Below are 72089 nucleotides of genomic sequence, written 5' to 3' on the forward strand. Positions count from 1 at the left end.
GTTCATGGTTTGGAAGACACACTGTTGTCCAGATATCAATTTTCTATATACTGATATGGATCCAATGCAATTCAAAGCAAAATAACAGACTTTTTTCCTAGAATTGATGAATATGTTTTAAAATATACACATAAAGGCAAAGAACCTATAATAGTTAAAATTCTTTAAAAAATGAACACAAAGTTTGACACTTTCCAGTTTCAAGACACTACAAAGCTGAGCAGTCAGTTCAGCGGAGTGTTGCCATTGTTGGGGAGGGGAAGTTTCCCCTGACCCCCTTGGCTCTTTTGTCTGCCTAGTAATTAAATTGACAAAAGCCAGATTAACAGGAGACAAAACATTTTATATTCCTGGAGGCTTCATGGATATGGGACCTAAGAAACTCTCAGAGCTGGCTGATTAGTACCTTTCAGACAAAGAAACAATACCTTGGTGAAAAACTGACAAGACAGAGAAATTTAGGCTTGGGTTCTAATTTGTGAAGAAACGAAGCAGTTTGCTTACACAGACTTCTTGGCCCAGCATTCCCTGTCTCTGGCAATAAGGATGTCTCTCTGCTCCTGGCTCAGGAAGGGTACCTTTCACGGGGGACAGAGAGACGGCTCAGGGTGTCCTTGGTGCCCCAGCTGTTTCTCAAGTCACTATAGTAATCAATATGCCACTTTGGTGTATTTGGGGAGGCCTCTCCTGAGCCCCATCATCCTCAAGAAAGACAATACATTATTGTACCGGAACAGAGAACCTGGAAATGATTTCATACATATATGAACAAACTGATTTTTAATTAGTACAAAGACAATTCACTGGAGAAAGTATAGTCTTTTCAAACACTGATAGATCAACTGGTGGTAGATCAATTGGATGGACATCTAAAAAACAAATAAACATGAACTCTAATCCATACCAAGCACCATTAGAAAATTTAATTAAAACTGCATCATATACCTATGTGTAAAATCTAAAGTTATAATATATCTAGGAGAAAACATATAAGAAAACCTTGGTATTTTGGATTATAGAGAGATTTATGACAACAAAATCGTGATCCATGAAATTAGAAACTAACAATAACTTGGACATAATCAAAACTTTTTGAAACTTATTGTTAAAGGAATAAAAAGACAAGCTAAGAACTTGGAGAAAATAATTACAACACATACTAACACATCTAATTATAAAGCATGCATCTAACATAGTCTTATATTTAGAATGTGTAAGTGACACTCCAAGCTCAATAATAAAAAAACACCTCATAACAAAATGAACAGAAGATCTGAATAAACACTACCAACAAAGATGTATAGATAGCAAAGAAACACAAGGAAAGATACTTAATATCATTAGTCATTAGTGAAACGCAACTAAAAACTACAATGAGATAAACACCTATTAGAATGGCTAACATTAAAAAGACTGAGCAGCCCAGTGGTGGCAAGGATTTGCAGGAACTGGAACTCTCACACACGGCTGTTGGTAATGTAAGAGGGAATAACCACCGTGGAAATCAGTTTGAAATTTCTTAGAACGTTAGTCATACACCTGCCATCTGATTCAGCCCTTCTGCCCCTAAGCATTTATCTAAGAGAAAATGAAGCAGGTGGTCATACAACAGCTTATAGCAAATGTTCATAATAATGAAAACGAACTAAATGTCCATCAACAGATGAATAGATAGACAAGATCAAATAAGTATGCTGAAGAAAGAAACTAGATAATAAACAGTCCATTCTGGATGAGCCCATATTTGTAAAATTCTAGACAATGCATATTGGTATATAGTGATAGCACAACAGCAAATAGCAGCTGTGAAGTGGGAGCAGGATCACCAAGGGGCACGGAGAAATGTGATGGACACGTTCTGTATATTGACTGTGGCGATGGTTAAGGTATACAGATGTAGAAAGCTATCACACTGTACACTTCATATATGTGCCACCTATGAAGTTAATTAAAACTGTTAAAATATTATAAACAAAGCATAGACAAAAGATATAAGCAGAAGAAAATGTTGCAACATATGTGATGGACTATGGACTAATGTGTGGTTTTTTTTGTTTTTTTTGTTTTGTTTTGTTTTTCTTTTTTTTATTTGTCTACATTCAGCTGAATTCAAATGTACTGCCTGAATGATCCAGACATACAAAAACCCCACTCTTTCCCACTGTTTTTTAAAATAAAATCTTCACTTATAAAACTGAAACACTAAAGCACATAAAATCTTCACTTATTGAACAAGCCTTTTTTTGTTGCTTTTTATGAAGATTTTAGAAATTATATTCTTCAAAGAGGACATACAGACGGCCAATAGACATGAAAAGATTCTCAATGTCACTAATTATCAAAGAAAAGCAAATTAAAACCACAATGAGATATCACCATCAATAAATCAACAAACAACAAGTGCTGGTGAGGGTGTGGAGAAAAGGGAACCCTCATGCACTGTTGGGAATGCAGACTGGTGTAGCCACTATGGAAAGCAGTACAGAGTTACCTCAAAAAATTAAAAATGGTCCTAGCTGGTTTGACTCAGTGGATAGAGTGTTGACCTGCAGACCGAAGGGTCCTGGGTTCAATTCTAGTTAAGGGTACACACCTCGTTGCAGACTCCTCCCAGGCCTGGGCCCTGGTCAGGGCTCCTGCAGGAGGCAACCAATCGATGTGTTTCTCTCATGTTGATATTTCTCTCTGTCTTTTCCTCTCTCTTCCACTCTCTCTAAAAATCAATGAAAAACGTCCCCTGATGAGGATTTAAAAATAAACAAATACATAAATAAAACACCTTTACAAAAATTAAAAATGGAACTGCCTTATGACTCAGCAATTTCACTTCTTGGAATATATCCAAAGAAAGCAAAACACTAATTTGAAAGATATATGCACCCCTATGTTCATTGCTAGCGTTATTTACAATAGCCAATATTTGGGAGCAGCCCACGTGTCCATCAGTAGATATGAGGATAAAAAAGCTGTGGTACATTTACACAATGAAATACCACTCGACTGTAAAAATGAAGGAAATCTTACCCTTTGGGATAGCGTGGATGGACCTGGAGAATATTATGCTAAGTGAAATAAGGCAGTCAGAAAAAGATATGTACCATATGATTTCACTCATATGTGGAATCTAATAAACAAAATAAACTTAACAAAACAGAAACAGACTCACAGTTACAGAGAACAAACTGACAGTTGTCAGAGTGGAGGGGGTGTTGAGGGCGTGGTGGAAATGGTGACGGGATTAAGCAAAAGAAAAAACAACAACCTCATAGACACATACAAAAGTATGGTGATGACCAGAGGGGTAGGGAGGAGGGAGTTAAAAGAGAATAAAGGGGGGTGTAAATGGTGATGGAAGGAGACTTAACTTGGGGTGGTGAACACAATAAAATATAGAGATGTGTATCATAGAATTGTACCCCTGAAACCTATATAATTTTGTTAACCAATTTCACCCCAATAAATTCAATTTAAAAAAAGAAATTATATTGGCCATCTTTCTAGGAAAGTTAAAGACTGCAAAAGAAAATAAACAAGCAGTCTTCAAATAATCAAACAAAAAAATAACAGCTGGTGAAAAGATACCTATTTTTGCTTATAGTTAAAAATGCAAATTGAACAGTAAATAAAAAAATTATAGTTTACCTATTAATCTGGTAAAAGTTTGGACTTCGCTAAATCCCAGGTTTGGCCAGGATCTGAAAGAACACATTCTCTTATGCACTGCTGGAAGGAATCTATTCACAAAACATTACTCTGTGGATGACGAAGGCCATATCTATTAACATCTCAAATGCACCAGTGTGAAGCCAGCTATTTTGTAGGAAGTCTTTCAATGCATAGACTGGCAATGAGTATAACAATACTTGATACGAGAAAACAATTAATCCAGCCATCAAATAAAACCAGCCTGTGGTTTATCAGCAGAGGGGAAGCTATTTAAATTATGGTAATACATCATTTTAAAAAGAAAGATGTTGATGTGCTGGTATAGAAAGAGCACAGAATTTATATTATTGAGTGAAATGAGCATAGTTTAGAACACTGCAATGTAGATTATTTAATTTGTGAAAAATTAAAGCTCACACACACACACACAGGCACATACATACACACACCACATGACCCTGAGCATAAGAATCTTCACAAAAGATGCCCCCCGCCCCTCAAAATGTAAGTGGTTAACTTTGGAGAAAGATTAACTCTGTAACACTATGATGTATGGTTTTAATTTTTTGCCATATTTTTAAAACCAGTTTCATTACTACTATTGTAAAATTTATAAAACTGAATACTTGAAACATGAGGTCAATTCATACCAAACTTGAGGTAGTTGAATTAAATATTGTCATTCTTGAGATTTTAGATTATGAAAATAAAATATCTAGGTAATATACAGCCCTAGCTGGTTTGGCTCAGTGGATAGAGCATCTGCCCATGGACTGAAGGGTCCTGGGTTTGATTCCGATCAAGGGCACATACCTCAGTTGCAAGCTGGATCTCCTGCCCTGGTTGGGTGTGTGCAGGAGGCAACCAATCAATGTATTTCTCTCACATCAGTGTTTCTCTCTGTGTTTCTCCCTCTCCCTTCCACTCTCTCTCTAATAAAAACAATGGAAAAAAAATCCTTGGGTGAAGATATATATAACGTCCCCTGAACTTGATTGATGTGTCCTTACAGTGAGGCTCCAGCTTTAAGATGACCTCCTTAGGGATGGACGACTACCTAGCTACTTCCCTGGTGCCGAGGGCGGGCTTTGGCATGAGTGGCAGTCCCAGCCCTGTCCCTCACAGGCCAGGAGACCTTGGACAAATTACTGCCTCTCAGACCACAGGTGTCTCACCTGTAAAAGGAGAACAATAATATTATTCACAGGAGTGTGCTAAAATTGTATGGAAAGGATGAAGCATATTTTTCTGAAATTGTAGGTCTAGTTCTTTTTGGCCAAGGAAATTTTGTTCAAAATTTTACAGACACTTGATGGCTAAGGTGAGGTCCTCCTTCATTGGCGGAGTTGAGGCTGCTGGCTCGGAGGAGGGCGACTGGGACTCCATCGGCCAAATGTACTCAATGGACAGGTCAGAGGAGAGATGCCCCTGGCTGTCTGGGGAACTTGGAGGGGAGTCCTGGACAAAATTTACTATTTGGGGGGTTCTGATTTGTCTCCGGAAGAGTAAATGTAGCAGTTTGGTCAGTGTTTCTGTGTATGTTTTTTTTTCTGGGTAAATGCTGGAGTTTTCTTGCTGGATCATTGAACTTGTTAGATGGTTTATACTAGTCATAGTCGTAAATACCAGATAAAATAAAGTTTATGCATGCTTGGGCTTGAGTGATGGAACAACTAGTGTTATGATGTGGAAAAGTAATCAGAATAGAATCATGGGATCTGAAAGGAAAATGCTATTGGAAGTTTTCCAACAGAGTCCCCAGGAGAGGGACGGAGGTAACCTATTTTTCAAGTTTGCCATTTATTTGGAAACCATTCAGCATGCCAGCCAGTATTTCGATCTGATAGACATTGTGGGACTAGCTAGCTATACCCCTCCTTGCAAGATGTTGGAGATATTTGCACAAACAGTAGCACGGTGCATTTATACAACTTATTAGGATGCAGTATTCACTAAGCATTTATTTCCTGGGCTTTTTAAGACGGAGAAGGAAGACAGTCTGTATGCATGAGCAGGAAAATAGAGGAGACAGAGCAGAAGGCTTTTCTGAGTCCTGATCTTGGGAAGGATTTCTCCCCAAACTCAGGGCTCTCGGAATGCAACTAAGCTTTGCTTGGAGAGAATTTCTGTATTTTGAGAACAAAGGAAACCAAGTGTAGGCTACAAATCTGAGAACAAATCAAGAAATATATCTCAAAGGAATCCCCGGGGGATGACTACCATCAGGTCGCTTCACCCACTGGCAGAAAATCTGAGCAGTTCTCTGATAAGAGTACCCCAAATTGCCACAGAGGTTAATCCGTTCCTGATGCTGCTCTGTGGAGAAGGAGATGATTATCCGATGTGTCAGGCCAAAGGCATGACTCCTGCAGGCCCTGTGGGTCACCTCGCTGCCCTGACTAGGCGAGGGGCCCTGGTCGGAATCCCAGATCTTTCCCACCAAGCCCAGAATGACCCCTGATCTTGCTGGGCACGTCTTAATTCCTGCTAACTGATGGTAATTTTGACCTGTGAGTTAACAGGAACTGCCCTTCGGATTTCCCTTGGCCTTCATGCAATCCATTAAGGCACTTAAGCTTCTGCCTTCTACATAAAACATTCCTATTTTAAAAAACAAACTTTTAAGTAAAAAATGACAGGGTTAATTATTCTGAAATATGCTGTTTACAGCACCAACGCCATAAAACAGAATACATGATTTAATAGACCGTCCCGGCCGTGCTGGTTTTCATTTCTGCACGATCAGGAGCTAAATCTATGTCACTCACCCTCTGTGTGCGCTGGAGACGGTTTTATGTTCCATCTTGCTTTAAATCATACACATCAAGATCATAATGGGACACAGTCTGCTTTGTTGCCAAAACCTGCTAGGTTAGATCATCGATTGAACTCTATTTATTTTTTATGACAAACAAAAAGAAATGACAAAGCAGCTACTGAATGGCGGCTAACGCACACCAAGGCCCCGCGGTCCCTGCACTGCTGTTCAGGAGCCCAGTGCGCTTCCTCTCGGATGCTCTCCCTCCCCAAAGCGGTCCTAAAACGAAGCTGGTTTTCATAAGCCACCGGGCCCTGAGCTGCTTACCATCTGCCCTCATGTTCTGATTCCGGGGTCAAAAGTTTGATTCAGCTTTGATACGCAGAGATGCATTAAGAGGAGAAAAATCTCACATACCATGGAAGTTCTTTGTCTTAGAAGCCAGACACACGAATGAAATCTCCACCTTAAATTTGCAAGAGTTCCCTTTGCATTCAGGAACAGTTCTAGAAAGCGTTACAGATGCGTATGTGAGTAGGAAATAACCACGATAAGGACAGAGGTGCCTAAGAATCACATAGGATGCAAAGGGGCATTGGGAGTCCATTCGATCAACACTTCAGAGCTTGCCAGCATGGCAGAGTTTTACACGTGATGTGTGTCTATATGCATCTTTGGAAATCTTTCTCAATTCTGTCCAAAGGCATTTCTAACGTGCCACGCTCTGGAGGACATGCCCAGACCGCCCTTTGAACAGTCAAGGGCACCCACTGGTCCAGCTGCCTCTGGGATTGGCGTCTCCGAGGTAGACAGGTGACAAAACAGAGTGTCCCGCCTTCCCCGTGGGGATAGAGAGGAAGCTGGCCTCTCCCCTGGCCCCGCCTGGTGAGTGCAGCCCCTAGTCAAAGCGCCAATGCAGGGAACACAGACAGGCCGCTTGTCTTTCAAGAGGTCTGGGGATGCAGTGGTACGAAAGTTGAGCGCATTTTTAAAGTCAGCTCTTTTGCCTCATTCTCCAGATACTAGTTCGTTTGTCGCTTGGTCTTAGGCTTTTGGTGCTGATGAATGTTTTATTCTTTTTCTCCGTCTCCCTGGGTCTTTAAATAAGAAGTTGTGGGTGTGGCAGCCAGTTGCCACTTTGAACTGGAAATTCTAGAAAGCTCCTTTAAGGAGCCCACACTGGTTTTACCTGAAGTCTGTGTTGTTAGTAGATTCTTTGATGCCGGGATTATCTAGGCAAAAGCATGGTGTGTTTTATCTTTGAAAAGTAGCAAGTGAACCATGAGATAAAAAGAGTGGAGAAGGCAAACACCCATAATTCCCAGAGAGACAAGGGGCATGCAAACATCTTCTTACCCTAAGTTACAATAAGAAGAAACGTGTTTGCACTCATTCCGTGGGCTTGGGGTGCCTGTGTGTGTGTTTGGAATGTGAGGATGTGGAGAGCATAAAGCAAATAAAGTGCTTCCATGGGCTTGGAATACACCTGCTTCAAGGGAATATTCAGGAAACCACCTCCTCCCGTCTGCTTTACAGTGCAGAGTGTCTGTTGACCTAATTCCTGCCCGCACTTTTCCTGCGCGGCTGGCTGTGGCCTCCTGTCTCCCCGCTTGTCCTTCTCACCAGGTGAGCCGAATAAAACGCCTCATGTGACCCCAGAGAAGAGGGGTTCATTAGCCTGATCCTGCTCTTCCCTTGCCTCACTGTGCTCAGGACCAGTAGAGCACTTTCTCTACATCTTTGCCAGATAAGTTATTCCAATTACATTTGAATCTCAGAAAAACAAACAACTTTTTAGTATAAGTATGTGCTAAACATTGCCTGGGACCTACTTATACTAAAAATAACTATTCTTAGTTTATCTGAATTTCAAATTTAATTGAGGACCCTCTATTTTTTGTTCTTGTTGCCAAATCTGATAACTCAATCTATAGGGCTCTGCATTTGTCGATCACATTTAAATTCCAGTATGAGAGAAACCAGGAAACTATGTTTACCTGCCCTACCTTCTCCGCCTGCCAAAGATCCTGCCCCCTGTAGGGGGTAGGAGGGGGGGTCAGAGGTCAATGACAAAATGGCAAACACAAGCTTTAAGGTCATTTAGCCATAATATAAATTACGTGTTTGCATGTGTATCTATATCAGTGTCATTACCTAAGAATAATGGGACCCTGTTGACAATCTCTATTTATCTTGAAAATAAGATGGAAGAGAGTTCAGCTACATCATAAATTAGAAAAATTTACTACCTCCAAATTATTTCTAGTCACACCTCAATTTAGTAAAGTTGAAAGGATATTGAAAACGAGTTTGTCTTTTAATCTCTAAGTTGAGGAAATGCACTGTAATGAAAGCTCAGCTAGCGATGCCTGAGATAGTCATGAAACCACTCCCTGTGGGTGGCCCTCAGACCTGCGCAAAGGCACGGCTCCTGGACGGACAGCACCCCATTCGAGTCCCTGGTCTTCATGGTCATATGTCTGGTTCCTAAGCAAAAACTAAATGGAAATAGAAATTACCTGTAAAGTTATCTCGAACAGCAATTGCACGGTTATTCAGGAATACCTCATTTTATTGCGTTTTGCTTAATCATGCTTCACAGATACTGCGTTTTTTACAAATTGGACGTGTGTGGCAACCCTCCATCGAGAAAGTCTACTGCTACCATCTTTCCAACAGGCTGAAGTGATAGTGAGCGTATTGTAGCAATAAAGTATTTTTTAAATTAAGATATGTACATTGCTTTTTTAGATGTAATGCTATCACACACTACTACATAGTATAAACATAACTTTTACATGCACTGGGAAACCCAGACATTCACGTAACTCGCTCTGTGTGAATTTGCTCTATGGCGATGGTCTTGAACCACCCTGCAATTACCTTTGAGGTGTACCCATAGTTCAATATACCATACCAAAAATTACCTGTTACAGCATTTACGTATGTGTGCTACACTTTAATTCAAAATTAATCACAGTTCAAGAAGGTTTCTTGTTGGTGAAGGTGTTTAAAAGGTACAAACTTCCAATTATAAGATAAACTAGAGGCCCAGTGCACAAATTTGTGCACGGGTGGGGTCCAGCCAGGCACCCGGATGGGGACCCATCCCCCTCCAATCGGCCCCACCCCATATTAGAGTGTGGGGGCCAATCAAGGGGCAGGCTGGCCAGGGGGAGGGTCTGCGGGCAGTTGGCCAGCCGCAGTGCATGCCATAGCCACCAGTTATTCTGGTTGTTCTGGTTGTTCTGCCATTCTGGTCACTGGGCTTTTATATATTTAGATAAGTCCTGGGGATGAAATGGGCAGCATGGTGACTATACTGTATTTTTCCGTGTATAAGATGCTATTTTTTTCTAAAATCGTTAGACTGAAAATCGAGGGGCATCTTATACACGAAAGTCAGCCGAGGAGGGAGCTGTGCGGGTGCAGAGCTGCCCACACCTTGTCAAACAGGTTTCCTCCAATCATGAGCCTTATTGTTACTGACGTCAGCTGATGCCGTAATTGGAAGTGGAGGTGGAGAGTGAGCAGATGCAACAGGGATGGGAGCGTTTTGAGCCCATAAAGATGTAAAAAAATAAAAAGATAAATATTGGTAAGCGATTGTCTTATTCTGAAAATTTCAAACTGAATGTAATCAGCTCTACAAAAGAGCATGGAAACAGAACTGCAGAGAGACAATTTGGACCTCCTCACACTGAGTGTCTGATCAGACGGTGGAGAAAACAGGAGAACAACTCCTGAAGATGCCAAAAAAGAAGAAGGCCTTAAGAGAAAAACCAGCAAATTGGGCAAACTTGGAGCAGAGGCTTAAGACTTGAATTATGGAGCAGCACCAGAGTGGCTTATGTGTGTCAACCAAGCTTATTCAATGTCAGGCAAGAATGTTTGCAAGCGAAATGAACATTATTGATTTTACAGGAAAGGCAAAATGGTGCTTCAATTTCATGAGGAGAGAAGGGTTGACCATGAGAACACGAACAAAGTTACCTCAGAAAATGCCACCAGTTTAGGAGGATGATCTCACATATATAGACAGTGACTCAGAAGAGAGCAGTGATACAAGAGAAGTTGAAGAAATTGATATGTCTGGAACTAATAGTGATGAAGAAGAGAGCAGTGATGCAACAGAGGCTGAATAAAGTGATATGCTGCATAATATCATAGTACTGTATGTAAACATTACCTGTGGTAATTACTAAATAAAAATGTGTTCTGTTTTATGTTTAAAATATTGCTTTCTTAATTTTAGATTGGAAAAGTGGGGGGTGGGGGGTATTTATACACCAAAAAATATGGTAGTTAACAGCTCTGTATTGTATGTACATTTCAAAGTTGTTAAGAGTGGGGTGATGTGTGTTCACTAAACTTATTGTGGTAATCATTTTGCAATATATACAAATATCAAATCATTGTGTACATCTAAACCATACAATGTTATATGTCAACTATATCTCAATTTTTAAACAAAAGGCATTTTTAAAAAGAAATGTCCTATGGACATCAGTTCCTTCTCAAGGGAAGAATAAATGGGTGCAAGTCTCCCCAATTTAAATATGAAAAATGGAGTGACTCTCCAAGGAGCTGCCCAGTAAAAAGAGTGGAGTCTAATCTGCCATTGCTTCCTGGGCAACCACCGCATACTCCCTGCCAGCAGAACCACAGTAAAGTGGAGGAGAGAGCACATGACCAGTGGTCAGAGCCACACACGCCATTCTGGCCTGAGTCCCCTTACCCCTCCACCCCCAGCCCGATTGTGGTGTCCAGATGCTGCGTGGGCCTGAACAGCAGCAGTTGGAGGAGAATGTAGAACGTGGACCAAGTTGTTCCTAAATTTGGGGAGATCTAGGCATTCGAGATAGATATCAAATCTATCTCGAATAGATTTGTGCCCAGAGATATCAAATCCCTCTTTTTTGGAGGAAAAGTTAATTGAGAGTTTAGAGCTCCTAGCTTTTTTTCCCCCTTTGCTCATTTTTTTAAAAATATATGTGTAGTAAAAAGCACATAACATGAGATAGCTACCCTTGTAGTAAATGTTTAGGTGTATAATCCAGTATTATTAACTGCGAGCATAATGTCACAGAGAAGAACTCTGTAAAATGTTATCCTATATAACTGAAATGTTATATACCTATTGCAACACCCATTCTACTCTCTGCTTTGATGAGTTTGGCTACTAAAGATACCTCTTACTAGTGGAGGGATGCTGAAGTGATGCAGTATTTATCCTTCCAAGATTGGCTTATTTCACTCAGCGTAATATAGCCCAGATTCATCTTTGTTGTACCATATGATAGGATTGCCTTCTTTTTATGGCTGAATAATATTCCACTGTATGTATATATCACGTTTTCTTTAATTTATTTTAAATCTTTATTGTTGAAAGTATTACATATGTCCTCTTTTTCCCCCATTAACCCCTTCTAGCCTGCCCCACCCCCACACCCCACCCTATTGCCTGTGTCCATGGGTTATGCATATATGCACACAAGTTGTTTGGTTGATCTCTTCCCACCCACCCTCCCCTGCCTTCTCTATGAGGTTTGAAAGTCTGTTCCAAGCTTATATGTCTCTGGATCTATTTTGTTATTCAGTTTATTTTGTTCATTGGATTCCACATATGAGTGAGATCATGTGATACTTATCTTTCTCTGACTGGCTTATTTTTCTTTATCCATTCATCCATTAACATACATTTTAGGCTGTTTCTACCTCTTGGCTATTGTGAATAATGTTTCAAGGGACATGGGAGTGTAGATATCTCTTTAACCCTTTGCACTCGATTTTTTTAATAATGGTTATCCTAACAGATGTGAGGTAATATTTCACTATAGTTTTGATTTGCATTTTCCTGATGATTAGTGATGTTGAACATCTTTTCATATAACTGGTGTTCTTGAGAAATGTCTACTCAAGTTCTTTGCTTATTTTTTAACCAGATAATTTGTTGTTGTTGTTGGGTTGTAGAAATGCTTTATGTATTTTGGATAATAATTTCTTATCAGGTATATGATTTTGAAATGTTTTCTCCCATTCTTTAGTTTGCTCATTTCCATTCCACGGTTTTATTTCTGGTCTCTCCAACATGTTCAATTTCTTGTTTTGAAATTAGGAACTATGAGGCCTCTAACTTTGTTTTTTCTTGTTTTATTTTTTTCCAAAATATTTTTGGCCATTATGAATTCTTTGTGATTCATATGAATTTTAGGATTACTTTTATGTTTATGTAAAAATGCCATTTGGGATTTTGCTAGGGATTGCATTGAATCTGCATATTGCTTTAGATAATATGGACATTTAAACAATATTAAGTCTTTCAATTTATGAGTATAGAATATTTTTCTTTTTATTTGTATTCTCTTGAATGTCTTTCAACAATGTTTCATAGTTTTTAGTGTACAAATCTTTTGTCTGCTTGGTTATATTTATTCTAAATATTTTATTTTTTATGCTGTTGTAATTGGGATTAAAATGTTTTAGACTATTTGGTGTTAGTATATAGAAATTAAACTAATTTTGTATGTTAAAACTTTACTGAATTCAAGTATTTTTTTTAAAAGTGTTTTTGTGAACTCTTTTAGGTTTTTCTACTTCTAGGATTATAGGTCATCTACAAACAGAAATAATTTTACTTGTCCTTTTTGAATTTGAATGCCTTTTTTTTTTTTTTCTGGCCTAATATCTCTGGTTAGCTCTTCTAATATTGGGTTGGTGAATAGGAGTGGTGAAAGTAGATGTCTTTTTCTTGTTCCTGATCTTAGAAGAAAAGCTTTCAATTTTTCACCATTGAGTATAACTTTAACTGTGGACTTTTTATATATGGCCTTTATTACATTAAAGTATTTCTTCTATTCCTAGTTTGTTGGCATTTTTACCATGCAATGATGTTGAATTTTGTCAAATAGGTTTTCTGCATCTATTGAAATGTGATCTTTTGTTCTATTAATTTGGTGTATCACATTGATTAATTTTCATATATCGAGCTATTCTTGAATCCAAAGATAAATCTCAGTCATGAAGCATGATTCTTTTAATATGCTGTTGAATTAAGTCTGTTAGTATTTTGTTGATGATTTTTGCATCTATAGTCATTAGGAATGTTGGTCTGTAGTTTTATTTTCTTGCAGCATCTTCTTCTGGCTTTGTTATCAGGGTAATGCTTACCTCTTAAAATGAGTTTGGAAGTTTTTCCTACTCTTCTATTTTTTTGAAAAGCTTGAAAAGAATGGGTATTAATTCTTCCTTAATGTTTGGTAGAATTCACCAGTGAAGCCATCTGGTCCTGGGCTTTCCTTTGTTGGGAAATTTTTGATCACTGGTTCAGTCTTTCTACCAGTTACAGATATGTTCAGATTTTTTTATGCTCATGATTCAGTCTTGGTAGAGTATATGCTTCTAGGTACTTATCCATGTCTTCTAGGTTATTCAACTTGTTGATGTATAATCACAGGAGGAAAAGAAATAATGAAGAAAAGAAATAAGCATAATAGAATAATTAATAGAAAAATAATGAAACTAAGACTCTTTTTTCAAAAGGATAAACAAAATTGACAAACTTTAGCTGGACTAATTATGGAAACAGAAGAGAAGACTCCAATAAATAAAATTAGAAATGCAAGATGAGGCATTGCAACTCATGCCACAACATTTTTTTCAAAAGCCCAACCAGTGTGGCTCAGTTGGTTGAGCACTGACCCACACACCAGAAGGTTACTGGTTCGATTCCCATTCAGGGCACATGCCCCAGTTGTGGGCCTGGTCCCAAGTAGGGGGGATGTAAGAGGCAGCAGATCAATGTTTTTCTCTCATCCATGTTTCTATCTCTCTCTCCCTCCCCTCTCCCTTCCTCTCTCTGAAATCAATACAAACATATTTTAAGTAAATAAATAAATAGAAACACATAAGCCCCCTAGTTCTAATAGCTTGATTAGTTCTCTCTCATCTGCAACACACACACATGTTTCTTAGTTGGGTGGATTTTCTTTCTGCAATCCCGGACCAGATAGGGAGGTTGATAGTGGGCATCGTTCTGCTTAACAAGGAATGGAGTGCTTAGTTTACGGTAGCAGGAAAACCTCATTGGAACCCTACTAAGTTGGAAGTAATGATGCTTTAGGCAAAATTTAAGAGAATTCCAATAAAAATATTTATTCTACAGCAATTCCTATAAAATCTAAAGTAAATAAATAAAAAGCCAGACTTTTACTGGGATGAAGGACCAACTATTCAGCAGTTCATTCCTGAGACCTGTTTTCTTTGCTTTATCCACATTCTAGTTTCCTAATCCATGACTCCTGGTTGGAAGGCTTACAGATGCAATGCTCTTAGACAGAGGCTTCAGTAGGGAGCTGGGAGTCAAGCCTGCCTGGCTCCAGGAAGGCAGTCACATTGGAATGGATTTGAATAGGTAAATCTGAAAGAGTGAGTCCAAAATATTACTTAACATCATGCTTTATGCCAAAATAAACTGTACAGATCTCAACATTTTTTAATATTGCAAAATGTTAAAACTGATTGACATGACTCAACTGTAAGAATTTTTATGGCATTGTCACATAACAGTGTAACTTTGGCTGGTAAAAAAAAATCCACTATTTGTCAGTATTTCATGAAGCATGTATCAATCAACATATATCAGTACTGAGCAATTTTGGTAACCATAATGTTTGGTAACCAATATGTATAATTATTACAATTTATTATCTAATATGCATTATTATTATTAATGCAATCCTTTAAAAAAAAGTATCTCTTTTAACAACATCACACAAACATTCACTATGTCGTATGGTATAGTCGCAGCTGAACACTGCACCTGGAAATTGCTAACTTTAGGAAACATGTTAGATGTGATAAAACACTATGAAGTAGGTCAAACTACCAAAATATGCCGTGTTGTTAATTTTGGAAAGAGTACTAAGAGAAACATTAGAGACATTGCTGAGGAAATAAAACACAGTCTTAAAGCAAAAATCTGTAATAATAGTTGAAAGAGTATACGGTCCCCAATTTAATTTCTTCCTCCTCTCCACTTTTACATTTGTTCCTCAGGGAAAATTCGTCTGGAAAATGCTAGGTTTTCAGGAATGCATCCCCCTCACAAACTGCAGCCACCCTGCGTGTTTCATTAAAAGCATCTGACAGTATTTCGCTTTCTTGTCCAGTTTTATGAAAGGGTCCTGTGGTTTATCAGCAAAATGGAATTTCCATGAGGATGAAGGCTAATGTAACCCCAAAACCTCCTACCATGTTTTCTGGAAAATAACACTGTCTAATAAACATGTGGTGAATGAATAAATGAATAGCAACCTCAGATAACAGCACCAACATTACTCCCAAAGATGTCACCCTAAATGCTTTCCTCCAGATCACTTAGGACAGTTTTCATTCCTGGGAGAGACACCAGTGCTTCTTCCTTCAGAGATCTATGGATTTAGCACTAATCTTGTCCGCCAAGTAACAATTAAGCCACTTACAATCCTTTAGTAATCCAAAGAAATAAATACGTTTGGGCAGGAAACGGTTCCAAAGTCATCGGAGCCATCCCCCTGTCCCTTGTGGGATTTTTGTACACCAAGTTGTTTTGATGATCTCCATCAATATTGGGAGTAAATGTAAGAAATAACTTTTTGAAACTCAACCTCGTGTTCATCATAATTGATGATGAGAAGTTATTAGGGTCCTCTCTCTGACAACCCCCAGAATAAAAATACATTATCCTGAGTAACTGATTTGCTTTCATCTCTTTGAAACTGTAAATTACAGTATATAACTGAAAATGTTAGTGTGTGTGTGTGTGTGTGTGTGTGTGTGTGTGTGTGTGTTAAGTGTTACAAAACTTAGAATCTAAATTGAGAGCAATGTAACAAGGATTTGGTCCAATTTTCAGCCACAGTGTTTGTGCCTATTCTTGCCTTTCTTTTCTTGCTTTCTCTTTTAATTTAACTTGTTTTTTTTTTTTTTCAACCCTTCTAAGCCCCTGGGGACCAAGGCAAGGTCTCAAATAATGTCAAAATAAATAATGTCAAAAATCTATCAAAGCCGTTTGTTTTCTTTAACCCTTTGAAGGGTAAATTAAAGTAGGGAGCTTGTTGGAATAAATGAGACAGACATGCATTCCTTTCTACAGACCACAGTGTGGCTTCTTTTAGGCTAGATGATATTTTGTTAAATGCCCACTACCTTTGGTGGCACTAACTTATCTGGCATGAAATCTAAACTAGCTGCTCAGTAGCTCCCTCTGGGTGCGTTTGGGGGTGGGGGATGGTTTGGGGGTGGAGCATAGATCACACTACCCACCTCTCCAGCCAGCAGGCTGTGTCAGTTACACCACACATTTTCAATGACCCCTGGTATAGGCTCCATATGAACTTTACCGACTGTATTTATACCTGGTTTGACAGTTTCACCCTGTATTTTTTCAGTAATTGATCTAATGCCTCTGATCTATTTGGTAATTTGCTAGTTAAGTCTAAGGCACAGAATATGGAGACTCTTAACTCAGATCTATTAAACTTACCAGACTTTGGGAAAAAACTGAAGCTATCTGTAGCCCAGTTTCCTCATCAGCAAAATGGGATTAATAGCAGGAAGTGATGGGGATTAAACGAGGTCATGTACATAAAATACTTGGTGCTATGCCTTGTGTATGGCTTGTAGTCACTAAACATTTTCTGTTATGTTACTGCTGTTGGCTGTAGTTTATGAGTTTTACATTTGCACAATATTCATTTAACCAGCCCTCAGCAGCTAGCTGACCTCACCCTTTTTGTGAATATAAAGGGTCTATTATTTTTAGTCTTGGAGTCCCTTACCAATACTGTCTTAAATTCTTGAGGGGGGGGGGGGCATGTCTAATTTCTAGTGTGGGCCTTCCTGTTTTCCTCACTTAGCCTGTCTTTCCATTTTTGAAAAATGGCAGGAGAAAACCCTATTTTATTTTGCCAGCTGACCATGAAGAGTTGTATGTGTGCTTTTGTTATTTTCTCTAAAGTGCCAGGTCCTTTGCTTCCTTGGCATGCATTTATCCTGGACTCTCAGCAGCTATTCTAAAATAGTCTCCAGACTGTCTTAGCTTTTAAACTCTTCTTTTCAATTTTTCCCCTAACAAATGTTCCCGCTTGGCCATTCAGGTCTTTTCATGAATAATAACATGAGGCATTTCTTTGGGTTTCCTTCACCCTCTGGAGAGTAAAAATGGCCCTGACAACTGCTCGCTAGTTTTTCACCCCTGATTCCTTCCTGCAGGGCTCCCAGTCATGCCTCCGGGCCAAGTTCCCCGTATTTCCTTCCATCTGGATTATGCTACAAAGCTGCCTTCTCAGAATCTTTACCTGTCCCTTGATCAGTTTTTCTGCCAACCTAGTTGGATCCCTCTATTGCCAATTCTTCTAGCCACTCAACAATTAGTTGACTGTTGTAAAAAATGCTGCAGTAAACATGGGAGTGCATATGTATCTTTGTAACCTGCATTTATTTCCTTCAGATATACACTCAGAAGTGGAATTGCTGGATCATATGCTAGTTCTCGCTTTAATTATTTGAGGAAACTTCATACTGTTCTCCATTGCAGCATTATTCATAATAGTTAAAATATGGAGACAAACTAAGTGCCCATTAGTGGATGAATGGATAAAGAAGATGTGAGATATATATATGCTGCCACTGCAACAGCATGATGGACCTGGAGGACAGTATTCTAAGTGAAATAAGTCAGAGAAAGATACATACAGTAAGACATTTCTTATTTGTGTAATCTAAAAAAACTAACTCATAAAAGCAGAGAGTAAAATGGTGGTTACCAGGGTTAGGGGTGGGGGCTGGGAAAACAGGAAAGGTGTTAAGAGCACATGCCTGCGACCAGTAGATAAATAACTCCTGGACACCTAACACACAGTGCAGTGATTACAGACAACAAGACTGAGCTATAAACATTCAACTTGCTAAGAGCCCAAATTGTAATTGTTCCCAACACTAAAAGAATAATACTCGTGACATGATAGAGGTGTTAGCTAACACTACTGCCATGCAATCCCATTGCAATATAAATTTATTAACTCAATACTTTGTACACATTAAAGTTACACAATGTTGTATGCCATATGTAAATCAATAAAAAACCACCACCAACAACAAAGAAACGTGTATTTGAGAAGCCCCTTTTGTTTGTCAAATTCTCTGCTAAGTGAAGGGAACTCCTTACTACACACACCACTCCTGCCCTCAAGGAATTTACCGTCTGTAAGGAATAATGTTGTGAAGGGGGTGAGTGCAGGTACTACAGACACATTCATCAGAGGCACCCTACGTGGGTATATGGGTTTAAGGAAGGCTTCCCTAAGGGGATGATGTATTAATTGAGATAGAAAAAAGGAAGAATTATTACCAATGCTATTTACAGTAGTAGCTACTGGGAGCAGAGACAGTGGAAGCTGAGTCATGTTTCTATAGATGGAATGATAATAAAGTAGAGAAAACACAACAACCAACTCTTTCAAGAAACTTGGTTATGCAAGATCTGAAAGAATTTGGTTGGGAGAAGGAAAGTACAGAAAGGAAACTAACAGAAACAAAATAATTAGATGCATCTAGGGACTGGAGGTCTGGATAGTATTTCCAGAGAAACAGGGTTGTGACAACAACTGAAGCAGAGAGTTGAAAGGAGAGGAGGAGGTGGCCACACAGTGTTGAAGTCTGGGTCACCATAACTAAGGCTAGATGGGTTGTTACCATGGAAGCCGAAGCCATGCAGGCAGCCTAGGGTGCGGGGACGACTTCCATAGCAGAGTCAATACATTCGAGAAATAGTAGAGAGCAGTTTAATAGTAGCCTGGGGTACAAAGTCCAACAGGCATGTTTTAAACTCCAGTTCTGCCTCTGACTGTGTGACCTGGCACAGTTCACCCAACTTCTCCCTAAGCCTCATTGTTCTCATCTGTGAGTGGGAATGATCATATGCCATCCTCCTAGAATTGCTGCACTATGATATGAGAATAATGGCACATGATAAATGCTGTCAAAATTTGCTCAGTCTACTTAAGACAACAGATACTCGATTCTAAAGTGAGGAGCCTGAGTGAGTGTAAGTTATCAGATTAAATATCTTAAAAAGACACATAACCACCAAAGTCAGAATACGTTGATGGCTCTACTATGGAAAATAAAAGCTGCGGTTGTCAGCTATCAGGACAGGTATTTGTCAAAGGAGCTTTCCTGGAGAAAGTGATGTTTGAAGTCCTTCCCTGAGCCCTCCCCATAAAGGGGAGGAAGTGGCCTCCATAGAACTCCCTGGAGAAGTCTGTATGTGATCCCTGGGGTATGAGAGAGAGAATGTACGAGGGCCTTGCTTCATTCTGAGAAATCTAGAGGCTAATAGCTGATAGACAAGCCCAAAGAGAGATGTCTGCCTGTATTCTGGAGTTGGTCAGGGCAAAAGCAGGGTTGCCATTTCCCAGGGACCACATGTAATCCCACCAGAGAGATATTAGGCCCTGTCCAGGCAGGCTGACAGGATGGACCACGGCGCATGGGCAGACAGGAGCAGGAGGGGGAATGCCAGACTCTAGGGGCTGCAGGACAAGCAGGACATGCAGGACAAGTCTAGTGGGAAGGTGGTCTCTAAGCACCTCCCCTCAGGCAGGCTACCTTCCATAGCAAGCTAGAGGAGTGTCACTATGAGTGAGGAAGGTGGAAGCTATGTACATTATATCAGACCAGATAGCCGAGCTTCTGAATGGAGGTCATGCCTGGACATTTAATGACTCTGGAGTGATCAGAAAATTTATGGGCTTAGGTAAGGTTTTGTGTGTTTTGTAGAAGAAGGAAAATAACTTTGCATGCTGAATAAATTACGGAGGGACAATGAGGCATAAAAAAGTGTGTGTTTTTAATACCCAGGAGCTCTGTGTGTCCAACATTGCATTACACAATTATTATTAAACTAGAGGCCCAGTGCACGAAATTCGTGCACAGAAGGGGGTTGTCCCTCAGCCCAGCCTGCACCCTCTCCAATCTTGGACCCCAAGAGGGATGTTCAACTGCCCAGGAGGATCGGGCCTAAACAGGCAGTTGGACATCCCTCTCACAATCCAGGACTGCTGGCTCCCAACTGCTCGCCTGACTGCCTGCCTGATTGCCCCTAACTGCTTCTGCCTGCTAGCCTGATCACCCCTAAACACTCCCCTGCCAGTCTGATCGATGCCTAACTGCTCCCCTGCTGGCCCGATTGCCCCTAATTGCCCCGCCTGCCAGCCTGGTCACCCCAAACTGCCCTCCTCTGCCAGCCTGGTCACCCCTAATTGCCCTCCCCTGCAGGCCTGGTCACCCCTAACTGCCTTCCCCTGCTGGCCTGGTCTCCCCCAACTGCCCTCCCCTGCAGGCCTGGGTCCCCCCCAACTGCCCTCCCCTGCAGGCCTGGTCCCCCACAACTGCCCTCCCCTGCAGGCCTGATCCCTTCCAACTGCCCTCCCCTGCTGGCCTGATTGCCCACAACTGCCCTCCCCTGCTGGCCATCTTGTGTCCACATGGGGGCAGCCATCTTTGACCACATGGGGGCGGCCATCTTGTGTGTTGGAGTGACGTCAATTTGCATATTAACCTTTTATTAGATAGGATTATAGGCCTCTGGCATCATATGTGAATAAGAAATACAGACATTAAATCATATATGTGTGTATATGTGTGTATATAGGTATACACATATACTAATACATATGTGTGAATATATATAATAATAAAAGCCTAAGCGACCATCACAACTGAATGGATGACTGAACAGGCTGCATGGGATAACCAGGCCAGCAGGGGGGTTAGTGAGGGGTGACCAAACGACTTAGCAGCAGGCTGCGTGTGGCAACCAGGCCTGCAGGGGGTGCAGTTGGGGTCGACCAGACTGGTGGGAGGGGGGGCTGTGAGGGGTGACCAGGCTGGCAGGGAGGCAGTTGGGGGTGATCAGGTAGGCAGGCAGGTGAGCAGTTAGGAGCCAGTGGTACTGGATTTTGAGAGGGATCCCCAGGATCAGGCCTAAACCGGCAGTTGGACATCCCCCGAGGGGTCCTGGATTGAAGAGGGTGCATGCTGGGCTGAGGGGAGCCCCCCCACCCCTCTGTGCATGAATCTTGTGCACCGGGCCTCTAGTTGGACATATAAAGCAATGTAAGCTCAAGAAAAGGGGCTGGTTCAAGGTCACATACTGAAGCAGTGATCTCAGAGGGCAAACACAGGGCTCTTTGTACAGTGTCATGATTGACTCACATTCAGTATTCAATGTCAGGTAATGCTGGCCTTGATTTCTCTCTCTCTCTCTCTCACTCTTTCACTCTCTCTCTGTGTCTCTTTCCCCACCCACTCTCCATTCATATATCTATCATCTATTGTATCATCTATCCATCATCTATCTAACATCTATCTATACATCCATTCATACATCTATGCACCTATGATCTATCATCCATCCATATATAGGGTATTTTTAATCATACAATAATTGAGTGATTTTTAAACAGCGTGAACAACCTGTTTGTGCATTAGGCAAAGCTGGTCCAAGTCTAACTAGTCTTTACTTCATATTTCTTTAAAGCAGAGACTTTTCTTAGACTCACAATTATATGAAGCCAACAGTGGATCCTGCTCCCTCTTCAGTGATTAGCTTAGAAAAACTGAGACAATTCAATCTACTTCTTAGTGCTTTAGGCATTTTATCTGTAAAATAAATAAAAAATTCAACTCGCCTTCTTCAAAAGAAATGCCAAGGGTGTGAACACGCCCTCGCTCTGCTTTCTGCAGGACCTTGCGTCATGTCGGCTTCCTGGACGGAGGACTGCTCACAAATGGACAGACCTCATGGTGAGAACACAAGCCCAGTATGGGATCTAAACACTGTTTGGTTGAATATCAGGCAACAGCTTGGGTTTCTGTGCTTTCTGAGTGTGATCTGAGTAGGGCAGCCTGGCCTGCCACCCGCGTTTTTGGCAAGTGATGAGGTTTACAATGAACTGTCCTCTGTGGGCTCCTGTGTGGGAGCATGTTAAAGGACTTTCTCCAGAAGCCAAAAGTAACAGCGGTGCTGTTATCAGATGGAGTGAGGTCCATGCTTAAGAGCTCTGTGTTTGGGCTGCTTGGGTTTGAATGGAGGAGGTGAAGGAGTCTCATCAAGAGCACACTTGCAATAAGGAGGTGCTCAGTAAATATTTGTGGGTATAACCCACTGACCTTGGAAATCAGTGAGGCTCAGAGCTTCACATTAATTCTAAAGATAGCCCTTTAATTCTCTGGGTAACGGACGAGCCTGGCTCCCTGCTCCCCACCTCCTGCAGTGCCCACCATTCATGAAGGCCTGACTGTTCCTCTGCCAGTGGCACCTCATTCGGCAGAACTTATCTTCTGAGCTCATGACGCCGACGCAGGAAGTGAAAGATGGGCCTGTCTGAGACGGCTTTTGCTTAGACTGGATGCTAAGGATGCTTACTCAAGCTTGAGATACATTTCCATGTTTCACTCTTTTTTACTTTTGAGGCTTCTTATGGTCCATCTCAATGTGTGACTAAGTTCTGCACTGTCTCCGGGTGTGATAAGTATTCCCTGCATTTCCATCCATTATCTCCACAATGAAGACTGGCACATCCATCTCTAGGCCACAACCCTTCATGAATTATTATCAGAGCTGTCTTCACAAAAGTTCTCATGCCAATGTCCCACCTGGATTATAACTTACTTACTATTTTTCTTTAAGTTGATTTACTGTTTATCTCTCTATACATACCTATACCCTACATGCATATCTATAATTATGTCTATGTCTATATTATCTGTCTATAAAGCATTATATCCCTAAGAGAAATAGAAAAGCCAGTATTACTTACAATAACAACTTAGCACTATTTGAGTTTTTGTGAGGCACCCGATAGTCACCAAGTTCTATTGATTTGTTCAAAATCAACTTAAATCTGGTCTTATTTCTCTTTCCCCACTGCCAAAGGACTAGATTTGGCAACATTTTCTCCACGTTAGTGGCACACATGAAAGGGAGATCAGTGGCATCTGCTCCTGTTTCTCTCCGCCTGGGGCTGCCCTTCCCACCTGCCCATTCCCGGCCTTCTTCCTTTTTAAGGTGAAACTCAGGAACTCCTCTGTTAGGAAACTTTCTCAGGCTTTTCTTCCCCCAGCGGATTCAGGTATGTCCTTCTCTGCTTTCCCATAATATTAGTGCACGTCTCTATTATTATCGTTCACATTTTATTATAAATGTCTCTGTAGGGATCTGTGTCACCCACAAGACCGCCTCTTTGCAGAGAGTGACAGTGTTATACTCAGTACAGCCACCACACTCCGCTGATTAGGGAGCACAGACTGTAGTCACAGCTATGGCCTTGGGTAAGTTAACTTCTCTTTCGGTCATTGGGGAATTAAGTTAGTTAATGCACGTGAGAGCATAACAGTGTCCGATATATACCCATCACTATACAAGCATTAGTTTTTAATAATATCTTTCTATTCCCAATTCCAGCATAAAATAAAGGCCAAAAAGTGCATTAGAATTAAATATGCCTGTCATGCTTGATTTTAGGAAGGTAAAACTTGCTGCTTTCTGGATGGAAAGTCCCTATCCACAGAGCTGGTGACACATCTAAGTTGTCCAAATAAAACTGATCTTTTCTAAGGACAGTAGATCATAATCCATTTTATCCACTGAACCTCTTCAAGGGCATAGACTCATGCTGGCTGTTCAATGAAAAATAATTGAGAACTCACAATTCTTGCCCTCACAATTATTTTTTTTTAAACTGAGACATTTTATTTATTTATTTTTTAATCCTCACCCGAGGACATGCTTAGAGAGAGGAAGTGGAGAGCAAGAAACATTGGTCCGTTGCCTTCCCTATATGCCCCAACGGGTGATCGAGCCTGCAACCCAGGCATATGCCCTGACTGGGAACCGAACTGGCAACCTTTTGTTGCAAACACTGACACTCAACCCACTAAGCCACTCTGGCCAGGCGCCCTCACAATTTTGTACATTTTATAAAATGTTACATTTATCTAACACTTGGATAAATGAAAATAAATGTCAGAGTGGGTGAAGGAAAGCACATTTGCTCACCAGCTGATGTCATTTGAAATCATGTTTGTCCCCTGTGTGTTTTGCATGAGACTAATTAGGAAAAGAAAAACAAAACAAAAGAAATATTCTGGACACATCTGGCTCATGCCACCTTTTCTGTTAAACACTGAATTATTTGACAACCATCATCTGAACCTCATTGGCTGGTTCAGAGATTGGACATTTCTCTCATATATCATGAGCCAATTTAGTTTAGGAAAAAGTCAGTAATGGATATGGAAGAATAATTTACAACAAAGGCCTTTTTTCATTTAATTTTTTAAATGACTATATAATTCTAATCACCAAATGCTGAAACAGGGTGCAGGTCTATGTTCATTGTTGATAAGTAGAAAGTTAGAGGGAGGGACAAGAAAACATATCTGTCTCTCAGCCACTTTAGATGTGGCTATGTCAGCATTTCAGTGCGACACGGAGTTTTCTGATTTCTGGGAATCATAATAATAAAAGGCCAAGAGGCATCACAACCAAAACGACCAAAGGACCAGTCGCCATGAGGTGGCATTGACCACCTCAGCCCGGGTCCGGTGGGTGGCAGCAGCAGGAGCAAAGCAGCCGGGGTCCTGGGTGCCAGAGGGAAGCTGGTGCCAGCAGCCAGGGGGAAGGAAGGCCTATTCTTGTACAAATCTTCATGCACCGGGCCTCTAGTATCTCAATATTTTAGTTTTTGATCCTTTCTCTGAAAGCAGATGAATTCAGGCTGAGGGTCAGATGTTGACTTCAAACTAGTGTTTTCCTAACCTGATGCCTGGAACTTATTAGCAGCTAAAGTAAATCCCATCCGAATAGTTCTTTAAGCTCATTTTTTCAACAAGTTTAAGAACTCTTACATATCCAGCTATTAAAGGTAAGGAAGCCCAGGGTTGGCATACAATGGACACTTACTGATATCTGCTGTGACTTGAAGGCAGTTATATTACACTCCCAAGAGCAGGTTATGGAAGTTGCCCTAGACACACACCTGCCAGCAGCTGGGGGAGTGGGGCAGCTTGTGAAGACAGAACAATCTTCTGCTTGGAATCGATGGTATTGGCATCTCACAGATGAATATCACAGTCAACAAACTCCTCACATCACTGTTTCAATGTAGGGAAAATCGTGTGATTTAGAAAATTATTATGGAGGAACAGGAACCAAATAAACAAAATCCCAGAATGTGTTACATCCCCTTGCGCCAGCCTCTAGACAGATAATCTCCCTCTAGAAAATTACATGTGTGTGTATATGTTGGGGTAAGTTTTAGAAGTATGGAGAGACTCCATCTTTTTGTGCTAAAACACTGTGTTAGTCTTGTTCATCCTGGGTACTGCCAGCCAGTGCTGCATTTGTCCTCATCTTTACACCATCTGACATGAAGCCTTGGTAACATAACCTGAGTCTGGGTCAGTTTTTGCTCTCATTTCCTATAACAGACATTTCAATTATTTTCCACTCTCCTCCTGCCCTTTCTTCCTCCCACTGCTCTTGTTCTTGGCAGTCTAAATCCCCTCTTGTTTCCCAGAGACATTGGAGCTCTCCGAAAGAACAACTTTGTTTGCTGGGATGGCCTGAGTTAGGCTCAGCCTCCCTCTCTGTGTCACACTGAGCCTCATCATCCTTTCACTACCCATACTCTGGATCGATTCCATCCTGCCTCCTCTCTGCCTGTTCCTTTTCAGTTCTCTAGTGATAGTCAATATTTTATTTGCTCATTGTCAAATGTCTGAAGCCCTATTTTCTTTTCCTTCTAAACGTTCCCTCTAGTTTTTCTCAACTACTCTCATGAGTTTAATTAGCCCCCAGAATCTAGAATTAGGGCCTAGATGTTTAGCGCCTAGATGTTTAGGGTTTCAACACTCCTCTTGTTCATCTCTTCAACATTTCAAATCCATATACCCAATGGCCTAATGGGCATTTTCATTTGGAAGACTTCTCCAAATCAGCATGTATGAACTGAACCCAACCTACTGCTTCCCTCCTGTTGCCACTCTCAGTAAATGGTGTCCCTAACCCTGAAGTTATCTAAGCCTAAATCTTAAGCCTCATTTTTGACTCCTTGATTCTTTTTCACTCCATTAATTACCAAGAATTTTTGGGTCCAGCTTCTAAGTGCACCTCAGTTCTACTTACCTCTCTACATTCTCCATGGAATTGGCCTAGTTTAATACAACATCATCTTTCTTTTTTTAAAAAAAATATTTTTTTATTTATTTCTGAGAGGAAGGGAGAGGGAGAGAGATAGGAACATCAATAATGAGAGGGAATCAGTGATTGGCTGCCTCCTGCACGTTGGATCAAGCCTGCAACCCAGGTGTGTGCCCTTGACTGGAATAGAACCTGGGACCCTTCAATCTGCAGGCCAATGCTCTATCCACTGAGTCAAACCAGCTATGACACAACATCATCTTTCATCATAAGGACTGTCCAAGAAAAATTACTTACCAGACACTTGTTAAAACTGTAAGACATTTATTCAGGCTATCACAGTAGGGGAGAGAGCCTGAGCTCAACTTCAAGCTGCAGAGGAGACGGGGCATTTTAAAGGGAGAATGAGGGAGAAGGGAAGAGGAGAGAACAGGGGCTTAGAAGGTCAGAGAAATGGAAAATTATAAAATCAGATAGAGGGCTTAGTCAGTGTGTCTAGGTCATCTGCTAACTGGTGTTTATCAAAGTTAGGGTCCTACCCAACGACAGAGATTGGGAGACAAGGGCCCTATCTTTCTTGATGATTACAGTTCAAAGGGATGGATCCCAGGACCTTAAGAAAGACATTTCTGGATTGTAGAAGGAACAAGTCAAAGGAACAGAGAAGATTCACAATTGCAAATTCTTAAAAGTAAATGCACTAAGTCCGTGGTCAGCAAACTGCGGCTCGCGAGCCACATGCGGCTCTTTGGCCCCTTGATTGTGGCTCTTCCACAAAATACCACGGCCTGGGCGAGTCTATTTTGAAGAAGTGGTGTTAGAAAAAGTTTAAGTTTAAAAAATGTGGCTCTCAAAAGAAATTTCAATCGTTGTACTGTTGATATTTGGCTCTGTTGACTAATGAGTGACTAAGTCAAGAGAGGCCAGAGGTCTGTAGTCAGGTTTGGCTAGTCAGGTTTGGCTATAACAAACAGCATCGAATGTTCTCAGGCAGGCATTCAAGGAGGTCAAAATTGTTATCCTAGGGACAAAGCCTTGAGCTGATATAAACTAGGCTAGTATTTGTTGAAGTCTCTTGGTGTGGGGGTGAACAAAATCATCTGTGCTGAAAGTTGCAGCTCTTATTGGTCAAAGCTGAGGACTCATTGAAAAGGGGGATGACTCTTCAGAGCCTGACTAGAGTGTGACTAAGGAGAGAGTCTTCTCAGTGCTCTCACACAAACCGTCTGTGGGAGATTATCTCAAATATGATTCCCAGGAATTCCTCCCACACCTGCACGGACATGTCACTCCTGTACAGCTGTAGATGTGAACAAAACCAACTCCATCTCTGCGTCCCGGTTTGCATTTCATTTTTAAGTGTCATGCTATGACCTATGACCAACTTCACTGTCCTTAGCAAACATGTCAAAGCCTCTAGTTGATGTGTTCCTTAAAAAACAGCCATAAATATTTTGGTTAGTAACAGCCAGAATGGCATGACAACCAAGATAAATATAAAACCGGAGATGGTATCTATTATAAGCAATAATCTATTACAAAACCAGAATGAGCCATAGCTCCTGGTGCTACTGCATTCTTTGTTCCTTTGTCATGTCAATCATTAGGACCTAAGTTATATATTTTAAAAAGTACAGTAACAGGAGTCTGTAGCAGAGAATAATCTGTGCAGAATTGTTGGGTCATCTGTTCTACTCCCATCCCATTTTCCCTCAAGTAAATTACCCTTCAGTAAATTCTGTGAAATTCTGCAGAGTTCCCTGCATCATTCTTCAGTCTGAAGACACCTTCTCATTATACCCTCATTATACCTTTGCCCCACCATCAGATGCCTCCTAACAAGCGATGGGGACTATTTTCCTTCCCCTGAATTTGTCTTGTAACTTGTTTTGATCAGCAGATTGTAACAAATTTTTTGCCCTTAAGAACCATTTTACTTTCTTAGAACCCTAAGCTATGATTTAAGTAACCTGATCCCACTGAAGAGAGAAAGATACAGCCAGCCCCCAGCATTCCAACCACCCAGCGTAGGCCCCTGACGCAGGACTGAAGCTATCGTGGATGTCCACCCTGAGCCACGCACCGCCAAATGGAGCCTTATAAAGATCCAGAGTAATGCCTTCTGAAGTGGAGAGGGCCATCTCTGCAAAGCCCCGTTCAAATTATAGAATCGTGAGCTAATAAATGTTTGCTGTTTTAAGCTGTTATTAACTTTTGGGTGGTTAGTTTCACCTCTGAATTTGCCACATCTCTTTGTTGTACTTTCTACACTTTGCTTGAGAAATCCAGAGTGGTCATTGGAAAATATTTCATTTTTTTATTACATTCTTCTATGCCTCATTAGCTGACATTTTTAAAGAAAAAAATGGTTAACTTCAATGGTTTAATTCCAGGTATGTGAGTTCAAACTTTTGATGATTTTGGTTAACCTCAGATCAATATTCTCCATATTTTCATGTTTAGGTTTAGGAATAGATTGTTTTTATTATGGGCTATTTCAGTGAGGTCAATGTGATTAGAGAGATGGATCATGTAAGACCATTCTTATGGTTTCTGAATCACTTTCCCCAATGCCAGTTATCACAACCACACAGCTGTAGTTAAATGTGTAGTGTTAGTGGAGATAATTTTTCCAGTTTCCCTAGTGAACTATGGGAAATTTAAGATTATTTATAAATATAATTTGTAATTCTGTCCCATATATTAGGAGACAGAGAACAAAAATTTGAGGTTATCTATCAATCAATAATATATTATATTAACAACATATCAAGCAATAATATATTATATCAATAATATAATAAGGAGGCGGTGCCCACCTATTCTTTTGTAGAAAAGCGCACATGGGGATTGTGAGGACACATTCCAAGCCACAGAAAGTGGTTCTTCAAACCATCACCGGAAAGCTGCCTGAGACCCGCCAGCAGCCACTGAGGTCCTGGGTGCAGACCAGAGAGCGAAGCCCCAGGCAGTGAGGTTGTATAGGAGGCTGCAATCTTCCTCTCCCTGGCGTCTTCATTGGGGAGCACGGCTTCCCAGGCCCCGCTGACAGACCTGCACGGGTAAGTGACAGGAGCAACCTCTTGCCAGTTGGTCTGGAACCCCAGAAACTCCATGAAGCAAGACCCGAATCAGTTAGTGCCAATGACACTGAACTCTAACAAGGCCTTCGACTCTTGTCTAGCCCTGGTCTTTCACTGCGTCAGAGCTTACACATCAGTCTGCTGATTAGAAAGACCTGGGGGAGGGGGACAGAGGACGCACCTGGAAACTGGGCTGGAGCCGTTCCATCTCACAGCGATGGGTGAACGCAGGGCTGGGCAGGGGCTGGGACAGACTGCACCGTTACCCAAGCATGCGGGCCACCTTCTCTTCTTGCTTTCCAGGAAGTCTGAGAGAAAACAGCCATCGCCACTGTTGTTTAACCCCTGTTTCCACGGCTCTGTCACTGGGTTTGTTAGAACTTCCATTCTCACCCTCTCAGTGAACTGACCGGGAAATCGGGGACAGAATCCAGTGTGGGCCCTCAAAGCGCAGGTTATTTCTCTGAGCCACCATCTGAGGGGCGCTAGGAGAATCCAATGAGGGGAGGCGGAATCTAATCATGGCCTGGAAAGAAATTAAAATGTTGTCCCCTTTCCATTAATCCTCTCCTTTTAGAGTTTTCCACTCAAATTGTGTGGCCATTCCCACAGCTGTGCGGAATGTTCAGCTCGAGCACCTCCATTCCCCTCACTGATGGCGTCTGTCACAGAGTGCGGGGCGCAGCGTGCGGGACAAGCGGGCGCAGCCAGGAGCCAGGATTCAGAGTTTTCTGCCCAGTGTTCACTCTCACTGTGGTACTCATTCTGCAAACCTAGGTCGTATGTTTACTGGGGAAATGGCGCATGTGTTCTCAAGCATCTAATGCAGACAATTAGCCTTCTTCGATGTTTGCACTCTTCCTAGCCTGTAGAAGTTGGCTTTTTGGTTTGTTTTTTCTAGCCTGCCTCTCCCCTTGAGTTTGCTGTGTGTTTTTCCCCGATATCGTTTTAATGTAACACAAAACATGCTCACCCTCTGCTTAATGGCATTTGTCACTCGCAGGGTGGGATTTAGTATTCTGAGCATAGGACACAAAACTCACCAGGAATTGGCAAACTTTCTGTAAAGGACCCCCATAAATATTTTAGGCTTTGTGAGTCAGGAAGCCAAACTGAGGAACTGTTCTCCCAGAGAGGCTAATGCTCATTTTTTTTTTTTTTCATTTCATGGTTAAAAATGTGAAAACAGCCTCAGCAGTCAGGCTATCCCTAAACAGGCGGAGCCGGGATGTGGCCCAGCGGCCATGGTCTGCAATGGGCGCTCCAGGCTCCCACTCCCTCCCTGCAGCCTGGTCTCCGGCCTGCTTTCCCTGCTCTCCCCCCAGCCCACTGCCTCCCAGCGCCAGGCGGATCCGCCTTCCTGCTCACAGCAGCTCAGGGCTGTGTTCCCTCCCAGCACCTGCCTCCAGGCCCTGTTCTCTGCCGCTGGCTTTCAGAGATGCGGCCTCCTCTGGGACTCTCCTGTGCCCTGTGCAGCTGCCCCATCGCACTGGCTCCACCGTGTCAGCTCGGTTAGCTCCTGTGCACACTCAGCAGCTCTCAGTACCGGCGTTTTCAGGAATCTCCGAATCCCCTGCGCACAGCCAGGGGCCTGGGGTGCTGGCAGCGGCCAGCACGTGTTGAATTGGCCTCGACTCCTTTGTCTATAAGGAAAATGGGAACACAGGTTTGATATAAAAAAAAACAGTGAACTCTGGACAACTGGGTCTGGGTGATTTGTGGAGTTTACTTTTGGTTTTTATTTCCATTTTTTTGCTAAAACAAACACATTCCTGTGGCAGCTTCCTCACATAAACAGATCCATTCACAGGATGCGGCCCTGAGGACCCACCCAGCCTCAGGTCAAGCCTGGGGCGTGGTGCCAATCTCAGCAGGTTTTGGTTCTCAAAGAAGTTCCGATTGGACCCGACCTTAGTTTGGTGCCTCTTTTGTCTGATGCACAATATGTCTGAGAAATAAGGAACAAGAATAATACCTCAATTAGAAAAAATATGAATTAAGAAGCACAAGGATTTTTTAAATCAACTTTACTTTTTGGTCAGTTTTGTGTTTACAGAAAAATTAGAATATTCTAGCTATAAAATGGCCAAGATTCTATTTTTTAAAATTTAGTAATTTTCTGTATTAGCAAAAGTGTGAATAAATAAGAACTCTGGGAGTATAATTTAGCAATGAAGAACAAAAGTTTTGCAATTTTTATCTTTGAATCAGAAATTCTGTATCTGAGAATTTTCTTAAGAAAACATCAAATATATACACAAATTTCGTTTTTAAGATTGCTCAGTGCAGCCCCCTTTATAAGAAATGTCATATTGTAAAATATATCAATATGTTAAAATTATACAACCATCAAACATTATGTTGTGAAAATATTTAATAAGATAAAGACATGTTCATAATATGTTTTTAAAAGCAGGTTATAAAGCAGAATATATACATATATGTAAGGCTGTTAAGGCCTCAGGAAGAAGGTACATGTGGGGCTTTTATTAGCAGGTCCATTTGCTGTCAGCCTCTTTCCTTTGTCTTGACATGAGAAGCAGCATAGTATAGTTGGAAAAGTTAAAGCTTTGAGGCAGAAGATGTGTCCAGATCAGTTTGTGGCTATGTATGGTGAGTGAATGTGTTGGTTACCCTGTGTCTTCACTCCATGTCTGCCGGATTGAATGTCCATACCCATCGTATGTCTCACAAGAAGGGGGGATCTTGTAATTGAGGCCATTCTTGCCTCACCAGAATCTTATACGACTCGACCCCTAAAGGTGTGGGAGCCGAGAGTTCTTATTTAATTATACTCCCAGAGTTCTTATTAATGAACTAGATGACTAAGATTCAAGAGTGGGAGGTAAATGTGACACTGCGTGATTCCGAGTAGAGAGATGGTGACTAGATCAGTCTTCTGAGTGAGGAGGGTATGGCAGGAAGTAAGTGCAGGGGAGACAGAAGCGAGTGCACATCCTTGTTTTTATTGACATCAGCTTAATGTGCTGCTGACTTGTAGGATTTCTCTCCTGGGTAGAAGTACTTCTATTCCTAAAACAAATCCCTTGGGAAGCACTTAGTTTTGGTTTAGCTTGCCTGCCTACAAATAGGGGACCCAGTTGATGACATATGTTCATGCAGTTCAAGTGGAATCTTAAAAGGTTTTCTTGGAACCATTCTGGTAAACTGAATGCACCTGAGATGTAAAAAGTCACCATGATACTAATTTCCCAGCATCTCTTATGAAAAGAAATGCTATTTGAGGAGGAATCATGATAGAAAACAGTGGTGGGGGAGGAAAATGAAAAATGAAATAGGCTTCAGTTGATTGACATTCTCATCCAGATGAAGATGTGGCTGGAGGCGGAGGTGATTGTGATTGGCATGGGATTGGGTGGTGGCATTATTGTGCTATTATTCTTTCGTTCTCCAACAGCAAATTAGTGTGAAGATATACTGTAAGGAAACTCTTTTGGGGAATAAACAGGAACCTGGGGAAGGGTGGATGACTATCACTTTGTAATCCACAAAGATTTGCAATCATATAGATCCACTGAACAAATAAAGTGGAAGCCATTTGTGTTGTAACTCTTTGAGGTTCTTTATTTCTGATGTATATGTACCCCTAAATTGCATAATTAATCTTATGGAAAAATAGGGGAGAGGGGGAGATCAAGGTAATCCAGCACTCTCCCTTCCCTACCCCAGAATGGCAGTCAGTAGTTAACGCTTACTCAGTAGCCTTCTTCCCTACCCATCATCTCCCTATGTATACACATCTTCTTCTTCCCGGTTCTGTTTTGGACTTTGCTTTCCCATATGACTAGAGAGGGTGAGCCCTCCTCAGGTCCAAGAATTGAGTCACCATGAAGCTAAACTATCCATGGCAATTCCATCCTCCTCACCAGTGATTGGTTCAGGTGTGGCCATGGGCATAAAGCCCAAGAGAAAGTCCTCAAAGAGGTTTCTGATAAAGGTTTTCTTCTCCACTGAATGGAAATGCAAGGGAGAAATACTCTGTTTTTATCAACATCTTTGTTTGAGTTGGATGCCTTGTGATGCTGAGGAGGGACCACTCCTATAGTCTGAGCTTCAGGATGGAGGATGGGGAGCCCATACGACAGAGCTGTGCCCCTGACAAAATCCCCAGACTGCCCTGCTAGACATGTTGGTATATGGGAGAATTGTTATTTAAAATGCTTTTGTTTGGTAGTGGTTTTTTGCAGTCCAAAGCATCCTAATACCTCTTCCCCACTCCTTAGAAAGTATAAAATTATAAACAACTATTTCTTTAAAATAGGTGAGGGAAATGCAGAGTGGAAGTTTACAACATGAGTAGGGTTGAAACATCATTCTGTTCCTTTTTTCCAGCCAGTCCTATTGATTTTGACTGGAGAGGGGTGGCTAAGGGCTTGAGGTCTGGTGTCAGATGGTGTGAACTCAAATCTTTGTTCGGCCACTTACTGGCAATGTGTGTGTCTGTGGTCAGTTGCCTAACTCTGAAACCATAGCTTTCTCATCTTTAACTGGGGATAATAATATCCTGTGGACATGTTTGGAGAATTAAATGAGATGATGCATGAAAAGCACATAGCATAGTGCCCGGCACAAGGTTAAGATTTTAATAAATTCAGTGTTTCCGGTCCCCAGCTGGGATGCCCCTGAATTCCATGGCTGCACCTTTCTCGCTGTGTGGCCAATGCTTACATACAGCCTGTGTTTTTCAGGGTGGGTCTGAGTGACAGCTAGCCAGAGTAAGCAGAAGACACTGCCCAGGAAAAGGGACCCAGGTGGTGGCCCTGGACAAACCACAGGCTGAGGAGGACGGACTCCTAAGGTAATAGAAAGCATGATGCTGCCAATGGTGACCTTCTGTCACAAGGATGCCAATGAGCTGGAAATAGGGTAAAATCCATGAGAGCATCAGAGATGGCAATCTGTAGCAATGGAGAGGTGGCCATGCTGCCAGGGAGAAGGAACTGGGTAAGAGATAAATAACACTTAGAGGATCGAGTTCTTACTCTCCAGAACCTTCCAGTCTGGAGAGGAGGATGTCCATGAATGAATAAATGGGTTGAGTAGATGAATCCCCATTTTACAGATAAGACAACTGAGGCTGAGAATTGAAGTAACCTTGTTTGTCGAAGGCCATACATCCAGTAGGCATTAGGTAGACTGATTTAGAGATCTGACACAGCACAGGGACTCGGGCCTGGGCCTGAAGGAATGCCACAAGGCCAAAAGAAATGCGAGATAAGCTGACAGCAAGAAAATGTCCCCAACCGGCTCCTCCTTGCCCAGGAATGCAGAAGTAGCCTCTCTTATCTCCCGTCCAACGCTGACCCCCTTGCAGATATGGAAACCACTCTTCCATGTGTACAGTTTCAAGGTTTGACCGCTATACGACCTTCCTGGGCTGGATAGCGAGCAGCCCACAACCCTGCCCTCACAGCACAGCCACAGAGACAGTTGCTAAGCAACCCAACAGAAGGAGAAAGTAGCTGGGCCCTAACATGGAAAATTCCACAAGCCCACCTTTTTCAAAAAGCCCGCCTTTAAGTCCATGCCCGCTTGGTCCCCAGCCCAGAAAAGCAGCCCAGAGAGCCAGCCCCCATCGGTTTGGCGGACCTGCCTTTGCCCTGAGCAGCCTCTGAGTGCTCCAGCATAAGCTGAGTACATTTGCCTCAAAATTTCTTGGCAGTTCCTCTTGGTATCTATCTTGGGGAACCCAAGGACCCCAAACACCAGTAACATATTGAAAGAAAAATTATCTGTTTGGTGTCCTTAAGCTTTTATAGGACAGCCATTTGTTAAAAATAATTTTGAGTGTATAGACTTATTCAGCAGCCTGCAGATCATCTGAATTCATAAAATAGAGACCTAGAGACTGGCTGGCCACTTCTGCTGCAGAGTCTGATTTAAGGCCACTGCGTGCCCTGACCAGGGAAGCATGTCAGCCCGTCCACCCCTGTGCATCTGTAACTGTAGATTAGCAAGCAGGTTGACAAGGCGGTACTGTGTATGCTAATACACTCATCGGTGTTGCCAGAGAGAGGTCTGATCTAGGGAGCTCCCCATGTCAGACCAGGCGACAGTGCAATGACACCTCCTGACACTTCAGGCGGAGTAACACTTTGGGACAAGATCATATGAAATTCATTGGACTGCTGAACAAAGCACCGTTCATAGACCTCAGCTTGCAACCCGCCCTGCATGCTTTCTCGCCTTTCTCCCCACTCTCAGACCGCAATGATCCCATCTTCTCTCATAATACGTAAGTGTACTCATGAAAAGGAAATACGTTACAACGTATCTCTTTATGTCACATCATTTCAAGTAAATGGAGCTGCAAAATGAAATGTTGGAAATATTCATTACACCTTTGTGTGGAGCCTGTTTCTTGGAAATGTATTCATAAGTTCTGTGTAATAAACCAGAATTTAAAATCACCTTGCATGCAAAATTCTAAACTGGCACTATTGTCCATTATACTTTGTGTCTTGTTTTCTTGGCAGAATTTGCCACCACCTCACCCGCTAGGAGAGTAGAGTGAACAAATGTTCTCCATGGATGGATGCCTCTGGGAAGAGCCGACCTTATTTCCGCCGCCCCAAGTAGGTGAAAGGCTGGGACCCGCTGGGCCTCTTCCACTCACAGTGAGAGGAGCTAGGAACACCGTGAGAGAAGGTGTTCCTTTATATTTTCCTGAAAATGAAGTGCAAAGCAGTCCAGGAGAGGGATGACTGACAGAGGGGCACTCCATGTCCTCCTCAGAGTGGGTGTGTTTCTAAAAATATTTTATGTATTGTGGCTGAAAGTTAGAACTTCTGTATGCCAATAAGGGGAACTCTGTTTCTCCCTCTATGTCCCACTCTTTCTGGTTACCAATGTGTGGGGTTTCCCTGTCCTGACCAGTTCTGTGGGGTGTCCTACAATTCAGTTCCATTCTCAAACTACCTATTCAGAGACAGCCTCAGACCCCAGAAGTCAGGGCTCTGGGGGAAGCAGAATGTGCCACCCCCAGATAAGCCTCTTTGACATAATGATTATTTGGGGATGACTGCCCACAGGAGAGAAGCTCTTTAAAAAGAGAAGTTGCCCTAACCGGTTTGGCTCAGTGGATAGAGCATCAGCCTGCAGACTGAAGGGTCCCAGGTTCGATTCCGGTCAAGGGCATGTACCTTCGTTGTGGACACATCCCCAGTAGGGAGTGTGCAGGAGGCAGCTGATCGATGTTCCTCTCTCATCAATGTTTCTAACTCTCTATCCCTCTCCCTTCCTCTCTGTAAAAAAATCAATAAAATATATATTTTTTTTTTTAAAAAAAAAGAGAAGTTGCCCTTTTTTGAGGGACATTTACAAAGGAAATCTCTGTTTGCCAGGGTGTCTCCCTCTCAGTCTTGAGAAGAGGAGGATGGTTAAATGCCTAGGAATTTTCCTCAGTGGGGAGGGAGGCAGCTGCGTACTCCCAAGTCCTTGCTTCCTGGGCTCTTCCTGGCCACCTCCCAGGACTGACTGCTGCATCCCCATCATCTTCTGTCTCCTGGTGGTGGATTGGGCATCTGGGGAAGTTACTCAGTTTCCCTGAGTCGTTCCCATGTGAGCAGAAGGGATGTAGCTAGTAAATTCCTACTTGTTTTTGTTTTGTTTTTGTTACAGGGGGTCTTGGCCTGGTGGTGAGAAGTAGGGGATTGTGGGAGATTTTTCCAAAGAGAGGGGATTAGAAAGGGCCTTGCCGGGGCAGGACTGTATAGGTGGCGGAGGCCAGGCACTCCCTGGTGTATCGGTTTGCCTAATGACCTGGGTGCAGGATCATAGGAAGTACATTTGTGGGACAGCAACTAGGCTCTGTGTCCCAAAGACGGTGTTTATAAAGGGGGCAGGGAGGTCCGAATCTAGGATTTAAGGTAAATCGGGGCAGATTGTCGATGACCTTGAGTGCTTTCCCTGAACTCTCTTGAACATTGGACAATGGATCGCCTTTGAAAGTTGTTGACTGTGGGAGAAATTTAACTGCAGGGTTCCAGAAAGCTTACCTTAGAGGCAATGTGGAAAATGGCCCAGGATGTGGGGGCTGAAAAAATTAATACTTTTTCTCCTATTGCTGGTGGAAATGGGGTTCTTTCACATGATCCCAAGGAAAGCATCCCAGAGACCCACGAATGGGAGGTTGAGGCTTCAGTAAGATTCATTGTAGAAGCAAAATCACGGGACTGCCTCTGGCTTTGCAGTGTCCCATCTCCATCTGTCCTGCATGGAGAAAGTCTGGTCTAGTCTTCATCAAGCCCAATACACAGACCAAGACTGAAAAGTGCTGTGCCATGGAGCTTAGTTCATGTCTGTTCCCGTCCAGCCAGCAGCCTGTTCCCGCTGGGGCTGTGCTTGGTCCTTGGCCGCTGGGCCATAGGCAGCTGCTAGGGACACATGGTTGCTGCAGAGAGAGGACACATGAGCAACCCGTGCGTGTTATTGAGAGAGAGAGAGAGAGAGGAGAGAGAGAGAGAGAGAGGGCTTCACTTCTTTGTTGGGCTGATAATATTATCTCAGGCTGAGAAGGACCAGGTGCTCCTTCAAGCTAACAACCCAGGTTCCAAGCTGCCCTTCTGATGGTCCCACCCTAACCAATCCATTTCCCAGATCTTTGGTCCTGTGTCCCTTATCCAATCAGACCCTTTACCAGGCGAGACTGACAGGCCTCTGTGGTCCCCATATTGGCCTGTACTGAGCATGTGTCCAGCAGAGGAATTTCTCCTGCTGTTTTTCTTCCTCCCCCATTTGCTTGTTTGGGGGGATTGGGTCCCCAAGGTGGAGGATGCCCTGGCAGGGGTGGGGGTTGAAGCTGTAAGTTCCAATTGAGACGGTCACAATGCTGGACCCAGCTACCCAGTTTATTATGCTTAACAATGTCTGATACCCTTTGCTCTCCTTCTTTATTAATATTTAGCCACCTATGTGAACACTCCCACCTTCTAAGTACTTCTAGTTAATATTCAAATTAACAGAGGCAGATTAACAGGAGAAAATCAAATTTTTAATACATGAGCATGGGAAATTCACATAAGCATAAAAGTTACCAAAACGGTGAGGCAACATTAGGTATATATGACATTTTTAGACAAAGGAGAAGGGAGGGGGGTGGTGGATTTCAGAAGTGAGAATGAGTGATTTGTAGGTAGTTGAGGAAGAGCGAAACATACATGGCAGAGAAATTCTCAGAAACAATTGGACACAGAGGGTACTTAGCGAACGGCCCTGACCCCTGACCGGGGCCCTCTTATTTACCCCACTGAATTCACAGGAGGTGAGGTGACACCCTAAGAGTCCTTCTGGGAGTAGATTTTCCTATCTGAATCTCTTGGGCAGGAGAGCAGGGAGTCCAGGTTCTTTCTGACTTTTGTTTCTTAATAAACAGCTTAAATCAATGTCACACAAAAAAGCAGCTTTAGGGTCGCAGACTTTAGTTTCCTTTAAGGAGGAGAGGCCTTGCTTGTTGGTGCTGGATATGGGCATTGCTCCCGTCTGCCCAGCTCACCTTCCCAAGGGCTCCTCCCTGCAGGACATGCTTTCCAGGCCGGATGGATGAGCTTGTCGCTGGTGAAGGGGTCCTTGCCGCCTCTTGGGATAGAAATCAGGAGAGGAGGCAAACACATTCGGAGGAGAAGAGGTTTACACAAGGCAGCGGGGAGAGGAGAGGAGGGGGCCTGGTGGTCAAGGGAGCACACTGACAGAGTGTCGCCCTCCCACTGCTGCCGGGGCCTGGCTGCTGCAGTGCTGGGATTCTACACCAGGTGCCGAGGGATGTCTTTGTCCTCCAGGTTCCCTTCGTGCTGATTGGTGCCAGGTTTGAGGAGCACCTGAAGGGAACCCTAATCCTGTCTAGGAGAGACTCACTCGGCCTCAGCCTCCCACCATCCCACCACCGCAGGGCTGGGCTGCCTACAGGTCTAGGCATAAAGTTTCATCTATGAGTGAATATCTGTCTGAAGTCAGGGCAATCAGTCTTTTCTGCCAGAACTGTTAAGGCACTTCCAGCTGGAACTGCTGAGAAGATACTTGTGATTGAGGCTCGACAGCAGCCCTTTGCACAACACAGTGAGGAGGATTTTCTCCTCTACAAACGTAATCCGAGTCCTTACAAGTGTAAATTCTAAGCTTCGGGAGCAGAGGGAGGTGGCCCAGAGCTGAGTTTGAGAGTTGATTGCTCTGCATGAGAACACGGGAATAATTTGGTTTTGGTTGTGACAGTCAGACCAAGCCTTTGAAAGGCTGCCACAGAATAACACAATCGGGATAATTGGAAAGAATGAAAGAGCAGAAAGAGGATGAGCGTGGAGGAGGTAAGGCAGAGGGCAAAAGAGGTCAGAGCAGGAGAACATGCAGGGACTGGGACCTCACTTTCAACTGGGAATTGGAGACAGAAAACTGAATTTGAAAATGAAATAAAACCGCAAAGGTCAGCACAGCGTGAAAGAAAGTCAGCAGAGTGCAGGACGGAAGCCCCTTCCTGGATGAACCAGCTCATGAGGAAACAGGAAGGGAGGTTCTGGGGGGATTCTCAGAAACCGTGGGCTTTCCAGAGGTGCTGAGGGAGCGGCTGAGGCCAGGCTCTAGATGGCGGGGCGTGATCCTGTGAATGGCCCTGACACAGGTCAGCTTTAGTGGAAAGAGCACAGGCATGGGGGTGAGAAGGTCAGGCTGAGCACCAACTTTGTTCAATATTCTGATTCCATTTCCTTCTCTGCAAAAGGATGAATTTGGATGGGAGTTGCTTAAATATCCCTTTTAGTTTTAAAACAGCACTCTGTGATTACCAACAAGCCATGGAGAATGAGGTGGGGCCTGCGGAAACTCCTCGGGGCTGGCGGGTGATTCCAGTTGGTGGGAAACACCAGGGATATGGCCTTTCTGGAAGCCCAAGTGGTTCGGTCATCGCAGGAGCCTCGCAGGGCTGGGCGGCGGTAAATGCTGGATCGGCAAAGCCGGCTTTCCACACACGCTCGCACCGTCTGCCCGCAGGCCTCAGAGCATCTCTCTGCAGGTGTAGGGGTGGGGCCATGGTCCCTATTCTGTGGGGGAAGAAACCAGAGGATCTGCCCAGACCTCATAGAGGAAGATCCAGAACCCAAACCCAGACTTTCTGGTAACAAATGGCCTCCTGCTGGGGCACGTGCCAGGCTCATAGGCAGAGGCAATAACAGTCCAGATGTGCTTGGAGGAACTCCCTCTTCTGATACGCTCAGTCCCCCCACTGGAGAGTGGCCTCTCCTGAGACGGTGGGCAGATAGTCCATCATGTACACGGTGAAAACTCTCTCCCTCACTCTGCTCCTGAATGGCCCTGTGGCCTATCCCTGAGCAGAAAGCACAGCCTGCCTCATAATCTCCTGTGGGCATCACTCCTCTCTCAGCTGGGACCCACGTTACTTCCTGAGGCCTGGGGACAGACCATGCGCCGGGGCTGACGGGTGAAGACAGCCTGCAGACGTGTGTACAAGTGATTCCGATGCTCGTGGGGTTGGCAGTGCCTGAGTGTCTACACACAGGCTCACACGCAGCCTTTCTGACCAACCCTCCGAACCCCCATCTCCACGGTGTCTGCCTGGAAGAGGAAGCCATGCCTTTCCAACAGTTTCCAGCCAGAGATGTGTAGCGGCGCTGACTCATCTGTTGTCACGAAACCAAAATACCAGCCAGCTTTTCACGAAGCCCTCAGATGGAGGGCCCCTCACTGCCCCTGTCTGACCCAGGCAGTGTCTCTTTCCCAGCGCCCCTGACTCTAACTGTGGTTATCAGCTCCAGTTTGTGTGAAGCCAGCAGTGGCAGACCCAGCTCCCTGCCATTACTTGGGGCTTCAGAAGGAACTGCTTACCTAAGGGACCACTCGAGAGCCCCCGTGGGAGAGGCTGTGGAGAAGGACCCTCCATTCACTGCTGATAGGAATGTACCTGGTACAGTCACTATGGAAAACACTATGGGGTTCCTCAAAAATTAAGACGGGAATTACCACATGACCCAGCAACCCCTCTTCCCCAAAATTTGAAAACATTTGTTTGCAAAGATATATACACCTCTATGTTCATTGCAGCATTATTCACGGTGGCCAACTCATGGAGACAGCCAAGTGTCCTTCAGTAGATGATTGATTAAAGAAGATGTGGTACATATATACAATGGGATACTCCTCAGCCATAAGAAAAGATGAAATCCTGCTATTTGCAATAATCTGGATGGACCTTGAGAATATTATGCTAAGTGAAATAAGCCAGACAGAAAAAGAACCATGTGATTTCACTCATATGTGGGATATACTGTGAAACTAAGAGCAACAAATGAACAAACAAGACAAATGAACAAAAACCTCATAGACACAGACAATAGTACGGTGCTTACCAGGGGGAAGGGTAGAAAGGGTAGTGAAGGGTAAAGGGGGTCAAATCATGGTGATGGAAGAGGATTTGACTTTAGTGGTAAAAATACAATGCATTATACATCTGAATTGTACGTTTGAAACCTATATAATTTTATTAACTAATGTTACCCCAATAAATTTAATTTACAAAAAGAAAAAAAGGAAAGAAAATCAGATCTCAAAGTGACACCTGCTCTCCCATGTTCACTACAGCACTATTCACAGAAGTTAAATTGTGGGAACACCTAAATGTCCATTGAGAATGAATGGATTAAAAAAAATGATATCTGTGTGCAAACACACACACACACGCACACACACACACACATACACGCACACGCACACAAAAATGGAAACTTGTCAGCCTTAAAAAAAAAAAAAGGAAGGAAATCTTGCAATATGTGATAAGATGGATGAACCTGGAGGATAAGATGCTAAGTGAAATAAGCCAAAAGATAAATACTGCATGATTCCATTTATATTAAAATCTAAAATAAAACAAAGATTTTTAAAAAAGTAAAAGCAAAGATAGACTCATGGTTGCCAGGTGCTGGGGGAAATAATGGGGAGCTGCTAATCAACGCTTATAAAATTTCAGCTATGAAAGATGAATAAGTTCTACAGATCGGCTGTACAACACTGTAGATAACTACTTATTGTACGCTTAAAATCTGACATAGGAAATGTCCTTACCACAATAAAATTTAAAGGAGAAAAAGAAAAGAGCACAGCCTGGGGCTAAAGACAAAGTGTGTTTCTCTCCAGGTCATTGTATTTGTCTCCGAGAAGAAACCACCTTCTTCCTCTAGGAGCCAGCCCAGGCATGCTGGCCCTTCCCACACCGGTGATGTTCATTCCGGCTTCAAATGAGAAAGTCAAGATTTCCCTGAATCAAAAATAGACCTGAGTCAGCAGACCTAATTTGTTTATAACACATCATGTACATTTTTTAATATGTTTTTATTGATTTTTAGAGAGAGAGGGAGAAGTATAGAGAGATAGAAACATCATCAATCGGCAGCCTCCTGCATGCCTTCTACTAGGGATTGAGCTTACAACGTGGGCTTGTGCCCTGATGAAGAATCTAACCATGATCTTCTGGTTCATGGGTTGATGCTCAACTACTGAGCCACACCAGCTGAGCATACATCGTATACATTTTAAGAAACAGGACTAAGAACGACACTTAACCTTGATGATATTTTAGAGTTCTAAGGAAATTACTACAAATATTGCCATGCGGGGGAAGGGGGGGGAGGGGGGAGGAATCTAAACCCAAAGAAGCAAAAAACAGGCAGATATCAGAATTTTTTCCTACTCCTAAAACTCCAAAAATAATGAAAGGAACTACAAAGTTTGATCAATGGCTTAGACACCCATGAAAACACAAACACATTAGGGAAGAAAAGGAAATGGTTTTAGGAAACTGGAGAACAGGGTTTTGAGTGGTTATATAAGGCTAAAGACAAAATGAACTGTAAATAAATATTGATGAATTTGTTTCTCACATGAGTGAGGGTTAGCAAGTCTGAAACTATATGCATGTCACGAACAAATACAGAAGCAAGCTGTAGATAAGGGGAGTCCGGTTTCTCACTGTCAGACAAAAGTTAGAAAAAGTGAGGAGAATAGGCGAGAGTGAAGCCTTTGGTGCCGGATCAAATTCAGAGCTGCCAGTGTGAACTCATCATCCTTTAGTATGTGTACAGGTAGACACAGATACATAGAAAGCTTGCATACATGGTGTCTGTGTTCGTTGGTTAGTGCATGTAGGCAGCATTTCTTTTCTTACTCTCTGTGCTAACCTTTTCCTAGAAGTGACACCCCAAGTGCAATAAACACACCTGGCACTCAGATTTTGGTTTCTGCTGCAGTCTGTTTGGGCTGCTATGACAGAATACAGTAGACGGAGTGTTTTTTAAAAAACAAAAATTAATTTGTCACAGTTCTTACACTGGGAAGTCCAGGGTCAAGATGTCAACAGATTAGGTGTCTGGTGAAGACCCACTTCCTGGCTCATCAATGGCCATGCTTTTGCTGTGTCCTCATGTGGCAGATGGGGGAAGAGAACTCCCTGGGATTTCTTTGATAAGGGCTCCACCCTCATGACCAAATCACCTCTCAAAGGCCCCATGTTCACATATCATTACATCACACTTCAGATTCAGCATTTGAATTTGGTGTGAAGTCAGTCTATAGCAGTTTCTAAATACTGTTCTCCAATAAAAGGAACCAAGAATGTTTAGAGAAGTGGCTGGTTCTAAGCCAGGGAGGGGCAGGGAAAATACAAGATGAACATGGAGGGCCTTGTAGTGCCAAAAAGCAATGAAGTGCTAAATATATATATATGTGTGTGTGTGTGTGTCTATATATATATATATGTGTGTGTGTGTGTGTGTGTGTGTGTGTGTGTGTGTGTGTGTGTATGATTAAGGCATGTCAAAAAGACACAGGAGTAACTCAAAAGAGATCTCAATGGCCAAGGTGGAATAAGTTGATCAACTTAATAATGATAAAATAATGATAGTGTCTAGTATTGAAATATAACCAAAACTACAAAAGCAAATACCTACAAGTCCATACTGATACAAATAACTGATTGAATAAGTACTTGGAGAAGAGGGATAACTATTTCCTCCAGAAAAATTCCAATAAATAAACTTAGAAGGAATGGAAAATGTAAAATATCACCACTAGAATACCACAGTAATAATTGCTATAGACAAGATCGATTGATGAATGCTAAAACTAGTGGGTGAAACATTAAAGATAATTTAAACAGGGTATTTGCATAGCCTCAATGTTCTTCCCATTGTATTTATTAACTACTATGGTGGCTTTAACATATGTTCAGAAATTCCTTGGTTCTCTTCCTTCTACAGTGGTCGGCAAACTGCGGCTCGTGAGCCACATGTGGCTCGCGAGCCACGGTTTGCCATTCTGTTGACTAATGAGTTTGCCGACCACTGCTCTAGGAGGAGGTTCTTCATTACTTCCCCCTTAAATTTGAGCTGGACTTAGTAACTGCTTCTTTCCAATGAATAGCATACAGAAAGGGAAAATAAAAATTTTATAGTGAAGATGCCTGGCAGTCCCATTATAAGTGAGTGATCAAGATTAATATCACCAGGTTTAGGTAATGTTGATGCCATGTACTTCATATGTGATGAGAAAGCACTCCCCCTGTAAACCTCCCCCAAATCTATAACCACAGTCTAATTATGAGAAAGCATGAGACATCCCTAAATTGAAGGATATTCTTCAAAATACCTAAACAGTAACCTTCCAATGTGTTGGCATGAAAAACAAGGAAAGATTAAGTAACTGAAACAGAATGGAGGAGACCAAGGCAACATGACAACTAAATGCAATGTAGCATCTTGGATTGAACCCAGAAACAGGAAAAAAAAAAAGTGAAAAAAAATGATGAAGTCCCAGTGGCATGTTAATTGTACTATGGTTGTATAAGATATTAAGATGAGGGGAAACTGGATGAAAATGTGCAGAAACTCTCTGCAACCTCTTTGAAATCTGTTAATCTAAAATTATTTCAAAACAATTATTTTTTAAACTAGAGGCCCGGTGCACAAAATTCATGCACAGGTAGGTCCCTAGGCCTGGCCAGCAATCAGGGCCAATCCTGGCATTCCCTTCCCTGGCTTCCGGCTACCAGGTGGGGCCTTCCTTCATTCTGCACTGCCCCCTGGTGGTCAGCACATGTCACAGCGAGCAATTGGTCTCCCAGTTGAACTCCTGAGGGGACAATTTGCATATTAGGCTTTTATACATATAGATTACAAACACACTTAAATTAATTTCAAGAATTTCAGCTACATGATGAATGTAAGAGACACACTGAGAACAAAGTATTAGATAATATGAGATAGATAGGTAGATAGATAGATGGATAAAAACAGGAAAATTTGAGAAAAAATTGACATTACCATTAGACATAAAATGCAGGGCAAATTCATTAAAAGGTAAATAATTCATTTTAATTGGTAATAATTATTCAACTCTATAAAGATATGATAGCATGAAATTTTATCCATCAAACAAAATGTCTTCACAATACATAAAGTAAAAACTCTTGCAAGTGTAGACAACAGTAACAGAAATATGGATGTTGATGATTTTAACATACCACATTTGGTCAAGTAGACATAACAGGCATAATTGGATAATAAAAGAAATAAGGTTGATTTACTAGATATGTCAAACTTTTTAGCCCATAGAGAATACTACATATTCTTTTTACAAAGCTCAAAGGCAAATTTTGAAAATTGATCAGTATCTATAACACAATAAAACCCTTTAATGATTTCTAAAGGAAAAAAAAAATGTGTAGCCTATCTTATGTGGTTACAATACAACAAAACAAAACAAACAAAACACCTAAAACCCACTAGAAATGGACAAAATTTAACATAACAACAGCCAAAAAAAAAAATCCTAAATACTTAGGAATGGGGAATAAAGAACCTAACATTGTCCTATAATACTGTGCAAAAAGGGTAATACAATCTTCAACTACAGAACATTTGAATAAAAACAAAACTAAAGACATTACACTTTAAACTTCATTACACATAAAAATCCAGAATACTACACATAAAACATCAGAGATCCAGAAACAATTATAGATTAAATACTTTTATTTTAAATAAGAAAAATTGAAATAAATTATGAATTTAGTAAGGTGGAAATAGGTAATGAAATTAACTAAAATGCAGGATAAATAAGTTAATTAGTGTAAAATAAAATAATAATTAGAATATATGAAATAATAGAATCAATAATTTAAGAGCTGGTTCTTTAAGAAACAGAAAACAGATAAACCTCTACATGTTCTAATCAAAAAAGAAAAATAATGAGAAATAAAATTTCTAGTAAGAAAGGAGAAGTAACCACAGGAAAAACATAGGAAAATTTTCAAATATTAAAAACTTTTTGGGTGAAAAAATCTATATAGATGAATGGGACAGAACAAAAACCCAGAAATAAACCCACACATATATGGTCAACTAACTTTTAACAAAAGAACCAAGAATATACAATGGGCGACCAACAGGCTATTCAATAAAAGATATTGGAGTACTATCTTACAACAACACAAAAATCAACCCAAAATAGATAAAAGCTTAAACATAAGGCCTGAACCATAAAACTCGTATAAAAAAACATAGGGGGGAAGATCCTTGACATTGGTCTTGGTGATAAATTTTTAGATTTGACACCAAAAGCAAGATAACCAAACCAAAAATAAACTAATTGGACTAAATCAAATACTAAAAAGCTTCTGCAAAGCAAAGACAACCATCAATGAAATGAAAAGGCAACCCACAGTGAAATACCTGTATTTACAAACCATCCTATATAATAAAAGGCTAATATGCAAATCGAATAGCAGATCAACCAGTCATTATGACATGTACTGACCACCAGGGGGCAGACGCTCAATGCAGGAGCTGCCGCCTGGTGGTCAGTGTGCTCCCACAGGGGGAGCACTGCTCAGCCAGAAGCTGGGCTCACAGCTGGAGACTGCAGCTGTGGTGGTGGGAGCCTCTCCTGCCTCCGCAGCAGCGCTAAGGATGTCCAACTGATGGCTTAGGCCTGCTCTCGGGCCTAAGCCGTCATTCTGACATCCCCTGAGGGCTCCCGGACTGCAAAAGGGCACAGGCCAGGCTGAGAGACACCCCCCCCCTGCCCAAAGTGCAAGAATCTTGTGCACTGGGCATTTAGTATATCGGATAAGAGGTTAATATCAAATGTGTATTTAAAAACTCATGCAGATAAATAAATAGGCAGAGGTTATCAGTAGATATTTTCCAAAAAAGACATATAGATGGCCAGCAGGTAAATAAAAAGATGCTCAACATCACTAGCCATCTAGGAAATGCAAATCAAAACCACAATGAGATAGCATCTCACACCTATTAGAATGGTCGTCATCAAAAAGACAAGAAATAAGTGTTGGTGAGGATGAGGAGAAAAGGGAACACTTGTGCCCTGTTGGTGGAAATGTAAATTGGTGCAGCCACTATGGAAAACAGTATGAAGGTTCCTCAAAAAAATAAAAATGATCCAGCAATTCCATTGGTGTGTATTTATCCAAAGGAAATGAAAATACTAACTAAAAAAGATATCTGCACCCCATGTTTCTTGCAGCATTATTTACAATAGCCAAGACATAGAAACAGCCTAAGTGTCCATCAACAAGTAAATGGATTAAAAAGATGTAGTATACAGTATATACATATGCAGGACACCTCCAAAAATGTATATATACTTTAATAGCTGATAGCAGAGTTTTGAAAATAAAACACTGGCTTTATAATTATTCTGTGTATACATTTTTGGGATGCCCTATATATGCAATGAAATGTTATTCAGCCATAAAAAATAAGTTCTGTCATTTGTGATAAAATGAATTGACACTGATGACATTATGCTAAGTTAAATAAAACAGAGAAAGACAAATATTGTATGATCTCACTTATATGAGGAATCTACCAAAAAAAACAAACTTGTACATACAAAATTAGATTGGTAGTTGCCAGAGGCGGGGGTGGGTGTGGGTAAAAGGAGTGAAGGTGTCCAAGATATAATAATTAAGTCCTGGAGTTGTAATGTACAGCATGGTGACTGTGTTTAACAATGCTCTATTACATATTTGAAAGTTGCTAAGAAAGTAGATCTTAAAAGCCCTCATTATGAGAAAAATAATTTCTAATTGTGTGTGGTGATGGGTCTTAGCTAGACTTATTTTGGTGATCATTTTGCACTATATATATATATATATATATATATATATATATATATATATATACCTGAAACTAATATATGTTATATCATAATTATATCTCAAAAAAATCTAAATAAAATTGAAAATATTCTGAAAATTAAAATAATTGATTCAAGAAATAGAACACCCATTAAAAATTAAGTCTCAATTAAATAGATTTGTGGAAAAAATATATATTATGAAAATTGACTCAAGAAAATGTTGAAACCTTGGCCAGACCACATATATGTGTGTGTTATGTGCCACTGAGTCAGCTGCAACTGCCAGTGACTCTGAGTGAGTGACATTCACAATGTCCTGTGCTCAGGTCCTGCAGCTCAGCCTATGACTTCTTTTAGGGATCCAATGCCTCTCATGTTTGGTCTTCCTCTTTTCCAGCTGCCTTCTATTTTTGCCAACATTGTTGTCTTTTCCAAAGAACCCTGCCTTCTCATGATGTGCCCAAAGTAGGACGCTTTAGGTTTGCCATCTTTGCCTCCAGTGATGTCTCAGACATAATTTGCTCTAGGGCCCACTTGTTGGTCTTACTGGCTGGGTAGGACAACATCCTATACACTGAGTGGCCAGATTATTATGATCTCTGAACACATAATAATCTGGCCACTCAGTGTATATCCTGTATAATAAAAGGCTAATATGCAAATTGTCCCCTCGACCAGGAGTTTGACCAGCAGGCAGGCCGGCCAACTACCCAAGTCCCCATGTCCCCTTTCCCTGGCCAGGCTGGCCGGACCCCACCCATGCACAAATTCATGCACCAGGCCTCTAGTGTGTGTGTGTGTGTGTGTGTGTGTGTGTGTATACTAGAGGCCCGGTGCACGAAATTCATGCACAGCGGGGGGGGGGGGGGGGTGGGGGTGGTGGTGTCCCTCAGCCCAGCCTGCACCTTCTCCAATCTGGGACCCCTCGAGGGATGTCCGACTGCTCATTTAGGCCCGATCCCGGTAGGATCAAGCCTAAACGGGCAGTCGGACATCCCTCTCACAATCCAGGACTGCTGGTTCCCAACTACTCACCTGCCTGCCTTTCTGATTGCCCCTAACCGCTTCTGCCTGCCAGCCTGATCACCCCCTAACTGCTCCCCTGCCAGCCTGTTTGCCCCTAACTGCCCTCCCCTGAAGGCCTGATCACCCCTAACTGCCCTCTCCTACAGGCCTGATCACCCCTAACTGTCCTCCCCTGCAGGTCTGGTCCTCCCCAACTGCTCTCCTCTGCAGGCCTGGGTTCCCCCCAACTGCCATTCCCTGCAGGCCCGGTTGCCCCCAACTTCCCTCCTCTGCTGGCCTGGTCACCCCTAACTGCCCTCCCCTGCAGGCTTGATCACCCCCAACTGCCCTCCCTTGCAGGCCTGGTCCCTCCCAAATGCCCTCCCCTGCTGGTCATCTTGTGGCAGCTATCTTGTGTCCACATGGGGGCAGCCATCTTTGACCATATAGGAGCAGCCATCTTGTGTGTTGGAGTGATGGTCAATTTGCATATTACTCTTTTATTAGAAAGGATATATATATATATATATATATATATATATATATACATACACTGAGTGGTCAGATTATTATGCTTTCAGAGATCATAATAATCTGGCCACTCAGTGTATAATAAAAGGCTAACTTCCAAATTGTTTCCTTGGGAGTTCAACCGGGAGACCGGGAGTTCGATCACTCGCTATGACATGCGCTGACCACCAGGGGATGGGGCAGACCATGGCAGCAGCAGCAGTGTTCGGGCGCTGAAGGAGCGAAAGAAGGAGGAGGTGGGGAGGCAAGGAACCTGATAGGCCCTGATCTCCGGCCAGGCTTAGGGACCCTACCCGTGCACGAATTTCGTGCACTGGGCCTCTAGTCACTATACATAAGTAGACACGTATATGTTCGTCAGGAAGAAATGAGGGAGAATTTTCTATCATCTTTCATTTTACCAGTGCATTTCTAATCATAATGGATGTGGAAACTATTGAGATGATCACATAAGTTTTCTCTCTGGATATTAAATCAATGCATTCCCCAACTGTCACAGACGTTTTGTCTTTTAAATGTATTCATGTTATTACATATATCAGTAGTTCATTTATTTTTGATGGTTAAGTGATATTAAATTCTATAAATAGAATGTAATTGCATTGCAATTCAATTGTAGAAAACTCAGTTCTGTAATTTGTTTATTCCTTCCACGGTAAATAGATGTTCATGGAACCCTCCTCCTTTTTTTGTTTATACAAATAAAACTACTATAAACATTTTTGCACAGGAAGTCTGAAGGCTGTCACCCCTTATGGCAGGTGAGGGTCCCTAGAAGCAGAGGTGAAACGGATTCTGGTGGAGGTAATTTATTTCAGGAGTGCTCCCAGGAGAAACCTAAAAAGGAGGGAGGAAGCAAAGTAAGGATGAGGTCTCAGGTCAAATCTTGGATTACATTTGAGGCGAGGGGGGCTGCCCTTCTGGCCTTTGGATTAGTCATCAGTTGTGTTGACCCCTTCTGAGGGTGGAGGTATAACTTATTGAATGAGGTGATACCTATCAGCTGAGGACCATTCTCATGAGAGGGAACAGCTGTGAGCCATCAGCCTCCAACAATAACAGCAGGTGGAGGAGGAGTTCCTTGACCTGGGAAAGTCTCAGTGGACGCATGTTTTGACATCTCTTGGGTAAATATCTTGGAGTCAAATTGTGGGGTCACAGGGTAAATGTGTGATTAACTTTAAAAGAAACTTCAAACATATTTTCTGAATTAATTTTCTATTTTACACCCTGACCAGTAAGTATCTGAGTTTCAGTTGCTTCACATTTTATCAGAATCTGAATTAAGCTAGACTCATAAAATAAATTGTGAAGAATTCTCTGTATTTTTAAAGAGTTTATGTAAGGTTGGTAGTAGTTTTTCTTTAAATGTTGGATGCACTTGGAGTTTTCTTTTGGGAATGTATTTGATTATGAATTAAATATCTTTAACAGAATTAAAACTATTTAGATTTTTCTATTTGTTCCTGAATCGGTTTTGGGGAATTGTATTTTTAAGGGAATTTGTCTATTTTAATTGTCATCATATTAATTGGCATAAAGTTGTTAATAATTTCCCTATATTATCCTAGTAACTGTAGGATCTCTAGTTGTATCACCTCTGTCATTCTGATAGTAATTGTGTCTTCTGTTCTTTTTTCTGATTGGTCTTCCTATGGGGTTGTATCAATTTTATACAATCTTTTCTAAGAAAAGTATTAACTATGTTGATTTTCTTTATTTCTATTTTATTGATTTCTGTCTTATCTTTATTATTTTAACCTCACTACATATTAGGATATAATTTGTTCTCCTTTCCATAGCTTCTTAAGATGGAACTAGAATCGTGTTTTTAAACCTGACTTCCCTTCTAATATAAGCATTTCAGTCTATAAATTTCCTTTGAACACTGCTTTAGCTGCACCCTTCAAACTTTGATTCTTATTTGTAATACAATTTACTTTGAAATATTTTCTAATTTCTCCTGTTAATTCTTTTTGACCCTTAGATTACTTAAAAGTACGTTTAATTTCTAAATGTTTTGTAAATTTTTTTGGTACCTAATAATAGCTGATTCTAATTTAATTCTTCTTGGATCATAAAATTTTTTTGTATGATTATAATCTAAATTTATTGAGATTGATTTCATGGCCTAGCATATGGCATATCTTCATAATCACCCCATAGGCATTGGAAAAGAGTGTTAGTTGTTGCATATAGTGCTTTTAAATTGTTAATCAGAACAAGTTGGTTGATCATACTGTTCCTTACTTAATTTTTTGTCTAGTTATTCTATTTATTACTGATGGAGGGGATATTAAAATGCCTGACTATAATTGCATATTTGTCTATATTTCTCTTAATTATATTAGTTTTTGTTGTATTTTAACTTGTTTATCCTACCTAATAAATATGAAAATTGACCCTAACTCTGCTACACCCACAAGCCACACCCACAAGCCACACCCACCAGCCAATTAGGAGCAGATATGCAAATAAACCCAACCAAGATGGCTACAGCCACAGAGAGCAAGGTTTCCCAGGCAATGGAGGAAGCCAAGCTTTCCGCCTGCCCTTGCAGGCCTAAGCCTCCACTCAAGCTACAAAGTTTCAATTATAGAAAGTAAACAAATCCAAACAGAAATGGCGGCAGCCACAGAGCTGGAGAGAGCAGGCCAGGGTTGCCCCCGGCAACTGAGGAAGCCAAACTTTCCACCTGCCCTGGCTGGCCTAGGCCTGCACTCCAGGCTACAAAGTTTCAATTATAGAAGGTGAATTAACCCCAACAGAAATGGCTGCCGGCCACGGAGCGAGCAGGAGGCTTGGCTCCGCTCCAGGCTACAAAGTTTCAATTGTAGAAGGTAAATAAATTCCAGATACCAGGGCCTCTGCTTGGGTCGCAAGGGGGCGTGGCTGGCCTGTAAACCACCACAGGCCCCTTGCTCAAGCCTCCCCATGTCCCAAGGGAACCCCCATCCTGATCTGGGACACCCTTCAGGGCAAACCAGCTGGCCCCCACCCTTGCACCAGGCCTCTATCCTATCTAATAAAAGAGTAATATGCAGATTGACCATCACTCCAACACACAAGATGGCTGCCCCCATGTGGTCAAAGATCCTGCCCCCATGTGGACACAGGATGGCCACCACAAGATGGCCAGCAGGGGAGGGCAGCTGGGAGGCACCAGGCCTGCAAGGGAGGGCAGTTGAGAGGGACCAGGACTGCAAGGGAGGGCAGTTGGAGGCAATCAACCCTGCAGGGGAGGGCAGTTAGGGGTGACCAGGCCGGCAGAGGAGGGAAGTTGGAGGCAAACAGGCTGGCAGGGGAGCAGTTAGGCATCAATCAGGCTGGCAGAAGAGTGGTTAGGGGGTGATCAGGCTGGCAGGCAGAAGTGGTTAGGGGCAATCAGGAAGGCAGGCAGGGGAGCAGTTGGGAGCCAGCAGTCCTGGATTGTGAGAGGGATGTCCGACTGCCTGTTTAGGCCCGATCCCACCAGGATCGGGCTTAAACGGGCAGTTGGACATCCCTCAAGGGGTCCCAGATTGGAGAGTGTACAGGCTGGGCTGAGGGACACCCCCCCTCCGTGCACGAATTTCGTGCACCGGGCCTCTAGTTGACATATAATGTACATTAAAACTCTGTTATTAGACTTGCATGCATTTGGAATTAGAGATTCTACCTGATTATTTATGTCTGTTATCATGGTTAAATGTCCCTAGTATACACCTTATCTGAAGTCTAATGTGAAATTAATATGGCTACTCTACTATACTTTATGTTTGCACTTTATATACATACTAGTAGCCTGTTTGCACAAAGATTCGTGCAATAGACCTTCATTCACCTGGCTGCCTGCACCAGTTTTCTGCCGGCACCAGGGACCCAGGCCTTGGCTGTGGCCACCGCCTTCTGCCTTCTTTCAGGGTCGGGGCTTGTCCCCGGGCGGTGGCCTTGGGCTCGGCCGCACCCAACATCCCTGCTAAGGATCGCAGGAGCCGACCCCCAGTGGTTTCCTGTGATCCGTGCAGGCTCCCCGCTGGTGCCTGAGGCTTTCCCGGCCTTGGGCTCAGCCGCACCCAGCGTCCCTGCTATGGATTGTAGGAGCCGACCCCCTGGTCATTGCCTGCGATCCGTGCAGGCTCCCCGCTGGTGGCTGGTGCCCAAGGCCGGGAAAGCTCCCGCCCGAGACTTTCCAGGCCTTGGGCTCCGCCACACCCCAGCGTCCCTGCAACGGTTTCCTGGTGGGCGTGGCTTGGTTGGTGGGCGTGGCTTGGGAGTAGCGAAGGTGCGGTCAATTTGCATATTTGTCTATTATAAGGTAAGATATGTATACTTATGTACACACACACACACATTATTTCCCATCTTTGGATTGAACCTGCCTGTGACTTAATACTTAAAATGTATCTCTTGTCAACAGAACTTAGTTGAGTCTTGCTTTCTATCAAGACTGATTATTTCTACCTATTAATTGGAGTTTGTCCATTTACATTTAATGTAGGTATTAATATGATTGACTTCTTTCTGAATTTCATTATTAAATTTTTTGGTTTCTTCCTTCTTCCATCTGGTTTGTTGTCATTGTTTTTGTTTGTTTGCTTGCTTCTATATTCCTTTTATCCAGTCTTATTTGGGGTCAATTAAATATTTTAATATTTTATTTTTTAGCTACACTTCTGTAGTGTTGTTGCTAGCATTATTTTGTAATTATTCTTAATGTATCACAGTCTATTTAAAATTAATTTTATGCCACTTCACAAACTATGTAAAACCTTAAAGCAGTGTAATTCCATTTTTCCCCTCCCTTTGTGCTATTGACATGTATTTTACTTCAATGTAATTATAGTCAGTTTTATTTTCCCACACACTATTTCTGGTGCTCTTTAGCATCCTGTAAATGCAGTTTAGCATCTGGTATCATTTCCCTTCAGCCAGAAGAGCATAAGTTATTATATCTTGTAGTTTAGGTAACAAATTCTCTTAGTTTTTATTTACCTGAAATATCTTTCTATCACCCTCATGTTTAAAGGATATTTTTTAAACACATATAAAATTCTTTTTTTTTTTACCACTTTAAAAATATCCATCACCTTGTAACATTAACAAAACATATAATATAAAATATTTCTTTTTGGTGAGCAGTTACTTATTATTGGTTTCATTTTAACTGTTATTTTTAATAGACACGGTTTGAGCTGGAAGTCAGCATCTCCTTGTGTGTTCAGTCTCCCTAGCGGGACATTCTACTCACTGCACTGCCCTCTGTCCACCTTTGCTTCCATATGCATTGCTGTGCTTCTCTAGGCACTGGGTATATGACATCCCTCTGTACGTTCTGGCCATGATGCAGAATTTTCTCAAATACACTGATAGGGTCATTTTCATTGGGAACTGAGCCCAGTGGAAAAAGAAAAAAAAATTTTTGCATGAAATTCTTTCCATATAATGTTTTTACTGAATTCTGTTTCCTGATGTTACTATTGTGATACCTGGTTTCTTTTAGCCTGCATTTTTCTAATAAGTTCTCATATCCTTTGCATGTAAACTTTTTTAGGTTCCTTTGTTTTCAGTGTGCTTTTGTACACAGAAGGCAGTTCATTTGTTTTATAAGACAAGCTCACAAGCTCACAGCCTTTGTCTTTCTGTGTTTAACAGTTTCTAATTTACTTTTATTGTCCACATGTCATCTTGCTTTACTCCTTCTTTTATGTGCTTGTACATTGGTTTTCTTTTCCTATCTTTTGTTATTATGGGCTATGTATATTTCTTTATTTTCTCTAGGAAATTATAAGATATAAATCCTGTTTTTAATTCAATTACAGTATAATTTTAATTTTTAAGAAAGTGCATCCTTTAGCTCTTTAATTATCAACCTCAAGTAGAAAATAATATCTATGGTTCCCTTCAGTTCAAAGAAGACGATTTATTTTCTTTTTCCACTTCCTATTTTATGTATGAGATTTTAGAAGCTGTTTTTTATTATTTTTCTCATTGGAAGGCCTTTTAATCTTTCAAAATTACTATGGCATTTTTATAATTCTTTGCAACTTTAGTTTAAATTCATTAACTTGATTATATATTTAAACAATTTCTTATTTCTAGCCTCTTATTTTACTTCCTCATTACTGAGTATGAGTTTTTTAAAATGGTTATAGTTTCCTATTATGGTTCAGTTTGGCTTTGGGAAACATTTTTCTAGACAGGTATGCAGGTTGATAGTTTGGGTATTTGCATATCTGGAAACTCATTTCATTACCTTCACACATGAATAACATTTTGCCCAGGAATTTGGAGGTTATTACATTTTTCTCTCAAAACTCTTTATGGATGTCTCCCATGTCTTCAAGCATTTAAAGGTATAGAAGAGAGTTCTCAGCCCTGCCTGGTGCTTGTTAGCTCTGCAAAAAAGAATGTATTAGGATAGGTCCCTTTACATAATGAGCCTTCCCACCCTCCTTATGAAGTTTACAATATAATTCTTAAATATGAAAGTTTAATTTAGATATTAACTTGGTCCTGACAACTTATCATAAAATTTATGACAAACCTGTTCAGGGAGCATTTTCCCAAAGTACAGAGTAAGATTGTGATGGGAATTGTAGTTTAGGAAAGCAAGTTTTCTGCCAAATAGCTGACAGTAAACAGGAGAGGAGAGGGAAAGGAGGAGGGTAGCTGGGAATAAAGAATGAGGAAATACCATGGATATGACAGGCAACAATTGGTTGACCAATGTTTAATCAGTTTCAGGGATTCAATTTTATCGAAAGTGCTGAAAATAAGATCACAATACAATTTCATAATATTTTTCCTATAGAAATATGTCTAGAAATGTTTCTGAATATATAATATGTGTTTTTCCATTTGGTGAAAGTTAGCCTTCATATTATAATTTATATTTATAGACTTCATATGTTTTAGAATAACATCTGTATATTATTTAAACATATTGGTCTATGTGAGAGTAGTAATACTACACACCAAATATATTGCTATGCTAGTAAATATTGTGTATATTTATGGTAAGTAAATATATTATTATTTATCTACAGATCCAAAAATAATACAATTATTGTGTCCCAATGTATATTTTACACTATAGAACTAAATCTTTAGAGATAAATATTAAACGATGCTCTTCTATGAACTCAGCCGCCAAAGACAAAACACAGGGAGGAAGAAATAATCTTTCTATACGCTGTGACTTCCTTACAATTTCCAGAATTCCATTGTGTTGAATTCCTGCTGGGATTTTTACTCTGAGCTGACTGATTTCAGAAAGACATATAGTAGAACCAGTTCTTGATAAGCCTGCATTTTATGTGCCGAATGTCTCCAAGCTGTCCTCTCCAAGACCTGTTCTCCCCACGTTCTGCAGGGAGAAAATGAGTGCAGGGGGAGAGAAGTGTCACAATCTATGCCCAGCTGGTCTGGATTATCCAACCTCTGAGGCGTATCCGCCGGCTGCCCCTGTGTCCCATTATAAATCATCCCCTTATTGAACATCAGGCCAGACTGGGGTCTGATTCATTGGCTGAATGCTGCTACCTGGCTCCAGGAGAAGCCTGCTCTCAGTCCTGCAATAGTCATCATGCTTTAAGAAGCCTTCACATTTTTGAACAGTTACATAGTGTCCTCAGCTGAAGAAGGAGGAAGTCTGGAGTCCATTTCCGGCAACTAGCAGGGAGCTGCTTTCCTCTCCTTGACATTAGCAAGGTTTGTCAGCTTGTTAATCTTTAAGGGGATTTGGGGTTGAAATTTTGGGGGGTGGGGTTTGGGGTGGATAGTATAGTCAAAACTCTTCAAAATGGTTTGAAGGAATAAAATAGATGCTCATATTTTTTATGGCTGTAATTCCCACTTGGCCTTGGGTTTCAACTCCCAAGTTTATGTGAAAGGAAAACCACAAACTATTGGATGGTATAAGCACTATAATAATAGCCTCTACCTTTTTTCTTGATGACTTCCAAGCCTGCTTCCATAATTCGGAGGGAGCAGAAGCAATCAATAACTGTAATTTGAATTACATGTGGATCGAGCATCGCAGCATTACAAAGTCTGGGTCTCCGGGAGGGCCATGTTAACTGACAAGTTTGGCCGGGACACATTTTCTTCCGTTGTCATTGTTTCTCTACCTGATGCCCAATAGCCAACTGAGAAGGCTTGGTGAGAAAAGCAGAATGAGGGCCCAACTGGACTAACCCCCTTCCATGAACTGGAGGTTAGACTCCCACACTTGCAAACACCACATTTGGGATGAGATAAAACAGAGGGGAGGGAGACTTTCCCCCGCAGAGACCTGACTCCAGCAGTCATACTTATTAATTATTCTCTGACAAATCTATATTTACCTTAGACAAAAAGGGAGAGATGTGCTGCGTCTGGCAAACATCACCTGAGGCTTCTGTGTGGCGGGAACAATGCGGCCGTTGTTCCCCGGAGTGGAGGAGGAGGCAGAGTCGGAATGATGTCAGAACCATGTCTGCCTCTACAGACATGGTGTTCAACTGCCCCTCCGCAGGCCAAAGAGAGAAATCTTTAAAGAAGGATCCTCCATAGATTTTTCTAGACTGACTCTACGCTTAGAGCATTGTGCCCTTTCCATGAGAATGGTGTTTAAACTGTCCTCCAACAACTATTGTGGATGTTGAAATGTTTGAAGGTCCCCGGGGCGGGGGGGCGGCGGAGGCGGCGGGGGGTTTTTAGATTTCTAACTTACATTTAAACTAGAGCCACGCTGCCCGGGCCAGTGTTTCTCAGTGGTTAGAGCATCGGCCCAAGCACTGAAGGGTTGAGGGTTTAATTCCTGATCAGGGGCATGTTGGTCGATTCCTGGTCAAGTGTTGCAGGTTCTGTCCCTGGCTCTGGACATGACTCATGCTGGAGGTAACCAACTGATGTGACTCTCTCACGTCAATGTTTCTCTCTCTCTCTTTCTCCCTCCACCCACCCTCCCTGTCTCCCTTCCACTCTCTTTTAAAAAATTAATGGAAAAAATCTCCTTGAGTGAGGATTCACAAAAAATAAATAAATAAATAAACTAAACTAGAGCCACTCTACATGAGATCGTGTGAATAAAAAGCTCCACTGCTTTTTATTTTGTTTTGTTTGTTAAGGAGGAGGAAGGGGGTTTGACAATCAGATCTTTGATCTGACATTTTGATCTACAGGTTTAGTTTCATCCCATTGGAGGCAGGGGTAGACACCAGGCATAGGATGGATCTCTCGCAGAACCCTCTCTGACTCTGCTTAGAAGAGTTTCTACAACGTTTGAAGTACAGCAAAGAAAAATGCCAGCACTCCTGACTGTGAAATACACCAACTCCTAGTGAGGCCACTGGAAGGAGGTGATGAAGGAGACTTGGACCAGAGGTGTTGCCTCCTCCAGGTGTCAGCAGCTCTGCTTGCTCCTGAAGAATAGAGGCTGGTCCGAAAGACTGAATGAGAAGAGCACACACCCTTTTCTAAAAGCTGGTTTTCTTGCCTTAACCGGTTTGGTTCAGTGGATAGAGCATGGGGCATGCACGGGAAGCAACCAATTGGTGTGTCTCTCTCACATCAGTGTTTCTCTCTGTGTCTCTCCCCTTCCCTTACACTCTCTCTAAAAATGAATGGAAACATATCCTTGGGTGAGGATTAACAAAAACACATAAATAAGTAAATAAATAAGTAAATAAATAAATAAATACTGTTTTTCTTTTCTTTTTTTCCCCATGAAGTTTAAAAAAATCCTGAAAAAATTTATCTCAACATTTATTCTTTTAGCTGCCATTGCTGACCCTTAAAGGAGAGGTAGGGGTACAATACAATACATCTACGCCTGTAATCAGAAGGTTTGTGTCTTGATTCTGATACTTTTGGGGATGAGTTTCCTTGCCTCTTTACAATAAAGTTTATTCATCTATAAAGCAGAAATATCTCTGCAGCCCGCTTCCTATGACTGTTATGGGAAAAAAACAGAACTGGTCACAGCACAGTCTTTTAAACTAAAGTCTACATTCGTGTTTTTATTTATTTACTATTTTGAACTTGCACTGTACAAATGTTTAGTAAAATGGCCTTGTGACTGTGATATATTGAAAAGCAGTTGGTTATCATTGTTACACATGTAAGAGTTGAGTAGTATGCAATGATGAAAGAATGCAGGCTTCCATCCAGTTCAAAGGTGTTTAGAAAATACACCTACATAAGATCCAAGGAAATAGAGAATCTAATGAGTTAATCAGTCTAGGTCTGCGTTGTAGATGTCTATGAGTAGAAAGAAGAACTGGGGAGTGGATACGACAGGAATTTAGAGGCCTGTGCCATGTGAAATCCTCCTCTGAGTTACAGAGTCATTGACAAAACAGTTAAGAATATGGTGTAATGCATCACATCAAAGTTGCTGACAAGAATGCAGTCAGCATCCTGACCGAAAATTTCCTGTTTGCAACCCCACATCACATGTGGGCAAATACAGCAGTGTCTATTGGCAGAAGCCATTGTCATGCAGGCATGCCACGCCCTCACACCTCTCAGAAATCTCTTGGGAAAATGTGAATCGGTTACTTGAGAGGATAGCATATCTTCCTTGCTGGTCTGCCTCTCATAACTCCCAGAAGAGTTAGACATCAGCATTTAAATGTGGATGAAAAAGAACATCATGGTTTTAATATTTGATATATAAGAAATGATTATGTTCACAAAATTTTTACTTATTACAGCGGCAGTCCAATAGCTGCAAATTGAAATGTGAATGGATATGTAATTTAGACTGGTGAATTTGGTTTTAAATCTTTCCAGCTTTCCAAATTCGATTTGAACATTTAAGAGAATTTAAAGGTCATTACATTTATATTTGTTTATTAGATTTATAAGGCACAGTTTGTTAAGTTAGACAGTTAAAGCACTTAAGAAGAAAATAAAATTTAAATATACAATCTAATACATTTGAAGGAATTAAATTATTTATGTTTATAATTAGGACAAAGAATTAATTAAAAGAAATTTAAGAGTAAATATAAAAATTTGCTAAGAGAATAACTTTATGAGCAGAAATTAAAAGCATAAGGGAGAACTAGGGTTTTTAACTTTGTAACTGCGATGTAATTAAAATTAATTTTAGAAACTAAATATGCTGCTGAATGGTCTCTCTGCGCACAAAAAACTACCCTCAAGGTAATTTTTTAAAAGACAAACATCCTTAAATGAACAACAATAACCGAAGAACATGAGTTTGTCACTTGAATGAGCTGAACTCGATGGCGTGTCGGCTGGAATGAACCTTATTCTTTATCACCACGTTCCATTCGACTGATTCTGTGGAAAAGTTCTTTGCTCCTAGCACATGGGTCCTGTAGTTTTTTTCTGTCACTCTCATAAAATAAAGAACCCAGTCCTGTCCTAATGAGCACATTACTCCCATTCAGAGTTATTTTAAAACCCCAAATTCCATTCAAGTTTAAAACTTTCCTCCTCCCTCCGCTTAGCCTCAGGCCTGGAAGCCCAGCACAGAGGGCCGGAAAGTCAGTTTCTTCCCTGAGCCCGAGGCCCACCCTCCTCCCGCTGCTCAGCAGGCCTCTTGGCCGCTCAACAGGGACTAGGAGCAGCGGGGGAGGCAGAAAAGGACTCGATGGCACAATCACGTGCTGCTGTTCTCTGGCCGTGGTGGCCTCCGTAGGCTTATCCTCCTGGTGCGGCACTATTGGTGGGCCTTGCACAGATCTTCCCCTGGGCTGGCCGGGCTGTGGTTTCTATGGCTCAGGTAGGGGTAGGCAGCCTGCGTTTCATGCAGCCCAATGCTTTGCTGTGTCTCCTCCACTTCAGACATCCTCTTGAATGGGAACTCTTTGAAAGATGATGCTAGAGTGGCTCTCTTCCATTGCTTCCATCCCCAAGCACAAGAAAAACCTACATTTTTTGCCTCTACCACCGGTGGAAATGCAACCCCCGCCCTATGCTTTCATCTCTCTCCTTTTCTGTCAGCTCCGTTTTCTCAGACCCATGTTACCCACTAGACTCTGTGTCTCCAGTGTCAGAGAGCATACATCTAAGCCTTCAGGCATTTTTATTTGTCTTGGATCCAGTCAGGTGCCTTCCTCTCCAACTCGGGGAAGGAGCAGAAGGAGGGGAGGGAACTGACCCACTCTTGCACAAGTCTTTCCAAAGCCATTTTCTCGAGGGCTCCCTGCCACGTCAGCTCTTTTGCACTTCGCTAGGCGGCGGACCAATGCCAGCAGAACCACAGTTGCCATCTTTTGATGGTCCTGCACCTTGCTTGGGATTGAGGATATTTGGGATTTATTGCATTTTTATTGGCTTTTGGCATCTAAGATTAGGAGTCTCGTTTTAACATTTTATTATGCATTTACCATGATTGAATATTTTGCACTGATAATTCATAGTTGGAAGATATTTTCATAGAATAAGACTTTAGCATAATTAGGTAATTGTATCTGCAGCTGAGAAATGTGTACCCTTGCAGGTCCATTGGCATATTCTCTGATTTATGTGTAAAGGGCTGTGCACGGACACTTTCATGAGAAACTCAAAAAACGTAAATGAAAGACAAACAAAAATATAAGCCTTAATAGCACAGCCCTAAGATGACCATTGTCAACATTTTGTTATATGTTTGTGAGAAATAATATATATTTTTCACAAGTCTCAAATAATATTGTTGGTACTGGTACTTTTGTAGTCTATTATCTAAATCTTCCACAAAATTATTTGCATGTGTTTCTTTGATGTTTAACATTTAGTCATTCATATAATATAAATTTAATTATCTAAATGATTTTATACTAAAAAGCATAAACTTTCTCACTCCAATCTTGCCCAAGCCATAGCCTCCACTTTTAAAAGTTTCTCTTTTAAAAATTTCTGGTGGCTCTTTCAACCTTTAAACCAGAGATTCTCATTTCTGACTTCACATTAAAAATTACCCAAGAGCTTTCTAAAGTTCCCTGTATTAGACCGTCTCAATATTAATTGATCTGGATCTCTGAAGTAGATTCAGGCAGTGGTGTTATTCTTAATGCCCAGTAGGTAATTTTGATGCATCTTGAGAGGTAAGAACTTCTGAGTCATATAAAATACTTACACAACAATCACTTGATTTATCCATTTTAAAAACCATCAATTTTCTGTTATGAGAACTGAAGATTTATCTTACTTTCACAGCTCCTATCTCACCTTTTCCCCATGATTCGTACTGTGGGTGGTTATATAATATCAATGGTTTTCCATTGGTTGCGTTTATAATTTAAAATAAATGCTGACACCTCAATGTCTTGTTTATCACATGTAAACATTATATACTTATTACTCATCATGTAAGATGAGAACATCACCCTCCTTTTCCCATTTTTTACCTTTCCCCCATCCAACCTATTAACTTCCATTAACCATAGATATATTTGTACACTGTGAAATTTTGTTCTAGAACATTATTCCATTATTTATCCATAAGTTGATTATAAACATCACAAACCAGAAATATTATATATGTGTGTATTTAAATATATTTTTATACAGACAGAATATAATAATGTTTAAGAGCCTTATCCACGATACTTGGTACCTTTGTGATCTTGCACAAGTCACATTTAGTATAAAATGATTTTATACTAAAAAGCATAAACTTACCCACCATACTTGGTACCTTCCAGCCACTTCTTCATGCCTTAGTTCTGTTGGGGTTGTTGTGGGGATTATGTGACTAACCCATGATGGCACATGGTGAAGACTCTTGTTAGTTTTCTTCTTGCTTACCCCAGTCATGTGCAAGCGCTTCTTCCTTTACTGCTTTATTATGATGATGCCTGGACCACGTAAAGTAGAATACTTCTTGAATCAAGGTTAAACTAATTTCTTAAGAAATTCCTAAGAGTTTCCTTTGCTCTAACAATAGCTTTTCTAAAATGCCATTTTCAAATTTTGTTTTATATTCTGACCACAGGTTTCCTGTATAGTTTCCCCCTAACCTTTCCAGAAGTCTCTAAATACTTTCCTTTATTCTTGTTTTCAAAAATGTAATGTATGCCCAATAGATCTTCAAAATATTTCAACTTCCATTATGTGGTCTACTACTGCGTGGAATCCACTTTCTTCTTGGAGACATTCATCCGCCCCCTGACCTTTGCTACAATCTAGACCAGATGCTTTCTGGGCTTCATGGATGCCACTGAGGTCCATCAGCCGTCCCTGCATTCCGCAGCTTCCTCTCTTTGATCTCTTGGTTTTTGCTGATGTAAGTCCTCAAATAATTTCCTCAGAATGGTACAAGAAAGCTAAATTTTCTTCACCTTTGCATAGCTGGACACATTATTTGCCATTGTGCAGTCATAAACTCCTAGCTACATTTTTTATCGACAAGCTCATTGTAAAACCCACAGAAAACATAAAAGACCTAGAAAAGCCAAAACAACTTTAAAAAGAAAATACAACCTTAGAGAGCTAATTCTACTTAACTTTGATACTTCTTTTAAAGGTATTCAAGAAAATGTGATATTGGCATTAAGCTAAACAAACACTCAATGCCTGTGGTATCTTCCAAAATTCAACTACCTAACCTGTCACTTTTTTTCCATTTGGGGATCACAAAGCAGACCTGATCAACTGAGAACCGGGCATTACTATCCACAGAAATGAATCTCTAGTAATGCATGTATCCCGGGTCTCATAGCCCCATCACTAATATTGGCCCAGCCTCAGTAGAGGAATCTTCTTACAATTAGAATGCTGTTGGCATCTGGGTGGTGTTAGTGAATGGATAAATCATGGAATACTGTTCTAAAACAGAGCTTCACAGTGTAAATATATGTCTATGACTAATAGAAGTTAATAGATTAATAGGCTGATACACCTTGGTTCAGACATCCATCTTCCTGTCTATTGGATGCCAGCTTCCCTTGGCATTCCTGCGTGTGGTTCTACATACTCTTCCATCCATTCTGCACTCTGTAGTCATAGTGCCTTGTCTGAAATGCAAATCTAACAAATTAACTCCTCCATGAATCCCCTGCCAACACACACACACACACACACACACACACACACACACACACACACGGTTCTTGACATGCCTTAATACAACCTACATGACACTGCTTCCTCTTCTCTTTCCCATAATCTACATTTGCCAACGTGCCATGCCCTCTGTCACACTCAGATGCACAAGCTTTCTCTGTGCCTGGAATGTCCTTTTTTCTCTGGCTCTTTTCTCTCTATCTTTCAATTGCACTCACTTTAGATTGCACTTACTCTAGTAAGCCATCCTTGACCCCTCAGAGTTGGGTTAAATGCTTCTCCGTGTGTTCCTGTGGCCTTCCAGCCACCCCTCGTTAGTAACACTTCCTTCTGTTTACCCCACCAGACTGTAAGCTCTTGAGGGCAGGCACTATGGCCAACTTGCTCACTGGTCTCAGACCTAGCAGTCAATCGCTAAATACTCACCAAAATATTAAAAGAAAGAGAAACATGTAGGGGGATAGTTGTTTTAAATCAACACTTATCCTCTTTCATGGGCTTTGTTGTGGAGTTTCTGGCATTATGTTAAGTAGTTCCAATGCCATTGGGATGGTTTACATTATTCTTTCCTGAGGGCTAAAAAAGGAAACCAGGCTGTTGGCTGAATTTTTGAGATATGCTATTAACAGTGATCTCTTTTTAATGATTGCCACCTCCTTGCCATTTGGAATGCAGAATGGGGCAGACTGATCTCCACAGCCTCCTGGCCTCAGTAGGAGCTGTTCGCTGCCCAAACCTCTGGGCAGAAAATGTGCTGTTGCTTCGGAGGATGGCTCCTGGCCGCAGGAGAGCCGAGGCCTGACTGCAGCCTGCTGTGTGCACCTCTGTGGGTATGTTGGCTGCTTCTGTTAGGAGGAGACGGTAAAACCATGAGACTTCTCCATGCATGTGTAACTGATATTCACAGTGGAGAAAGGATTTGAAAGTCCAATAATGAGTTGGCCCTTGTCAAGGAATTTTATAAGAACTCACTCCTCATGCCACGTTGCATTCCCACTAAATGGGTCTTTCTTATTTTCTTTGTGAACATGCATAAAAGCAACAGCCAAAGAAAATGCATTCTGGAGATGGCTGTGTACCACGATAAATAGAGGTTTATTTTATTCAAAGATAATGAGATTGGTTTTTCCCCAATTTATGTAGGTAATAACTCTGATTTATTTTATCAAACATACTGGACAGTTTGAGCACACATGAGTCCAGGAATCTGTGGGAAGCTGTGCTTACAGAAAGCATGCTTCTCCTGCTCAAAGCCTTTCTGGAACCTTCTGTGGCATGGGACAAAATCTTTTGGAAAGAGTAAAAGAATCACTTGGAGCTAAGTGGGGAATAGAGTGGGTAGTTAAAAGGTATACTTCTCTTACAGACTAAAGAAAGGAAAGAAAGATGGGTTGGGGGGAGGATGAGAGCCAGTGTGAGACATTACTACAATGCCAGGCAATGATTTTAGTGTGTGAGTGTGTCTTAGCTTTTCTGTGGAAGTTTGAGGTTGGTTCTTAAGCTAGAAATTGGCTGAATGCAAAGTAGTTGGTTGGTTTAAAGCAGCCATTGAAGCTCCTTCATCATGAGTCAGGATTCACTAAGTCATAGCAAATGTCATATGTTATCCTTTAAAAAAAATCTAAAGCAAGGAATGGCATTAAATCCTTACACATATTTGTCTTTTCATTAATGTGCAGCTCCAATACTCTCAAAGAGCTCACAGGCACCACGCCCCACCTCTCTGTGTGTGGCCAGAACAAAAAGAGCCACAGGCACACATTTAGGTAAATCCATGGCCATGTGAGTGCAGCTGGAGGCCATCCACCTGCCTACCATGTGCAGCACACCCCAGGTTGGGCACCTCGGCCTCCAAAGTGCACACAACATGTATGTCTACTGAGTGGCCATGTTTTCTGAGCTCTGACTGTGCCCTGGGCATTCTTCTGAGTTCCATAGTTCATCTTATTTACTCCTTACCACCACTCCATTCTGTTACTAACATAAGATATTCCTATTTTACAAGCTAAGCTACTTCTTCCAGGCCCCAGGCCCACACTCAGGAAGATTCTGGAGTTAGGGGTCTTATTTAGGAATGTTTGTTCTATGCTTTAAAGGGAAGAACAGAATTTCTGTCTTTTTTATTCCTCGTGGTTTCCTTTGTGGGGTTGGAAATAGTTATCTGCATTTCAAAACTAGGGAGCTGAACGAAAGCAAAATAAAAAGGCAAATACAACCAGTGGCAAACAGCAATAGGCTTCACTGGTTAATTGGACATCGAGTATGAAGACCTAGGAAGAGTGGAATAGGATTCTCACGTTTCTAGCATGTGTGGTTTTATTGAAGAGCAGGGAAAAGGGTGGGTTGAGGAACAAATCAGTTGTGTTTTAAACATATGGAGTTTGGAATAGCCAAGTGGGAAATGCTTTTCGGAGAATGGAATTCCTGCTTTAGAGAATGTTTAGCACCACGTTATCAATAAGCAAAGTGAGGACAAGATTTGGACAATGACAACGCCCACAGCACCAGTCAAGGGAGAGAGGAGGAAGAGAATAGGGGAGTAATTGAAGATTATTTTATTTGAGGTTTCCTAGTATTCATCAATCAAATTGTAGGTTTCCTTATGCATGTTACAGGAGACAAAACCATGACAATGACTGGAAGAGTATAGACTTTGTGATGCTTCTCCAAAAGTGTGATAATATTATATGTATAATGCATTATGTGTGTGTGGTGTGTGTGTGTGATATTGACAGAAATGAAGATGTAAAAGCAGAACCAGAAGTAGAAACAGATGGTATAGGTATGTAGACATTTAGATATTGACATAGGTGGAGGATCCACGAAAAATGTTTTGATGAGGGGTCAAGTTAGAATACAAAGGTATAGGCCTTCTCTATCAAGCCAAAATTAATTTACTTACTCCTATTACTTAATAAACGTGTCCCTAAATTTTACATTAAAACAGTAGCTGTGGTGTATCATCTTATTCCAGTTTATGTACCACTTAATTGAGCATTTTATGGCATATAATTTAGTATTTTAGATCAATCATCTCTCATCATCTGAATTGAAAATAACTGTGGTCAAGATTTATGTCTTCTATTCTTCCATACTGTCATTGCACAGCGGGGAATTGATAGTAGAAGCATAATCATTCGTTCAAATAACCTTCATTTACTATGAACATGTTTTGTGCTGGGCCCAAAGATAAATGTCATAAATAAAATGGTATTACAGCCAGTCCAAAAGGCCATATATTGTATGATTCTATTTATATAAAATGTCCAGACTTGGCAAATCTACAGGGATAGAAAGTAGGCCAGTAATTGCCTAAGGCTTAGGGGGGAGTGATATGGAGTTTGGTGACAGCTAAAGCATTTGGGGGTTCCCTTCGTGGGTGATAAATATTCTAAAATTGATTATGTTAATGGTTGGACTACTCTGTGGATATAATAAGAAACATTGAAGTGTATGCTTTAATGGATGAGTTGTATCGTGTGTCAATTATATCTCAATACAGCTGTTACCAAAAGTGCTGTGATGTTGTTTGTTCTCTCTTGAGCACAGCATTATATTCAAATGCAACGTGAGGTGGAAAGTGCAGTGGTACAGGTGTGTGTGGAGAGCTTCCGGTGCAAAGAGCAGGAGGACATTATTTCATCCAAGAGCATCGGGGAACCTCAACAACATTTGTTAATTGATTAATTGATCAAAGGGTGACAGAGGTGCCTCGTCTTAATAATTCTTAGCTTTCTCGGAGTTGGATATTAAGTCATGGAATCAAGACTTGGTCACGTGGTAAAAAAGCGTGCCCTCCAGCTGCCTGGAACGTTTGCTCCACATTCAGACTGAAACCCAGAACAACAGGAAATCAAGCTCCGACACGTGGGTATGTGGTCCAGTGGCCAGAGCTCCCCTCCCTTCAGAGATTAATGAAGCACAAGGATGCCAGTTCTTTCCTTTCAACTCCCCGCAGTAATCAGCCCTCAGCGGCTGCCAGTGCAGTGCTGCTCCACTTCAGTGCTCAGGAGGAGTCCCAACTGGAAAAGGCCAGGAAAACTTGCTCCAAGAGTTTTATAAAGAACAGCTTACACCCCCCTCTAGAACATTCCACCAGTAATATTACAAGCTTTCCTTTCTTTTTATATCTAGGGATGGTGAAAAGAGGAGCGGGGGAGGGCATTGTAATCACGAGTCAAATTTCAAAGTCCATAAGTTGAACCTCTGCAAGGCCCTGGATATTTTCTAAATTAATTGACCATCAAATTCTTACCCTCTACATCTGCATTGCATTAGAGATCATAAAACTATCTGGGGTTTTTTGCTACTTAAAGGAAAGATTGTGTGGGCATAGTGCTTTGAGAGGGTCTGTTCCTTTTCAAAAATTATTCGAATTCATAAAGAGAAACAAGATTATTTTTTGTGTTTATGCATTGCTACGTCTTTCGAAGAAGCTCAAAGGGCTTTGCGCAGTGTTGTCAGTCTCCATAAGGATAAATGGAGACAGACTTCCATGTTAGCGCTGACTCGAAAGGAGAGCTTGGATGTCCTGCTAAGCCTTTTGGAGTTCTCTGACTGTTTCACTTGATGAATTATGTAAGAGAAGGATATTCCTTCAGCCCCTTTATTCATCTATTTACTCATTCAACAAGTAGTGGGAGTTATGCCAGATTCTGCATAGATGCTGAGGATACTGAGAGAAGACGGCGAGCCTCGCCTCTCAGGGGGTTACAGGTTAGTTAGTGGGAGGAACAAGCAATCGAGAAGTAAATACATAATGTCACCGAAGGAGAAATAAACTCAACACTGTAATACAAGATTAAACAGGGGTTAGGGTTACCTACCTCACCAAGGATAAGCCCCCAAATCTCCTAGGGGAAGTAGCAATTGAGCTGAAATAGGAAGAAAGAGCAGAAGTCAGCCACACAGGGAGAGCCAGGGAAACGTGCTCCAGGCACGGAGACCAGCTGGCGCAAAGGCCCTGAGGCAGGGAAGAGTTGATCTGTTTTAGGAGCATACAGGCCACCACGGCCAGATAAAGTCAGTGAGGGGAAGAGAGGCGAAACAGAAACAGGAATAGTTCCTTGTATGTAGTGGGCACTGTGCTGTCAGCTAAGGAGAACGATATTGGCTAACTCTTATATTGATCATTTATAACGTAAGCACACACTAGGCTAAGCTATCCACATGCTTTACCTCACTCCAAACTTATAAGATAGGCCTTGTTATCATCAGAAACAAATGAGAGGCAAGAGTGAAAAATTGAGTCGGCTGCTTAATACACACAGATAATAACTCAGCTTAATACACACAACCAATAACACAGGTCGGGGAATAGAGATTTGAATCCAGGCACTTTGATGCCAGAGCACAGGTGCTTTGCTTGGTCAGCTGTGTTGCCACCTGGTTGCTATGTAGCATGCAAGAGTTGGAAATAAGCATATAAGGTCTTGGCTCCAGGAAATCAAGGGATGCTCACCGAGCATCTGAACAAGGCTGAGGGGTCAGCCACGGCTTGCTGGGGGAATTAACCAGCGGAGAGGGCACGGTGGGGCCAGTGTTCCAAGAGGGAGACCAGAGACTTTTGAAACCCATAAGTTGCTCAGAGGACCCAGGCCTTTGTGCATGGCTGACACATAGGGGCAGGGAGTGTCTGGGCTTGATGCTGGACCAAAGGCGAGTTCAAAGCCATAAAGAGCTGACCCTCCTTGCTAAGTTCTACCACAACCCATGTCATCAGTGTTAAAAGGCAAAAGTAACATATTTTTCCTTTATGTTTGGAGAGAGGTCAAAAGAAATCAATGAGGAAAAATTGCAGAATGATGCAGTTCTGAGGCTGCAGTAATACTTTAGTATATCATGCTTTTATGCAGGCAAAAGACCATGAACTATGAGAGTCCTGCTCACGTTTGGGGAGCCACCTGCCCACTCTGTTGAGTTGGCCTGCAGCTACTCCCAGGTTCTGTAACCAGGCTGAACAGCCCCAGGCAGGGCCATCCCTGAACTTGCCTTCTTGGATCTGTGGTTTGAGCTCCTGGGAAAACTGCCATTTTCTGGAGATAAAGCTGAATCTAGCTCCGGGCCAGTGTTTGTGAAGGAAAGTGAGAAGCGAAAAGGTCAAGGAAGGAAATGTCAAGCAGGAGACGCCCTGGAAAGTCTGGAGGTCATGCTCTCTCTTTACTGGGACATAAGCCTGTGGCTGTTTTCCCTTCTTTCTTCATTGTGTGCTTGTCCCAGGAGCACGCCCTGCAGAGGGAGGCAGCTGGGCCAGCACGCCAGGTTCTTACAATGGCCTCCCCTGTGTAAGAGTCTGAACTGAGCTGCCAACGAACCCCATGCCCAGGGCCTTCAGTGAGAGTCCCCGAAGCTCTGTTCCCCCTCAAATTAAAGCATCTTGAAAAAAACAAATAGAGAAAAAAATAGGTAGTCATTCATCCTACTGTTTATAGTTGTACTTTTTACAACATTTTTTTTACTCATTCCAGAAGTAAAAGCTGTTTATTGATGAAAACAGAAATATAAAAAAAGAAATAAATGAAATCATCCATGGTCCTATTTACACTTCTTACAATTTGGGGCAAATATCTTTAGTTATTTTTTATTGAACTATAAAATACATTAATTTTTATAGAAATACCTATTTTTATAAAAAGTA

The sequence above is a fragment of the Eptesicus fuscus genome, chromosome 20 (assembly GCF_027574615.1).
Source record: "Eptesicus fuscus isolate TK198812 chromosome 20, DD_ASM_mEF_20220401, whole genome shotgun sequence".
NCBI classification, from domain to species: Eukaryota; Metazoa; Chordata; class Mammalia; order Chiroptera; family Vespertilionidae; genus Eptesicus; species Eptesicus fuscus.